General features: G+C 34.8%; 2 protein-coding genes and 3 long non-coding RNA genes across 5 annotated transcripts; 2 read left to right on the top strand and 3 right to left on the bottom strand.

The window, feature by feature from the left end:
- The first annotated feature begins 14,440 nt into the window (after positions 1-14,440).
- LOC130052399 (uncharacterized) lies at positions 14,441-17,824 on the top strand. Its single transcript, XR_008800739.1, has 2 exons — positions 14,441-14,666; positions 17,647-17,824. It is a non-coding gene; the product is annotated as an uncharacterized LOC130052399 (long non-coding RNA).
- A 9,138-nt stretch (positions 17,825-26,962) lies between these two features.
- LOC125675930 (uncharacterized) lies at positions 26,963-28,586 on the bottom strand. The gene is made up of 2 exons (XR_007370703.2): positions 27,696-28,586; positions 26,963-27,373 (listed from the first exon to the last, which is right to left on the bottom strand). It is a non-coding gene; the product is annotated as an uncharacterized LOC125675930 (long non-coding RNA).
- A 6,460-nt stretch (positions 28,587-35,046) lies between these two features.
- On the bottom strand, positions 35,047-41,003 carry LOC125667198 (uncharacterized). The gene is made up of 6 exons (XR_008800735.1): positions 40,802-41,003; positions 40,687-40,705; positions 39,817-39,890; positions 37,322-37,343; positions 37,129-37,196; positions 35,047-35,449 (listed from the first exon to the last, which is right to left on the bottom strand). It is a non-coding gene; the product is annotated as an uncharacterized LOC125667198 (long non-coding RNA).
- Positions 41,004-45,047: 4,044 nt separating this feature from the next.
- LOC125660286 (bifunctional 3'-5' exonuclease/ATP-dependent helicase WRN-like) lies at positions 45,048-48,048 on the top strand. The gene is made up of 3 exons (XM_048892108.2): positions 45,048-45,390; positions 46,476-46,635; positions 47,070-48,048. The coding sequence occupies exons 1-3, from the start codon at positions 45,048-45,050 to the stop codon at positions 48,046-48,048; spliced, it is 1,482 nt and encodes a 493-aa protein (XP_048748065.2).
- Positions 48,049-48,386: 338 nt separating this feature from the next.
- Positions 48,387-57,573, bottom strand: LOC125660287 (uncharacterized). The gene is made up of 6 exons (XM_056157245.1): positions 56,884-57,573; positions 52,236-52,704; positions 51,544-52,014; positions 51,141-51,267; positions 50,731-50,861; positions 48,387-49,584 (listed from the first exon to the last, which is right to left on the bottom strand). The coding sequence occupies exons 2-6, from the start codon at positions 52,254-52,256 to the stop codon at positions 48,685-48,687; spliced, it is 1,650 nt and encodes a 549-aa protein (XP_056013220.1). The 5' UTR covers positions 52,257-52,704; positions 56,884-57,573; the 3' UTR covers positions 48,387-48,684.
- Between the last annotated feature and the right edge of the window lie 14,516 nt (positions 57,574-72,089).

The following is a 72,089-nucleotide window of genomic DNA, read 5'->3' on the forward strand; positions in this document are numbered from 1 at the left end:
TTTAAAACGTGGAGAAAAATTGGGCACTTTTATAAACTCCATTTTCGACCCCTACCGAACTTCCATACTAGGCACTTCCGGAAATTTTGAAAACCTAGGTGCACAACTACAACATGTCGTCTAACATCACTGAAAATTTCAGCACTCTAGCTTTTGTCGTTTTTGAGTTTTTGTCTGGACAAAATGGTCATCTGAAAATCGATAAAAGGGGAATAACTTCCAACCGGAAGTGATTTTTCAAAAATTGAAACGGCGGTACAAACTTCAAATGGCAACGCATCAACCCTAAAAATTTGAAGCAAATCGATCCAGCCATTTCCGAGAAATCTTCTGCACAAAATCGGTAAGGAGAAAAAAAAAAGAATAATAATAACTAGACACGATCTCGTTGCGAGCAACGAGTAGGTCTTCCGTCCGATTTGTTGATGCACTCGGAGTTAAAAAAAAAAAGAAAGACAAATGAGGCCCAATTTAGTTTCCGACTTTAAGACACTTTAGATATAATCAATTTTTCATATCATAAGCTTCTGAAGCAAAGTTGCGGTGAAATTCGTTTGAAATTCTACTCTCCAGGCGAGCCATAAGGCCCGCGGGCCTATTTCTTGATGTCATTTGTTAGCCCTCTATAGACTCAACAACTTTAGTTCTATATGTCTTTACAAACTATTTACCTGTAAAAAGTTATTGAGATCGACCGATATCGACAAAAAATCGACTCTACAGGCGAGCCATTAGGACCATAGGCCTATTTCTTGATATCAATCGATAGATCTCGATAAACTGAACAACTTTTGTTCAATATGTCCTTACAAAATATTTACCAGTTACAAGTTTTTGAAATCGACTGATATCGACAAAAATCGACTCTACAGGCGAGCCATGAGGCACACAGACCCATTTTTTGATATTGATCGATAGGTTATGACACATTGAACAACTTTTGTTCAATAATGCTTTACAAAAAATATGTCGTTTTAAAGATATGAGGCGTCAAATATTTACGATTTTGGCCCTTAAAATCTCTAATTACGTAACATATGACCTACTTTTTGATTTGATAAGATCAAGCTCGTTGAGATGAACATCTCCGCTTCTACAACTTATTATAAAATATTAATAGTTTCTGAGATATTCTCAAAAACATTTGGACCCTTCTGAACCCCTAATTTAAAGGGCCAGCCCGTTTTGCTTGATATCGTAAGAAAGGCCTTGTCATTTTAAACATTTTTTGCTCAACAAGTATTTAGAAATTCTTTACCGTTCTCGAGTTATCTCTACAAGAAATATTTAGGGGCCAAACTGTAGCTCCCTAACGGGGCCACATAGGGAAAAAACGAAATGTACATATTGTTTAGATTATCATTCTGAACAACTTTTGTTCAATAATGCTTTTCAAAATATTTGTCGTTTTCAAGATATGAGGCGTCAATTATTTATGATTTTGGCCCTTAAAATCCCTTATTACGTAACATATGACCTACTTTTTGATTTGATAAGAACAAGCTCGTTTAGATGAACATTTCCGCTTCAATGACTTATTACAAAATATTAATAGTTTCTGAGATATTCTCATAAACATTTGGACTCTTCTGGGCCCCTAATTTAAAGGGTCAGCCCCTTTTGCTTGATATCGTAAGAAAGGTCATGACATTTCAAACATTTTTTGTTCAACAAGTATTTAGAAATTCTTTACCGTTCTCGAGTTATTTCTAGAAGTAATTTTTAGGGGCCAAACTGTAGCTCCCTAACGGGGCCACATAGGGTAAAAACGAAATATGCATATTGTTCAGATCATCATTCTGAACAACTTTTGTTCTTTATTGCTTTTCAAAATATTTGTCGTTTTCGAGATACAAGGGGTAACAAATTTATGGTTTTGGCCCTTAAAATCCCTTATTACGTAACATATGACCTACTTTTTGATTTGATAAGAACAAGCTCGTTTAGATGAACATTTCCGCTTCAATGACTTATTACAAAATATTAATAGTTTCTGAGATATTCTCATAAACATTTGGACTCTTCTGGGCCCCTAATTTAAAGGGTCAGCCCCTTTTGCTTGATATCGTAAGAAAGGTCATGACATTTCAAACATTTTTTGTTCAACAAGTATTTAGAAATTCTTTACCGTTCTCGAGTTATTTCTAGAAGTAATTTTTAGGGGCCAAACTGTAGCTCCCTAACGGGGCCACATAGGGTAAAAACGAAATATGCATATTGTTCAGATCATCATTCTGAACAACTTTTGTTCTTTATTGCTTTTCAAAATATTTGTCGTTTTCGAGATACAAGGGGTAACAAATTTATGGTTTTGGCCCTTAAAATCCCTTATTACGTAACATATGACCTAAATTTTTATATGAATAGATTTGGATTGTTGAGATGAACATTTTTTGTTCTTTGACTTATACCAAAATATTAACGATTTTTGAGATATTTGATCTAGACTTTGAGCCCTTCTAGATCCCTAATTTAAGGGGCTAGCCCCTAAATCTTGATATTTTCGAAAAGATCTCGTAAATGTGCACAACTTTTGTTCTACATGTCTTAACAAAATATTTGCAAGAAAAAAGATATTGGAGATCAAAGGTCAAAAATCGCCGAAATCGGCGAAAAATTTTGGCATCCATTTTTTCAGGTCCAGGCGAGCGTTTAGGCAAATCGCCTCCGGTAAAATCGAATCCCCCACAAATCTTCTAAAATGTTTACTCTATCTTGTGTAGAAATTTCAAGACTCTAGCTTCAAAACTAACGGAGGAGATGTGTGGACAACAAGGCCCTTCAAAAAGTCACTAAAAGAGAGATAACTCCTGACCGGAAGTGACGTCAAGCATGAAATTTTGCAAGCAAAGTCTCGTCACCAAAAGACATCTTTCCTGAAAATTTCGTGAAAATCGATCGAGAAATGGCTGAGAAAAACGCGTGTACTACCAAGGAAAATAATAATAATAATAATGAAGAAGAAGAACGCGAACAATAATAGTAAGGTCTTTCGCAGGAGACGGAAGACCTTAATAACGAGCTATAACACAAATGTTTTTTGGCCGCCATCTTGAAACTGCGGCCATTTTCAAAATTTGAAGAGTTGATTGCACCCCTCCTAATGACCCCCTATCAGCTCACAAAATTTGAAGTTGATTTGTCGAAGCACTTTCTTACAATCGCGCGGACAAATTTCTCACTAAAGAAGAGGAATTATAAGAAGAAAATAATAAGAATAACGAGCTATAACTGTGTTGGGATGCCAACACAAATGTCTCCGAACACCTCCCCATGTCAGAAATGGTTCTTGATGCCAGATATGCACTCAGGATCCTCAAAGAACTCTAGAAACTAAATTTGGTTGAAATCCGACGGACTTGATTTTTGGCCGCCATTTTGTTCAATGCTGGCCATTTTGAAACATTTGAAAATTGATTGGAAGGAAATACTGATGCTAGAAATGAATTGTGGACCCTCAATTTACCCCAGAACCCAAATGTTGTAGAGATTTTAACACTTTCAAATATTTCGGTATATGGCGGCCATTTTGAAAATGGCGGCTCAAAAAAAAATTGATGTTGGAAATGGACTTGGGGTCACTAAATTACCCTACAAATAGAATTTGGTTGAAATCCGACAACCTTGAGGTTGTGACGTTTGTTGGCCGCCATCTTGAAACGGCGGTCATTTTGAAAATTTGAAAAATTGATCGCACCCCTCCTAGTGACCCCCTATCATCTCAGAAAGTTTGAAGTGGATCAGTCAAAGCGTGTTCATATAATCGTGCGGACAAATTTCTCACTAAAGAAGAGAAAAAATAAGAAGAAGAAAACTAGTAATCCTAATTGTTCGCGAACAATTAGAGGTCTTTCCACCTTTTCTGGATTTGTTTCTTGACCTTCAATCTTGATGCATTCTTCAGTAGGTCAAATGAGGCCAAAAAACTTTCAAGTCAATGTAAACTTGGAAAACTTTCAGGGGCCATAACTATTTAAAGGGGTTGGTGAATCTTTTCGCACTGAATAGATTGAAGAGTCTACTAAATCAGTACAAAACATTAATGATTAAGGTTTGGTATCTCCAGGGTTAACGGTTTCGAAGGACTAGTGATAACAAGCTTTATTTGTAAGATGGGCAATAATTTTTAAAGGAGCCCGGTTTAAGGGCCAAGAAAGATGTTTTAATTGGTTTTAAAAGAACATACTAATGATGCAATGAAAAATGATGTATGTTGAAAGACAAAAGAGATATAAAAAGAGCTAAATTCTCAATATTTGAAGTAACTTTGACCTTTGACCTTTACCTAATATTCAGGGTCAAAGGTCAATGATCACATTGCAGTTGGTCCCATGTTTCTATGATTATACGTTTAAAAGTTAACGATTAGCACAAACACATAAAAGGGCAATAACTCATATAAGGGGTCAGCGGATCCTTTCACACTGAATATGTTGAAGTTGTGCTTTGATAAACCGAAGACATTGGTGAAGGTTTGGTGTCTCTATGGTCTATGGTTTCAAAGGGGTAGCGATAACAAGGTTAATAATGTAAGGGGAAATAACTTTTAAAGGGATCAGTCTTAGGGTACAGGTATCAAATCTTTAAAATGGATTTAAAAGGACATACTAAAGATTCAAGTATATGTAGTATATGTTGAAAGAGAAAAGAGATATAAAAAGAGCTAAATTTCTCATATTTTGAATGACCTTGACCTTTGACCTTGACATAAATTAAAAGGTCAAAGAATGGAGATTCTAATGCAGTTGGTCCCATGTCTCTAGGATAAATGGTTTTAATTTTTTTTAATTATTTGTAAAAATCAAAAACTTTCAGGGGCAATAACTCATAAAAGGGGTCGAAGAATCTTTTCGCAATGAATAGATTGAAGAGTCTCCTTGACTAGTCGAAGACATTGGTGAAGGTTTGGTATCTTTACGGTGTACGGTTTCGGAGGAGTAGCGATAACAAGGTTAATACTCTAAGGGGCAATAACTTTTAAAGGGGTCAGTCTTAAGGTACAGGAATTAAATCTTTAAAATAGATTTAAAAGGACATACTAAAGATTCAATTATATGTAGTATATGTTGAAAGACAAAAGAGATATAAAAAGAGCTAAATTTCTCATATTTTGAATGACCTTGACCTTTGACCTTGACATAAATTAAAAGGTCAAAGAATGGAGATTCTAATGCAGTTGGTCCCATGTCTCTAGGACATGAAAATTTTTTTCAATTATTTGTAAAAATTAAAAACTTTCAGGGGCAATAACTCATAAAAGGGGTCGAAGAATCTTTTTGCAATGAATAGATTGAAGAGTCTCCTTGAATAGTTGAAGACATTGGTGAAGGTTTGGTGCCTCTACGGTCTATGGTTTCAGAGGAGTAGCGATAACAAGGTTAATACTGTAAAGGGCAATAACTTTTAAAGGGGTCAATCTTAGGGTACAGGAATTAAATCTTTAAAATAGATTTAAAAGGACATACTAAAGATGCAATGATATGTAGTATATGTCGAAAGACAAAAGAGATATAAAAAGAGCTAAATTTCTCATATTTTGAATGACCTTGACCTTTGACCTTTATATAAATCAAAAGGTCAAAGGATGAAGATTCTAATGCAGTTAGTCCCATGTCTCTAGGATAAATGGTTTTAAAAATTTTCAATTATTTGTAAAAATCAAAAACTTTCAGGGGCAATAATTCATAAAAGGGGTCGAAGAATCATTTCGCAATGAATAGATTGAAGAGTCTCCTTGACTAGTCGAAGACATTGGTGAAGGTTTGGTATCTTTACGGTGTACGGTTTCGGAGGAGTAGCGATAACAAGCTTTTATTGCAAAAGGGGCAATAATTCCTTGAGGGGTCAAAGTTCATATACGCAGGGTGAACTGCCAAAATCTTTTAAGGAGTACATTCTTATGGACTATAAATCTTTTCGATAAATCTTGAAACTCAAAATCACGGGGAGGAAAAATAATAATAATAATAATAAACAGAAGAATATCAATAGGTCTTTCCACAGAAAGGTGGAAAGACCTAATAATAATAAGAATAATAATAAGAAACGGAGCAAAAACAATATGTCTCCGACACTTTGTGTTCGGAGACATAATAATAAGAAACGGAGCAAAAACAATATGTCTCCGACACTTTGTGTTCGGAGACATAATAATAAGAATAATAAGAAACGGAGCAAAAACAATATGTCTCCGACACTTTGTGTTCGGAGACATAATAATAATAAGAAACAGTAGAATCACTATAAGGTCTTCCGTGAAGAACGGAAGACCTTAATAATAATAAGAAGAAGAAGAAACAGAGTAAAAACAATATGTTCCCAAACTTTGTTTGGGGAACATAATAATAAGAAAAGTGAAAAATCAACAATAGAATAATAGAAGGGCCTTCCGCTGAAGACGGAAGACCCTAATAATAAGAAACGGAGCGAAAACACTATGTCTCTGTCACTATGTGTTCGGAGACATAATAACTAGTACTTATGTAAGCCATTTCCAGTGACAGTATTCCCCAATTTTACAGATCCTGAACTCTGTGTAAATGTGATAGGAAACTCCCTGAGTGAATGTTAGGTAGGGGACATACTTAACTAGTATTCTATGTTGTACACCCATGCAGTAAATGACAGGACTACTTACAATGTTCAGTCTACATATATACAACTATAGCTGACTAGCCTGGCTGGCAGTATAAAATAAATTGGGGTTCTCATGTGTTTACTATAAGCCAAATTTTCTGATACATTTTATTCAGCCTTTACTTTAGAATTTGGATTCTAAATCAAATAGAATACTTACTTCAATACAATTTCCAACACGGCAACAGGCAGCGCTTTTTCATATTTTCTATGAATATGTCTGTCAGCCTTCTGTTTCCCTGGTCATTTTTTTAGTCGGATGTGATGCATTAAAGCGTCAGATTCTACAACATTTACTTTTTCTACGAATACGTAGACGATCGGATGCTAGAGTCCGGTGACTATGGCAAAGATCAAAGGGATTTGAATTCAACGAAATAAACCGGAATCCTTTAGCACAATTGAAGATAAAGATCATGGTAGTGAATTAAGTGAACAAAGAGCATCTGATATTGATAAACTTCTGAAGAATAAAAACTCCTGCCATACTGAAAACAAATGAAGGCTGTTCATATCTCCAATACAAGAGAGAGTTACAGAGGGCAATAACTCTTTCTGGTGTATTTTGGTTTGTGCACCAGAGGAAAGTACTGGTTTATGTGTTTATCTTTGGTTTCTCCACAAATGTGTTTCTGTACTTTTTTAAAGTCAGATTCAATACATTTTACTAGCATGTGAGTTTACACCAAATGACTGGGCAAATATATTTTATCCCTCTCTAAAAATTACATATATCAAACCCTTATACATCATAAAAATAATTATTTCTATTGTTTTCAAGGATTAAATAAATACAAAAAAATTTCTAAAAGCTAAAACCTAGCTCAAAATAATTTTTACCATTGTTGTTTTTATAAACAATAGCGATTAATTTTTAATTATTCAAAATATAACATACATGTACATATCTTGTCCAGCTATTGCTAGAGGATCGGTTTCCATGACAACCGTTGCTAAGTCAAACCTTTGCATGTCCTTTTTGTTTTATATCTATCATAATATTGTTACACACAAAGTTTCATCATAATCTGTGACATACCGTGGCCACTGAATTTTGATAGTTACATAGAATCAGTCTTAATAACGTTGTATCATGACGTCATAATGATCATTGTTAAAGCGTCAATACAATCTGTCACGTTTGACGTCATAGTTAAATCTATAATGTGTAACTACGCAATAATGTCATAGCTCTTGAAAATTGAAAATGAAACCGGTTGAACTATTTTCGGCGTTCTAATTTTTCTTAATCATACTATTACTTGTGTGGATATTTACTAATATTTTGGATTATATATATATATATATATATATATATATATATATATATATATATATATATAAGATATATAATGCGCCGACTTGGTGACATGTCATATAAGATATGTTGCTCGGCCTTCGTTGTCGGCTGCTCAACACACGGTCTATCTTCACTCTCCGAAGGTAAATACTAAATATATTCATTTCCTTTAGATAAGGCTTGGGGGTTGATCACACTCTGTCGGAATATTGTCCTACACGGCATTAAGTTTTGGATCCGCCATATTCCGCGCACTTAGCGTGGTTGACAACGCAGCGCCCCTAGCGATCATCGAGGTTAAATTCAAGAACGATAACCGAAATTGCATTAAAATCGAAACATTCAGAGAGTTTTTAAAATGTTATATTGAATCTTTCAAAAAATATATTTATTTCAGAGCATACCTTTTTTATTTGTTTAATGTTATATAATGATATATTTCCATACCCGCTTTGCTGTTTTTAGATTTCAAAGGGATTACAAGTAGTGTTTTGTATAGATTTGCACAAAGCCTGAATTCTCCATGTTCATAATTATCTGTCCATAATTTTGGAACAAGGCGAAATAAATCAAAACTACTTTGTATATTTGCTAAACATATTACGGTGAGTTTGGGTTCATTTCGTGAACATGGACTTATCACGAAAATGCAATTTTGCCTGATTTTTACGTGGAACCATACTTAAGATGATGTTAATGACTCCAGTGTCATGAATAATTCAATAAATATTCGATCAATAACACTAGCTTGACAAAGAATTAAGTACCCATCAGGAATCGTTTTACTGGCCGTCGCCAACTTTTTCGATTATTCTCCCGTGCTTCTCTGTAACTATTGACATGCGAATGATGAATATCAAGTATGTTCGAATATAACAGCAACACTTTCATGTGAAAACCGTCGTTTCATTGGTCAAGTGTGAAAGGTGAAATAACATGACCTTAAACGCAGTGCTGTCACATCCTACACCAGTGTAACGGTTAGAGAAAATCTTATTTTAATTAGATTGCGCTAATTTCTAGATTATTTCCATCGCTATTTGTACGCACTGGCCGCTCAAACATATACGGGTGAATGTTAAGACTTAAAATTTCGTTAACATAGAAACAAAATGCTGTCCATGGCTAATAATGGTGAATAATTATAAAAGCTGTTTTTTAAAGATGGCTAACACTACTTTCACAATCCATTGATCGAGGAATGTCGCATGAGATAACATTGTATAGGTGTACCAGGTGACCCCTTACTAAGTATGTTTTTATCATCGATGTTTCGATTGAAATCCACATTTTGGTGTATGATCGCTTTGATATCGGCGCACTAACTAGTAGAATTACTTACTGTATGCATATTAAAGACAATTTACACATAATAGTGTGTACTTTCCAAATATGCGTTAACTCTAAAGCTTAAACCAATTGACACGGTTATCTGTGCCATCTATAGGTATTGTCTACCATCCTGAATGTTATTATCTAATCATAATGAACTTTAATGCTATGTAATTTCCCAAGTTAGTTCAAGATGGTTGGTTGGTTGTATATTGTATAACGTCCCGCTCGAGAATTTTTCACTTCTATTGAGACGTTACCGTTGCCGATGAAGGGCTGCGAAATTTGGGCTTATGCTCGGCGCTTATGGCCATTGAGCAGGGAGGGATCTTTATCGTGCCACACCACCTGTGATACAGAACCTAGTTTTCTGTGATCTTATCCAATTGACAGCCCCATTTAGTCGTCTCTTACGACAAACCTTGAAGGGATACTGAGGAAATACTCAGTTTTCTTATACAGCCCCTCAGTTAAAGGTGGGATTGCATAATTATAACACACACACACACAATTTAAAGTTTGAAATAAAAGAGATAAATGAGATGTTACTGAATAAAAAGGTACCCATCTGCATTGTGGTCTCACGTACAAAAATAATTATATATTTTCTTTGCACAACTAAATTAGATAAAAGGAAATAATTTCATACGAAATATATCGCATTCAAATTTATATCAATGGAATCAGTGGTTTTTTAGCTCACCTGAGCTAAATTTTCTGATCACCTGTATTCCGCCGTATGTCCGTTTGTAAACTTTTAACATTTTTTACTCCTCAAAAAACCACTGAGCCAATTTCAACAAAAGTTGGCACAAAGCATCCTTAGGTAAAGGCAATTCTAAATTGTTAAAATAAAGGGCCAAACCACCTTCCAAGGGGAGATAATCATGAAAAAGTAAAAATAGAGAATGGTCATTAAAAAAGCTTCTGCTCAAGAACCACTGGGCCAGAAAAGATGAAATTTATAGATAAGCTTTATTAGTTAGTGCAGATTGTAAATTGTTAAAATCATGGCCCACGGGGGTTGGATGGGGCCACAATAGGGGATTAAAGTTTTATATAAAAATATATACGAAAAATCTTTAAAAATCTTCTTCTCAAGAACCACTGAGCCAGAAAAACTGAGATTTATATGAAACCTTCCTGATATAGTGCAGATTCTAAATTGTTAAAATCCTGGCCCCCGGGGTCGGATGGGGCCACAATAGGGGATCAAAGTTTTACATACAAATATATAGGAAAAATCTTTTTAAAATCTTCTTCTCAAGAACCACTGAGCCAGAAAAGCTGAGATTTATATGAAAGCTTCCTGATATAGTGCATATTCTAAATTGTTAAAATCCTGGCCGAATGGGGCCACAATAGGAGATTAAAGTTTTACATACAAATATATAGGAACAATCTTTTTGAAATCTTCTTCTCAAGAACCACTGAGTCAGAAAAGCTGAGATTTACATGAAAGCTTCCTGATATAGTGCAGATTCAGGTTTGTTAAAATTATGCCCCCTTCCGCCGGGGGTCGGATGGGGTCACAAGGGGGGATCAAATCTTTACATACAAATATATAGAGAAAATCTTTAAAACTCTTCTTCTCAAGAACCATTGAGCCAGAAAAGCTGATATTTACATGAGAGCTTTCTGATATAATGCAGATTCAAGTTTGTTAATATCCTGGCCCCGGGTTCGGATGGGGCCACAATAGGGCATCAAAGTTTTACATACAAATATAAAAGGACAATCTTTAAAAATCTTCTTCCCAAGAACTACTGAGCCAGAAAAGCGGATATTTACATGAAAGCTTCCTAACATAGTGCAGAGTTAAGTTTGTTAAAATCATAGCCCCTGGGGTAGGATGGGGCCACAATAGGGGATCAAAGTTTTACATACAAATATATAGGGAAAATCTTGAAAAATCTTCTTCTCAAGAACCACTGAGCCAGAAAAGCTGAGATTCATATGAAAGCTTCCTGATATAGTGCATATTATAAATTGTTAAAATCCTGACCGAATGGGGCCACAATAGGGGATCAAAGTTTTACATAAAAATATATAGGAAAAATCTTTTTAAAATCTTCTTCTCAAGAACCACTGAGCCAGAAAAGCTGAGATTTACATGAAAGCTTCCTGATATAGTGCAGATTCAGGTTTGTTAAAATTATACCCCCCTCCTCCGGGGGTCGGATGGGGTCACAAGGGGGGATCAAAGTTTTACATTCAAATATATAGAGAAAATCTTTAAAAATCTTCTTCTCAAGAACCACTGAGCCAGAAAAGCTGATATTTACATGAAAGCTTCCTGATATAGTGCATATTCCAGTTTGTTAAAATGATGGTCCCCGTGGTCGAATGGAGCCACAATAGGGGATCAAAACTTTACATACAAATATATAGGGAAAATCTTTAAAAATCTTCTTCTCAAGAACCACTGAGCCAGAAAAGCTGAGATTTACATGAAAGCTTTCTGACATAGTGCAGATTCAAGTTTGTTCACATCATGGCCCCTGGGGGGGGGGGGGGTAGGATGGGGCCACACGGGGGGGATCAAAGTTTTACATTTAAATATATAGGAAAAATATTTTTAAATCCATTGGGCCCAAGAAGTTCACATTTACATGAAAACTTTCTAACATAGTGTAGATTCAAGTTTGCAAAAATCATGGCCTCCAGGAATAGGTTGGGCCATAATAGGGACTACGGTTGTACATGCAAATATATATGGAAAGTCTTCTGATATGGACCAAGGTGACTCAGGTGAGCGATGTGGCCCATGGGCCTCTTGTTTTTTTCATGTAATATACTGGTGTTACAACCGCAGGATGTCATAAACGACAGAGATGCAATGGGATTTACGTGATATGACGACGTCAAAGGCATTATTGACGCACAATAAATCATAAAATATTATGAAGGTCATAATTTGAACTCCACTTAAAGAAAACACAAGATGGAAAGCGCATCAGATCACCAGCATGTTAGCGGAGCACTGGTGTTTAAATGACACAAGAGATCTGTGGAGGGAATGACTTCCCACGGCTGCCTTCAGACGTCTGAGAAATCTGAAAAGCATGGTGTTGCGAACCAAATAGGAGAATCCTTTGCCCAATAGGGGCTTTAAAACATGTTCTGATGGCGAAGGCCTGATGTGCAAACGCAGACAGTTTTAAAAATCCTGTCACCGACCGGTGCTACCGAATTCTTGGGGACACATCCTGTCACACGGACAGCTGCATTTATCTCAAAAGCTGCAAGGTCTGTGACCACCAATACGTAGGTGAAACTGGAATCATATAACAACTTTTAAAGTGATGACTTAACAACGATGCTCATTGGTTGAAAAATTCGTTTGATTTCTGTGTCAAAATTTTGTTCTGCACTGATCACGCGGGACTACTTTTCTCTGGAATACGTCTTCCCCATTCTAATTTTAGCGCTATTTATAGAACGGGATTTTCCACACAAGCATTATATATAACGGAATGCATTCGTTTGATTTATTTGTTTTTCATTGCTATAAAAAATAAGCACAACTAAAGATATGAATAAAATACAAATTAATTTAAAGAAACAACATACATAGGCGAGAGATGACGTGGCAGAATAGTCAACTTGATGACGTAGACCACTTACTGGTAGAAGTACACAGATTACACGAGTTCCCGGTATAAATCGTCTGCTTTACGAGATCGATATGATGACGGAGCAAGTGGCGACTTTTGACCTGGTAAATATTAATGAAACTGAACTGCGTTATATGGGGCTCAGTCAACGAGTGCGTTTTAGATGAAGAGGTGTTGAACTTTTTACTCGATATTGAAATGGAGCCGAGTTACATTCCACCGTTCCAACGATACAACCAGTATTCAACGTCTCATCCAACACAATGCAGCATAAATTCCAGTCACCACTTGTTATCTTCCGTTATATTTAATTCAGTTTTTAACTATTTCACCTTTAATTTGGCGTATAATCCATTTAAATCTGCACAGTAACTGTAGCTCCCTGGCCTGAACGCTCAACCTTGCCGTTTTGTTGTTGTTTTCATTCTTACATATATGTATTCCTACGCGCCATTTCAAAAACGTTAATTCAAGTCTTTTGATGGGAGAAACTATTTGTTTTTCCATCTTAAAATAATTAAATGTTAAGAAATAAAACTTATAATTCTTTGTTTGATGCATGTATCAAACGAAACATTGAACGGAAAACTTTATGCTTCAAACAAAGAAGGGTGCGACCGGTCAACAGAGGATGCTTACTCCTCCTAGGCACCTGATCCCACCTCTGGTGTGTCCAGGGGTCCTTGTTTGCCCAACTATCTATTTTGTATTGCTTATAGGAGTTATGAGATTGATCACTGTTCGTTATCTTCACCTTGCATAAGTTTCATTTCTTAAGACCTACGTCGAAGGATCAATAACCACCGGCCTACCATTAAAACCAAAAGGGTCAAAGAACCTTTTGCAGAGCATTTCAATCTCGCAGAACACAATGGGAAGATATGACAATAGTGTTTATTGACCATATTACTCACTGGACCGATGTGGAGAGAAAAAGCAAGGAAACATTTTGAATACATAGACTGAAGTCATTCCGCCCCAATGACATGAACAAACCCAATCAGAATGAATGTGGCCTAGCTTCTCCTCGGTATTACTCAGTGTTGTTCTGTTTGTTTTTCACTCTCTGTTTACTCTCTACTTTTTATTCATATCATCATCATTAGCAATCAATTTTATGATTATCTATTTATTTTTTTATCGTTCATTATCATTTATGATATCTTAACTTAATCCCCCTATTTTTATGCTATTCTATACTACAATACAAGATTGTATTGATTTATCATTCTATTACGATTTTGTATGAGTAGATTCGGTTAAAATTCCACCACGTCTACTCTTACAAAATCGCTTTATATCAAGAACAAAAAGGGTTCATTATGTTTTGAAAAATGATAAATATCTCTTGTACTGTAGATTAAATTCAGTTCACAGTATGATTCTTAAGCAAGGGTGAGATATATATGAAATTTAATATTCATCAAAATGATTTTTCTGATCTTTTGGTTTCTCTTGTTGTATACATTTATCTTATTTTATGCCATGACCCATAATCGAGGGTGGGATATAATTTGAATTTGATATGTTGATTAATTATTTTTCAGATATCTGGATCAGTCAAGACATTAACTACAATTTCAGTAGTTGGAATAACAGGCGCTAGCCTAGGATGTGACGCACATGAGTTTGAATTACAGGCAGATGCAACAGTGGACATAGACTTGCCCACCTATGCAGAACTGTCTAGAAAATCAAATGTTTATTTCTTAATCACATTCACAAATAACCTTGGACTCAGCATTCAACATATTTTAGACTTGGGCCATATGATTTCGAAGGTAAGTATCACTGGTATGATTTAAATGTGAATTACATGTATCTATGACAGAAAAATCATACTGCAAAACCACCCCCGTGGCACACTCCAGAATGACAATCAGCTAAGTTTGATCCATTTGTTATATTCACTGTTCGTTATCTTCAACTTTCATTCAATACTAATTTTATTAAATCAGACGTATTCAAATTTCATTTGAACAATTTCAGCTTCTTCTCAAAAGTGAATTTTATTGTTTTGGGAAAAAGGGACCCCCATCCCCTCCCCGAGATTAGTGAAAATTCTAAACAAAACTATTTATTTAATCGTGAATTTTGTAACAGGATTAAGGAGGACCGAAATCTTCCGATGAAGATCAGTGGGGCCAATGATGGGCAATATATATATTATATATATATATATATAACGTACAGAAAATTTCACTTTATTTGGATACCCACTTCCGCCCCTACCCGGGCTTGAACTCACGACGTGCGGAACCAAATCTTCTAGCAGCATTTAACCAGTGCGCTAGACCGCTCTACCATCTAGGCAACTAAATAAAGTGAATTTTCTGTGCTTTATATTAAATATTTCTTCACTTCGGGCAGTTATCTTCATTGAAGAGTTCATTGCTATTTATGTGCTATATACATACATACATACATACATACATACATATATATATATATATATATATATATATATATATATATATATGTATATATATATATATATATATATATATATATATATATATATATACTCTCTCTCTCTCTCTCTCTCTCTCTCTCTCTCTCTCTCTCTATATATATATATATATATATATATACTGTAGATGTATTTTTTTCCGCGTGGTATTAATTTACGCTATGAACGCGGTAACAAATTTTCCGCGGAAATTTGTCACAGCGTACTTTGTAATCATACAAAGCGTACTTTGTAATCATACAAAGAATCCGCGTAATTTTTTACCCGTGGATTAAACTGATATTGTGATTCCGCGTAATTATGAACCCGTGGAAAAAAGACAGTATTTTCAAGATGATGTTAATCAGTTTAATATAAAGATGTGGTAACATTTGTTTTGCTACAACATTGTCCGTTCCAGACACAAAGGCTCTGAACACTAAGAATTATATGAGCACTTTACGGAATCGCATTTAAAAATTTGCATTTTGGGATTGATTGGATTTAACAAGTCATTTGTAATAGTTTATATTTTCATGTATGATTTCAGTTCACCGGTAAACTAGCACCGGGCACCATTTCGTGCACTTTGGTTTAGATCTAATGTAAATTGATGATTCTCTAAGTAATCGGTTTATCTGTAAATAATTGTAAATACATCATTAAATCTTTGAATTGTTTGGGATTTATTTTTCCTGGTCTCCTTTCATTTTGCTCCTTAACATAATTGGTGGCTAGTCTGGAATGAAGAATTATCGCATTTTACAAGATTTCTACATAGTTTACTTCATTTATTGAATTTCAGAACCAGAAGAGTGAACATGCTCTGGTTAAAGATTTTCGTGTCTCGCCTAATGCTCATGTTGATGCTTTGGAAACAAATGGGTTGATTAGATTAGCTGTAAATTTCGGATTAGAAATTAAGATAAATTCTATATAAAATAAAAACAATCAGATAGAGTCTGGCCATTCGCTGTTCGGATTTCTTTGATTTTCACTTTACTTGCAATACCTTAGATTTCTTTGATTTTCACTTTACTTGCAATACCTTAGATAATCTCAACCCACCACCAAATTTCTACAATCCGTTGCCATAAGAATGTACTGGTTTATATGTTTATCTTTGATTTCTCCACAAATGTGTTTATGTCCTTTTTAAAAGTCAGATTGAATACATTTTTCTAGCATGTGAGTTTACATCAAAGCATTGGCAAATATATTTCATTTCTCTCTACAGGTCACATACATCAAACCCTTATACGTCATAAAAAGATATTTCCTCGGTTTTCAAGGATTGAATAAATCCAAAACGCATTTCAAAGAGCTAAAACCCAGCTCAACAACATTTTCCCCATGGTTGTTTTATAAACAATTGAATTTTTTTAACTTATTCAGAATATAGCATATATGTATATATCTTGCCCAACCATGGCAACCATTGCTAAGTCAGACCTTTAAATGCCTTTTTTGTTTTATGTCTATCATAATATTGTTATATGCAAAGTTTCGTCAAAATCTGTAACACACCGTGACCCCTAAATTTTGATAATTACATAGAATCAGTCTTAAATCTTCCATGACAAAGGGATTACAGTTAAGGTTGCCGAAAAACATTTACGGGAAGGAATTTTTAAAACATACGAATTTTCAAAAGAAAGAAACTAGAAGCAATCTATCGTTGCAAAAGTGGTCCTTTCTTTGTTGTTAGCTTTACAACATTTTGATGTGTATTTGAATGTTACAGCATATCCAAGTCGAGTTTTACAGATCATAACCCCCTTTTTTGCGTAAAATGTCAAAGGAAGTCAAAGAATCTCAAGAGTGAGTTTATTATTATTATATATATAATTATTAGAATGCCCTGTACACAAAAAGTGCTACTGTTTTAATGTCATAGAGATATTTGCAACACTAAATTGTGAATATTCTCTGATTTTGTCATTTCATACGGTATACCCTATCTTCAAATCATATATTTATGGCGAATGTGAAATCCAGCAGTACTTTTCAGTAATGTCTAAACCTTTTAAAACAATGTACAAAGTATGAAAACCAATTCCACACAGGTTATGTCCTTGCGCAAACATCCACAGAAACTGAGATGTATAAATTTTCCTTAACTCGACCCCCCCCCCCCCCCTTAACGCAAATTTAAACAGAATTGATACTAATGGCGGAAAACTCTGTAGTTAGGTATGATCGCCATTTTGTATTGCATGTACATTACAAATAGTTAGTACCCCATCGCCCGTTTACTCGTATTTACGTAATGCTAGCTACCACATCAATAACTTGTACACTTTTTGTTTTAGCGTCCAGTGTGAACCAATTTGTGGTGGGATGATAGCATGGACAAGAAAGACACGAGAGTTTGAGAAGATACCGTGAATTCTTCAATCAATGTACCATTACAAGATATGTGGTGTGCATTTAACTCATTACGTTGTATCTTCTTTACTAATAAATTTGATAAATGATGAAAAGAATTTATTTCATTTTCTTTTTTCTTTGTTATATTGGATGTTTAAAGGAAGTATACACAATATAGGCGATAGCCTTGAACCTTCCCCACCGTCTCCACGTTTCATTAGAGCAAACTAATTGTTCAAATTTATAACAAACGGGTTGTCTTCAGATTCTCCGTCGTCAACTTCCCGTCGTTGTTTAGCAATGTTCCATTATCACCTACATATGATGTTGGTGTCTTTCAACTGGTTCGATGGAACATGTTCTGTGGATCATAATTTTTCAATGAAAGCAAGCTATGTAACACAAGTTAATGTTGCATGGGATTGCACAGTCTCGTGTGAAGTCTGTATTTCGCAGGTTCTATGGTCGTTATGATGACCTTACAGTGTACTTGCATATTCAACCTGCCATTAGGCAGGGCCGTAAATTAACCTTCAATTTGGAGGAGGCAGGGAATTAGGTGGGGGTCTGGGGGCCGCCCAGGCCCCCAGACGCTGAGCACATTTTGTGCACACTGAACACGTTTCGTGCAAAATCCTTGGTTTTAGGGCCTTCTAAGATGTTACTTGACTAACTCATTTTAAAAGAAAGATTTGGAATGCTTTTTAAGGGAGGTATCATGTTCTTAGTTATTGGAAACAACATAAATTTTAATGAACTTTAAATTTTAATTTTTTTTGGCTCAAAAGTTGGAGGAGGCAGCTGCCTCCTCCGACTCCATGTAATTTACGGCCCTGTTAGAATGAATAATCTCTAGCATGTTTCCATACCATTTGTTATGCTGTTCATTGCAGACTGATTTTTACTAAGTATAATTCTTGTTTACCTGACCAAAAACTAGAAGGCGTACAGTGTGACCGGTCAGCAGGAAATGCTCAGTCTTCTTTGGCACCTGATATTTCCTTTGGTATGTTCAGTGGTCCGTGTTTGCCATACTCTTCATTTTGTATTCTGTAGGGGATTGATGAAACAGGTTAATATTCGTTACCTTCACTTTCTCATCAAAGATTTATCGACAGATAAATTGCAATGCACATTTTCTAAATGAAAAACACTCAATGCATTTAATGCACATGACAAGACGAAAGACAACGAAGAGTTGGTAATCTTATATCGTTTTTGAAGCATTCTTTTCCATTCGCTCAGCATGTGTTCACTGTGCGTTCACCATGCGCTCTCCGTTCACGGTTTTGCGTTCACTATACATTCATTGTTCGTTTACCACTAGTCTTTTGTCTTTGTATTGTTATTCGGAACATAAAAATGAAAGGACCGATCTTCATAGTGAGGCATAAATGAAAATGAAACGTGTGCGGAAGAGTAGAAATAAACTTTCTTATCATATCAGGAATTCAATTCTGAAGTACTGTTGTGTGAAATATTGTACTTGATTAGCACCTGTGAACTAGATTGTTCCAGATTTCAAACTGTATCTCTTCAGTGAAAGATGAAGTAACACTTAAAGGGACTGATTCACGATTTCCCCAAACATTTTGTTTTTCACTTTTAATGATCAAAATCTACTGTCTAATGTGTTTAAAAGATTTCACATAAAAATTAAGGTTATACATGATCAAAGAAGCTTATTTTAGAGAGTTTATTATTTAGATCGGTAAAGTTGGCTACTTAAAAAGAGAAAAGTTGGCTACTAGTAGCCAGCTACTTGAACCAGGAATAGTTAGCTACTAGTAGCCAGTTACTAGTAGTCAGCTACTAAAAGTAAGAAAAGTTAGCTACTCGTAGCCATCTACTACAAAATATAAAAGTTATGATTACTGATAGTCAGCTACCAGATAAAGGTTAATGAGTTTGAAAATTATTATCTATCAGATTTATTTCTAAAGAGGACGAGGAGTTGTATGAAATTTCATGCTCAATTATCCCCAATTACATAACGTTGCAATGCAAAATACGAATACACTTTTTCAACTGAGTGTTTACTTTAAAAATGATACGGATTGAATTCAGACCTTCATTCATTTGATAGACCATCCATTTTGAGATATCTGCTACTTTTACAATTTGATTCGAGTTACCCTGAAATTTCAACATTTTTGTAAATGCTGTAAGAAACTTTATGTTTGTATTAGATATCTGACGAATTTACGACTATACACATGGCAAGAAGTGATAGATGGTGTTTTGATACGCCACGAATTTTCAGATATCGCTCTTTAGGAAATCAGTTACTTATACATTTTGATTATCGGTACAATGAAATTTCAAGATCTGTGTGAATACTCCGTGTTTATATCATATATTTAACTAACTAACAACGATACGTATGGCAAGTAGTGATATTGGGTATCGTGATATGTCATGAATTTTCAGATATCACCCATAAGGAAATCAACTACTTATACCTTTTGATGGCAGTTAACCTGAAATTTCAAGTTTTTCGCAAATATCTTAAGGCACGTCATGTTTGTATTAGATATCTCATTAATTTACCAATATTCATGTGAAGAGGAGTGGTATTAGATGTCTTCATCAGCCATCAATTTTCAGATATCACCATTAAGGAAGTCAACTACTTATACCTTTTGATTCCTGGTAACCTGGAAATTCAAGATTTTCGTAGATATCTTAAGGAAATTTGTGTTTATATTAGATATCTGACTAATTTACAACTATAAAAGTGAAGAGGAGTGATACTAGGTATTTTGATATGCCATCAATTTTCAGATATCACCCATAAAGAAGTCAGTTACATATACCTTTTGATTCCAGGTAGTCTAAAATTTCAGGTTTTTCGCAAACATCTTAAGGAACTCTGTCTTTGTATTAGATATCTCATAAATTTACCATCTCACATATGACAAGGAGTGATATTAAGTATCTTAATATGCCATCAATTTTCAGATATCAAGTTTAAGGAAGTCAGCTATTGATACCTTTAATTTCCAGGTAACCTGAAATTTCAAGGTTTTCATAAATATCTTAAAGAACTCCTTGTTTGTATTAGATATCTGACTAATTTACAACTATCCATGTGAAGTGGATTGGTATTAGGTATCTTGATATGCCATCAATTATCAGATATCACCCTTAAGGAAGTCAGCTACTTATACTTTTTGATTGCAGGTAACATGAAATTTCAAGTTTTTTATCAATATTTTAAGGAAGTCTGTGTTTGTATTAGATATGTGACTAATTTACAATTATTCACTTGAAGAGGAGTGCTATTAGGTATCTTGACATGCCATCAATTTTCAGATATCACCCATAAGAAAATCAGCTACTTAAACCTTTTCATTTCAGGTAACCATAAATGTCAAGCTTTTAGAAACTATTTTAAGGAGCTCCGTGTTTGTTTTGCATATCTGATTAATTTACCAATGCACATATGACAAGATCTGATATTAGGTATCTTGATATAACATCAATTTTGAGATATCACGCTTAAGGAGTCAGTTACTTACCATTTGATTCCTAGTGACTTGAAATTTCAAGTTTTTCATAAATATCTTAAAGGACTCTGTGTTTATATTAGATATCCGACTAATTCACAACTATCCATGTAAAGTGGAATGGTATTAGATATCTTGATATGCCATCCATTTGCAGATATCACCCTTAAGGAAGTCAGCTACTTATACCATTTGATTCTAGGTAACCTGAAATTTCAGATCTTCCGTACATATCTTAAGGAACTCTGCGTTTGTATTAGATATCTGACTAACATACAACTATCAACACGAAGAGAAGGAATATTAGATATCTTGATATGCCATCAATTTTCAGATATCACCCTTAAGGAAGTCAGCTACTTATACCTTTTGATTCCAGGTAACCTGAAAATTCAAGTTTTCCATATATATCCTAAGGAACTCTGTGTTTATATTAGATATCTGACTAATTTAGAATCATCCATGTGAAGAGGAATGATATTAGGTGTCTTAATATGCCACCAATTTTCATATATCACACTTAAAAAAGTCAGCTACTTATACCTTTTAATTCCAGGGAACCTAAAATTTAAAGTGTTCAGCAAATATCTTAAGGAACTCTGTGTTTGTGTTAGATATCTTATTAATGTACCTATGCACATATGACTAGGAGTTATATTAGGTATCTTGATATGCCATCAATATTCAGATATCACGCTTAAGGAAGTCAGCTACTTATACCTTTTGATTCTATGTAACCTAAAATTTCAGGTTTTTCGAAAATATCCTAAGGAACTCTGTGTTTGTGTTAGATATCTCATTGATTTACCATCTCACATATTGCAAGGAATGATATTAGGTATCTCGATATGCCATCAATTTTCAGATATCACCATTAAGGAAGTCAGCTACTTATACCTTTTGATTCCTGGTTACCTGAAATTTCAACTTTTTCGTAAATATCTTAAGTAACTCTGCTTTTGTATTAGATATCTGACTAACTTACAACTATCCGCATGAAGAATAGTGATATTAGGTTTCTATATATACAATTAATTTTCAGATATCACCCTTAAGGAAGTCAGCTACTTATACCTTTTGATTCTAGGTAACCTGAAATTTCAAGTTTTCCGTAAATATCTTGAGGAACTCTGCGTTTGTATTAGATATTTGACTAACTTACAACCATCCAGATGAAGAGGAGTGATATTAGGTACATTGTATCTTGATACCTTTTATCACACCTTTTCACGTAAATAGTAGTTAAGTAGTCAGATATCTAACACAAATACATAGTTCCTTAAGCTATATACAGAACAATTTAAATTTCAGGATGTCTGGAATCAAAAGGTGTAAGTTGCTGACTTCGTCGAAAGTAATATCTGAAAATTTATCGCATATCAAGACACTTCATATAAAGCCCTGCAATATCGGCAAAAAAAAAGTCAGATATCTAGCATATCTATCTGAAAATCGATGGCATATCAAGATACTTGATATCACTCCTCTTCACGTGGATAGTAGATAATTAGTCTGATATCTAATACAAACACACAGTTCCTTAAAAGATATCTACAAAACATTTGAAATTTCAGGTAACCAAAAATCAAAAGGTATAAGTAGGTAACTTCCGTGAGCGTGATATCTGAAAATTGATGGCATATTAAGATACTTAATATCACTCCTTCTCATATATGAGATGGTAAATTTATGATATATCTAATACAAACGCAGAGTTCCTTAAGATATCTACGGAAAACTTGAAATTTAAGGCTACCTTGAATCAAAGGGTATAAGAAGCTGACTTCCTTAAGCGTGATATCTGAAAATTGATGGCATATCAAGACACCTAGTATCACTCCTCTTGACTTTGATAGTTGTAAATTAGTCAGATATCTAATATAAACACAAATTTCCTTAAGATATCTACAAAAATCTTGAAATTTCAGGTTACCAGGAATCAAAAGGTATAAGTAGCTGACTTCCTTAATTGTGATATCTGAAAATTGATGGCTTATAAAGATATCTAATACTACTATTCTTCATGTGAATATTGGTAAATTAATGAGATATCTAATACAAACATGAAGTGCAATAAGATATCTGTGAAAACCTTGAAATTTCAGGTTAACTGCAATCAAAAGGTATACGTAGTTTACTTCCTTAAAGGTGTTATCTGAAAATTTATGGCATATCAAGATATCTAATACTCCTTCTCTTCACATGGATAGTTGTATGTTAGTCAGATATCTAATACAATCACAGAGTTTTTTAAGATATTTATTAGAAAACTTGAAATTTCAGGTTACCAGGAATCAAAAGGTATAAGTAGCTGTCTTCCTTAAGCGTGATATCTTAAAATTGATGGCATATCAAGATACCTAATATCAGATCTTGTTATATGTACATTGGTAAATTAATCAGATATCTAAAACAAACACGGAGTTCCTTCAAATATTTTCTAAACTTTTGAAATTTCAGGTTACCTGCAATCTAAAGGTATAAGTAGCTGACTTCCTTAAGCGTGATATCTGAAAATTGATGACATATCAAGACACATAATATCACTCCTCTTCACGTGGATAATTGTAAATTAGTCAGATATCTAATACAAACACAGACTTCCTCAAGATATGTACGGAAGACTTGAAATTTCAGGTTACCTAGAATCAAATGGTGTAAGTAGATGACTTCCTTAAGGGTGATATCTGAAAATCGATGACATATATCAAGATATCTAATACCACTCCACTTCACATGGATAGTTGTAAATTAGTCAGATATCTAATACAAACACAGAGTTCTTTAAGATATTTATGAAATTTCAGGTTACCAGGAATCAAAAGGTATAAGTAGCTGACTTCCTTAAGCGTGATATCTCAAAATTGATGTTATATCAAGATACCTAATATTAGATCTTGTCATATGTACATTGTTAAATTAATCAGATATGTAAAACAAACACGGAGCTCCTTAAAATATTTTCAAAAAGCTTGAATTTTCTGATTACCTGAAATGAAAAGGTATAAATAGCTGACTTTCTTATGGGTGATATCTGAAAATCGATGACATGTCAAGATACCTAATATCACTCCTCTTCACGTGGATAATTGTAAATTAGTCAGATATTTAATACAAACACACACTTCCTTAAAATATTGATAAAAAACTTGAAATTTCATGTTACCTGCAATCAAAAAGTATAAGTAGCTGACTTCCTTAAGGGTGATATCTGATAATTGATGGCATATCAGGATACCTAATACCAATCCACTTCACATGGATAGTTGTAAATTAGTCAGTTATCTAATACAAACAAGGAGTTCTTTAAGAGCCATTCTCTGTAAGCATCAAAATTTTGTTGAAATTTGGCATATAATGATTATTTGATACCCTCTCATAGAATTTGGTATCAAAATTCGAAATTGAGGTACCGTTGCTATAGTAACAAGAACACTGTGAAAACAGCTCCCAAGATGCTTAAAAATGCTCGATTTTGTCCTGTTTTTGATTAAACATAAACAAATTAATTTTACTGATGTACAAATTTCTCTATTGCTTGCTTAAAGATTAGGTTCAGCATAATGAATTCTTAATAAAACATCAATAAATCAATATTGGATTACCTATTGTTCCTGAGGTTGAAAAATCAATATTTTAGCATTTTGACTAATTTTGAAAAAAATCATTTTAAACCCATTTTATGATATCATTTACAAGAAAACACAACAACACACATCAATGAAAGTTATATATGATTTAATTCATCCCATTATGTGTAAAATATTAAAAAACGACCAATGTCTTATTTTGCTAAATAAAATTATATAGCTTGAAAAATTGGTTGCCATGGTAATATGAAAAATCTCATAATATGAATATATGAGTCAAATTTTAATAATTTATCAATATAATATCCTTAATCTATTAAATTTGACATAAACTATGATAAATATCATAAATTCTCATGTTATGAAATATTTCAGTTGCCATATTAACCATATTTCAGTATTTTAATACAAGGTTTTAATAAGTAATCTAGTATGCTAATTTGTATCAGAAAGCATTACAGGTCTGCCTATTACCATGTGATAGTGTAAACGCATTGTCATATTATATTTGAACATATAAATTGATGTAAAAAGTCTACTTAAATTAGCCATATAAATGATTAATTCTTTTGTTACCATAGCAACCATTATAAGATACATGTTTATGGTTCCTTACGTTTTGAAGAGAAGTGCTGACTCTAAAACCGATTTGTGTCAGGAAGCAGAAACGTCTGTGCCTATTATTAAGTGAAAGTGTTCTGTCATAATCTTAATAATTGTTATAAAGTACAAATTTCATAATTTCCATGGATTAGTCATAAGTTGGATTAGTTGGTGTAGCAAACATTTAAAAAAATCTTCAAGTCAAAAGGCATTGGTCATTACATTTAAAATAAAATGAATTTTTTTTAATGTGTTTGAATTACTTTGTATTGAATAGAATTTTTACTTTTCACAAGATAAAATTACATATTTGTCTCTAGATATTTCCTGTAAAAGCATTATATGACTCTGTTTAATCATTTGAATTTAATTATTACAAAGGGGAAAATATGAAGAAAAATGTGTTGCTATGGAAACATCAACTATAATCATTGCAAACAATTTAATGTACATGTACTTCAGTAGATTTATTCTACAATATCATAACTTCATCTTTGTATTCATAGACTGGTTAAAATATACTAATTAAGAAGGAATTCAATTTGTAGTTTAGTTGCTATAGAAACCTACTTCCATGGAAACATTATATTGGTGATTTAGATTTCTTTTCATTTACATTTTAAACTACAAGTAGTTTACCTACTTATACTCATTTGAGTCAGTTTTGACCAGATATAGTAGTCCAAAAGTCCTGTTATGAAAATGTTGGTAATCTGAATGTTTTGTCTCCATGGAAACATTAAATAAGAACTGTAGCAGCTACATGTAACTGTAGTATATTAATGATTGGGTATGCATTCTTTTCCCCAACATTTTCTTGACCCTGATTTTTATCAGCTACCCACATACATATGTACTAACGATTTCTAAATTGTTTTGTGTGTCAACTAAAGCTGCAAGGTACCAGAAAGATGATGTTACTTAGGTCATAATCTTCTTACACCAGTACACCACCCTTTCATTTCATTTCTTTATTTCTCGATTAATCCAACTTTAGTGGGGAAAAAACAACTGAACATGGATGGCCTTTTGACTTGTGTCAGTACTTTCTCCAAAAGTACATCAGTGCACTTTTCTAATTACATTGTTGCAAATAATTTCATTCATTTCCATGAACACCAGATTCTGTGATGATAGCATTAAAAAAGATTTGCAATGCAAAATCAATGCCCATTAAAATTCCCAAATCATCCATTGTTTATAACAACACAATTTACAGGGGTGGGGGATTGCTATTGTTAAAAACAAGTTTTGGTTTTGTATCAAAATTATAATATGGGTTTATGTGTCATACATGTAGATGAATGACTTATAAGATGCATGAATTACAAAAAATACTGCCCAACTTCCAATTTGGGGTGGGGGTGGGGTATTATTTTGTTTTTAAAAGCAAATTTTGTGTCCATCTTGGTTATATTAAGAATATGAATTTAAAGAATTGTCCTGTTTCTGTCAGACTTATCCTGATTGTTTTCTATTAGATTAAAATTGTACATTTTAAATTGCAGTCTGTGAAGCTCTCAGTCAGTCTAAAAAATAAATTAAACAATCTTCAATCATATGTTCAAGCTTTATCTAAAAATGAGTTTGTAAACAATGACTAACACACTATATTTGTTTTTGCATATACAATGTATATCAGTATTTTTCTGTAAACTATGGACATGTACAGTTGCATTGTTCAGTTGAGGACAGTTCCTTCCATGAAAGGGGATGAGAAATTCAAAAACAGGTTGTTAGATATCCTCCAACAGTTTCAGCCTCTGTGATTTTCTCAGTGGACACATTCCAGTTGAACAATCTTTAAACAAGTTTCAGCCATGTTGGATCCACTTAAATTTTAATGACCCACAACTGTGTTGTCATAATGATGATACCAAGTCTTATACATTCCTCACAGAAAATAGTTCTGTCTTAATTTCATTTAAAACATCCAATCTTGAATCTGCACCCCCTGACTGTCAGAGCTACAAATGTATATTAACAATAATAAATATTTCTTGCTGATTGATAAGTTTAAATAACATCAGAATGAGCAATTGCAAACTTCAAAATGAAATTAAATTGACATATTTATGAATATTTACAAACGTTAAAGTTAATGTGATAAATCTTATTCACAAACACCTATCGGCACAGGCATTTCCATGTACAAGATTTTGCTTGAAGTTTATATTCAACAGTCAACGGTGAATTGCATATGGAATTGGATAAATCTATATAATATATTTGTTTACTGTCTAGTTATTTTACAAACTGAGGCAAAATGAATGATAGTAAAGTACTTACGGATCTGAATTGTTATGACAACAGCATTGGACACATTCAATGCCACCTGTGCGTTTCTTTTTCGGCCAATCTTCTCAGAAGTTTTTGCATACAAGTTCTCCCTGTTGTAATCACGATCGCAGCGTAAATCCACTGATACATCATCATTGAAAGCTACCCATCGAGAGCATAACGGCCTCCGACAAACACTTAAGTATCAAATGTAAAATTCTAGTTGATTTAAAGACTTAAACCAGCTCAAAATATCCAAATCACCGCTCACGAATTTCTACTTTCACTTCAGAAAAGGGACGTAACTTGTCTTGATCATGAATATACTTGGAATACGCATTGCAGTCAAGAGTCGAGGTGATCTAAATTTCGGAAAAACTCGCATATTTTCGCAATAGTGCAAATTTTAAAATCAATTTATTTTCTTAAATGAAATATGACATCTCTAATTTTTTGATATGTTATTCTAGTAGATACGATACACATTTATCAATGTAAGAACAATCCACCAGTGGTTGTGTTTTTGCACAATATTGAAACAATTTTCTCCCATTTTCAGTGGGATTTTAGGGTATTTGAGTACGTATATTTCATGTTAAGGTGTTGCAGCAAATTAATTTTATTTTTAAAAATTACACACAACATATCTTAATTAAATAGCAATGGAAATTAAATGAAAAATGAATATACACATTTTTATAAAGAAAAAATCAATATTTACTGAGGGGCACGTTTTTTCACAAAATTGGATGTCTTGTTGCCATGGAAACACGAGTCAAAGCCCATTTTTAAAGGTGTCATGATTAAAGGACTGAAGTATGTATACTTTGTGTAAAATTTCGTCAAAATCCGTGTCGGTCGTTTTCCACATGTTTTGATGCTTACAGAGAATGGCTCTTAAGAGATTTATGAAAACCTTGAAATTTCAGGTTACCTGGAATCAAAAGGTATAAGTATCTGACTTCCTTAAACTTGATATCTGAAAATTGATGGCATATTAAGATACTTAATATCACTCCTTATCATATGTGAGATGGTAAATTTATGAGATATCTAATACAAAGACAGAGTTCCTTAAGATGTTTGCGAAAAACCTGAAATTTAGACTACCTGGAATCAAAAGGTATATGTAGCTGACTTCCTTATGGATGATATCTGAAAATTGATGGCATATCAAGATACCTAGTGTCACTCCTCTTCACTTTTATAGTTGTAAATTAGTCAGATATCTAATATAAACACAAATTTTCTTAAGATATCTACGAAAATCTTGAATTTTCAGGTTACCAGGAATCAAAAGGTATAAGTAGTTGACTTCCTTAAGGGTGATATCTGAAAATTGATGGCTGATGAAGATATTTAATACCACTCCTCTTCACATGAATATTGGTAAATTAATGAGATATCTAATACAAACATGACGTGCCTTAAGATATTTGCGAAAAACCTAAAATGTCAGGTTACCTGCCATCAAAAGGTATAAGTAGTTGACTTCCTTATGGGTGATATCTGAAAATTCATGACATATTACGATACCCAATATCACTACTCGCCACACGTATCGTTGTAAGTTAGTTAAATATATGATATAAACACGGAGTATTCACACAGATCTTGAAATTTCATTGTACCGATAATCAAAATGTATAAGTAACTGATTTCCTAAAGAGCGATATCTGAAAATTCGTGGCGTATCAAAACACCATTTATCACTTCTTTCCATATGTATAGTCGTAAATTCGTCAGATATCTAATACAAACATAAAATTTCTTACGGTATTCACACAAATGTTGATATTTCAGGGTAACTCGAATCAAATTGTAAAAGTAGCAGATATCTCAAAATGGATGGTATATCAAATGAATGAAGGTCTGAATTCAATCCGTATCAATTTTAAAGTAAACACTCAGTTGAAAAAGTGTATTCGTATTTTGCATTGCAAAGTTACGTAATTGGGGATAATTGAGCATGAAATTTCACACGACTCCTCGTCCTCTTTAGAAATAAATCTGATAGATAATAATTTCCAAACTCCTTAACCTTTATCTGGTAGCTGGCTATCAGTAATTATAACTTTTATATTTTATAGTAGCTGGCTACGAGTAGCTAACTTTTCTTACTTTTAGTAACTGGCTACTAGTAGCTAACTTTTCCTGGTTCAAGTAGTTGACTAATAGTAGCCAACTTTTCTCTTTTTAAGTAGCCAGTTACTAGTAGCCGGTTACTAATAGCCAACTTTACCGATCTTACAACTGAAGACATGTCAAACAGTGCCAAACAGGGCTGCCGTACAACGTGAAATTTAAATACAAAAACAGGATTAATGTCCACAAAAAATGAAAGAAACGATGTGGTTTTAATCTGTAGGATGTCGTCATTAACTGTAAGTATAAAATACACGTTAATTGTGGCATTAGACAGTGGATGACACAACCACATCGCCATTGACATTACAGAAATAGCTAGATTTTGTTTCATAAAATTTAAGAGCGTCGACGATGTAAAACATCCGAGAAATATCTGTAAAACATTAAAACAACAATTTCTTGAGTGCTCAGGAACAATTAAAACAATAAATGCACATTTATATATCTCAAACTGAGAATACGAAACTAACGCTAAAAAGTACATGATGTCGACAGCATGTTAACAAAGTTCCACGAAATCTCGAGAAATCTTGCTCAATGATGAGAAAAGCAAAGGTGTATTCACGTAAAGTACAGTTAAATAAAATCAAATAGCATATACATATTTTTGTGGTATGCATCCTAAATAATGAATTGGAGCATTTATAAATATAGCAAGCGAAAACAGCGAGTAGCATGTGCTAAAGATTGACTTCAGGCACGGATGTAGAAATTTTTCAAAGGGGGGGGGTTGAAGAAGAAAGGCACGGGCGGATCCAGGAATTGCTGTTACGGGGGGGGGCGCCACTTTATGAGGCAGGGGGTTTGGGGACCGCCTTTAGGCCCCCAGTGGGTCCAGAGTCAAGCCCTGGTAGGGGCCCATGGGGCGAAGCCCCCGGAAGCTCCTGGATTTTACAGATTTTATAGGGTTTAAAATATGTCTCCTATTTAAGTCATTTTTACTATTTTCTATCATTCTTAATAAGGTGAAATTACTAAAATGACGCAAATTTCAAGGTTTTTTGAAAAAAAATTAACTTCTCCCAATGAAGTAATTCAAGAAATCAAAAAGATTTTGTCATTCCTTTCTCCGGGAGTGGAAGAAATTATTGCTTCTTTTATTGTTTAGTACAATTGTCTAAACAAGATACCACGATTTGCCTTAAATTTGAAAATTTTAAGGGGGGCGGGGACCGGCTGCGCCCCCTTAAATACGCCACTGAAAAGAGAGCTGTTATAACGTACGTTAACATAGTTAAACGACAACTTAACAGGAATGCTATCAATTTGTATTTCTAAATTCAAATTTGGATTAATGTTATTGTATAATTATCAGACATAGATCTGTCACTCTTGATTTTAAAACAAATCCTGTTTTAAAATGCATTCCAATTTACTCCCAGTAATTCATTTAAAAAAAAAAAATAAAATGAAAGATTACAAATAAAAACTACATAAAAGATAATTTGAATTATCATCAACTGATAGAAATGATGACGCACAATTGTAGAAACAATTTCCATCGCCTAGGATTTTAATAACTCTATAGTCATTCTCTCTCTCTCTCTCTCTCTCTCTCTCTCTCTCTCTCTCTCTCTTTTTTTTTTAGCGAATCTAAAGGGGGGAGGGGGTTGCAACCCCCGTAACCCCCCCCCCCCTGGATCCGCCACTGGACTTGAATACATACGGTGACATTTCATGGGAATTGGGATCACATTTTCTATCCATTTTAAAGTCCACCCCGTTAATAACCCCCGAATTTTAATATGTACATTTAATAAGCAATAAAATTTATGTGCAGTCACAAAATGTATTAACTCCCTTATGCCTTTTACATTATTTATTTGAAGCGTTTCTTGGGGGGGGGGGTATAACCCACTAAAACAACATTTAATTTTGGAATTATTACTTTTAATATACGCTATGTAACTTATATCTGGAGGAAGATCGCAAGAGGTATGTTCACTAATTCAAAAAATACTGTTTGAAATGACTATGCGGAACTGAAACCAAATGTGATTATTCTGTTTTTGATATTTTAATTCCTAGAGGAAATCATTCCTTTGTAAATAAAATTGATCATGAATATTGTGTTAAAAAAAGAACATCCCATAAGGTGTTAGTTCAGGAGCACTCATCGATTTTGCCACAAAACATGATATACCTAGGAAAATACCTTTGAAATATAAAAAAACAAGATTTGAAAATTTGACAACATCCTCCATAATAATTGTTTGATTTTTCATGGTTCTCTCGTAGTCAGTCTCTTAATGAAAACAATTTTTCTATCTGTCAACAGTCCTAAAGGTAACTTGAATATCATCATATGTGCATGACCAGGTGCTACGAAAAGTAAATTTCTCATTACATATTTATGTTTCTTCTGTTGTGTACTACTTGTACTGAATTGACACATGTGACCTAGATGGTTCTAGAGCTCATGTTTACTTCTTGAACATAAATATGACGTAATGGTTGCATCATTGTCTTTCAAGATTGTGCTAGAAAAGTCATTCTTATTATAGATACACTGTGAGTTTTTATGATTTAAAAAACTCTGTTTCCATACTTTAGACATTTTTGGATTATTTTCATAACTGGGAACTAGGATTTTGGAATTAACTATTTTGTGTGTGTAGATTCAGCTCCACACGGAGTTTGATATTTATTGTTCAACTGCCTTAAGGTAGTATTTTGCTATTGTTTCAATTTTCTTTCAATCATTAATTGTAGATAAATCTTATAAATTGTTTGATTGCGTTTATCGATGAATTATGCTATTGTATTAGCAAAGGTATTTCTAACCTATTACACTTCTAGATATAAATAATTATGATTTCATAAGAGCAGAGAGAAAGATGACAAGTTAAAATGTCAAAGTATTTGAATCTCATCATTTGAGCTTAGATCTCCCAAGGTATATAGTATAGTTTCTGTAGATAGCTGTATACTCTAACTAAGAACTGCCTTTACAGTTGATTTCAGCATTCATTCAATGTTCATACTAGTCAAGATACAAACTGAAGTTCATTTTGTCCTCTTCAATACACCCACTTCATCCCCAGAGGTTTAAAAACATGATAAAAGGCAGCAAAACCTTTTGTAATTTGCATTCAATGTTCATTACATGAAAGAAGATTAGAAGAGCAAATTTTAGCGATCATTCAGCACCGCACCCCTAAAATAAATCACACCCCTATGATTTGGATTTTTAAAAACATCTACGATTCATGTGTTTTGACATTGATCTATTAAATAGAAAAACGGAATTTGACTCATTGAAATGAATAAATTATAAATAATAAATAAATGCTAGTACAAAAAAGTAAATGAAACCTTTATTGAATATGTAAGCGCCAAGGTTCTACAGTTGTGTGCTGTGTTAATCGATACCAAACGTTTGAGGTAGAAGAAAATTAGGTGGACCCGATAAAACGAAAAACAATTCCGCAAATTTCTAGCACACAATCATTTAATTGGGACAAACAAATTTCTTCCCATGGAAGTGTTATTTGCAACAAATGTAGCTCGCTCTTGGAAGGTGAGAATTGCACGTTCCAGTCTCACAAGAAAACCTGTATGTGTAGAGGATGAATATCCCGTGGATGCACCACCTAACACGTTACCTAAAACATACTAACTCATCACCAAGTATTACCTTACCAATCCCATCAGTTGGAGCCAATGTCCATGTGCAGTATGCAAGCTACGTGTTCCATGTGGTTGATCTGCCAGTTTAGTTTGTTTTAGATAAACTTATCATATTTCCTATCGGTGCAGTATATTTGCCAAATAATCGGTTTCACTTAGATGCACTTGACGGAATTCTTAATTACAAACATCATATTTTAATCGTATTGATTTAATGGAACTAACAACAGGAATTCGTGAAAATGCATTATCTTCACCTTTCATTAAAAAGAAAACAGAGACGTATTGTTTTTGACAATGATAAGTCCTTATCAGAGTCGAATGTTTTGAATTTGACAGGAATTACCCTGTCGATGGCCTATACTAAAAATTCAAAAGAGAAATCGGCAAAATTATCAAACTCGTACATCTGCTAGGAAGTGTCCCTAAGAACATTTATTTCTCACTATGGCTTTCATCATATCACAAAAGAAGAAATCTCAGCACATACAACATAGTTCGCTCAATCATTATTTGGACACAGCATATCTCCAGCAATTTGGAAATTATATATACATACAGAAAGGTTTACAATTGAAATTCCAACACAATTGATTCTACAACTGGATGCATCATCAATGTAATTGGTCCCTACTTTAGTGGTGGCAATATAATTATGCACCGATTCTGAAGCATTTCATACAATTTGATATTGAGGGGTTCAAACAATTGATGAATGTATCTGTACTTGTAGTAGACCACAATTCTCGAAATTCTGTCATACTCCTGCACAAATTAAGCATTAGACAACCGTGATGCAATAATTTCGTGGTAAAGCGAAATGAATGTTTTGACCTTGGCGTTTTAGTTATTGCAAACATGCACTTTTATCAATGAAGTTGAACATTCGAAGGATAAACAGTCTTCACCCTATTCAATATACAATTCCAATTTCCCCCCTAAAACCGTATTTTGCTTGTAAAGGGTAAACTGATTGTTTTTACAAAAAATTTTGAAACAGAACTTTTAGTAACTTTGAAATCACAAAACTTTTCTCAAATTAACGGCATCATAATTTTTCAAGACTTTAAACGACTATTCCTCACGGTAGATAATATCAACTAGGCTTTTTAACATGAAAAGCTGTTTCTTCAATAAGATAGAAAAAAAGAAATATTCATATCTTGTGATCAGTCATTCAAAAAATTTATTTCTCTCAAATTCAAGAACACCAATCTGATTCTTCGCACAAGTACCATGAAGTTGATATTAAAATATGCAGGAGTTCCTTGTTGAAAGTATATTCGTAGTCTTTGGTAATCAGGCCTTCAAAAAGTAGGTTAGAATTCCATAGGTACGAATTGTGCTCCTTCTTTAGGTGATCAGTTTTAATATTGCACGGCGCAGAATTTATTAAAAAACTTTTACATGAGAACAATAAATCTCTTGCTGTGATCTTCAGCTTGACTTTTCGATACATAAGCTATGATTTATCTATTTACAATATTCATTTTCACTCACATGTTGATCTTTATGGAAAATAGACTTGCATCTTCAGCTACCGATCTGATAATTACAAAAAGACAGTTCATAAAAACAGAGATTCTTTTAAAATATTTTATTTAAATAGTGATGAGTATTCTGATCTAGACAATACAAAGCAAAAGGAAAATTCAAACTTTGTGACAGAAAATGATGTGCAGTATATGCAATATATATCAAATACCGGTATGAAACAAACAAGGTTCGATATTCTAGAATTAATGATCATACACAAAGTATATTTCTTTAAATTTGTAAATCCCAGATATACCATTATACATAAAAAGCTTTCATTGAAATCAAAAATATTTACGAGATTCATCAAAACAAAATCATCATTATCGTGAAGACTGGTTGTCCGAATTTCATGGGAACATACTAGTTCTGAAATGAAGTGTTGAAGTACACATTAGTCGGCAACTGCAACTTTGAGTTGTAATAGGTCTCATCTTTTCCATGATATGCTAAAATAATAAAAATGTAATACTATTATTTGTCGACAGAGTACATGGATGTAACAAAGATATAGTAAATTTTAATCTGTTTTCAGTTGTTCAAACACAACGTTGCTTGGGGGAAAAGACGCAGTAGTTAAGAATAGAGGATGACAGCAACGCATTGGAAAGGAAAAATTACATATATGACCCGGGAACTTTTTCATGACATCAGAATCTTGTTTGGCCTTTGACGAGGATGTACAGTAAGGTGAATTAAGGTGAAAAGGGAAACTTATATGAATGTTTGGCAAATTTCATTATCTTGTTCGTTTTTGTTTACTCTCTAACATAGTATTGAACATAATCCATATCATGACAACATTTAACGTTTGATGACAAATCAAAAATGAAATTTACTTAGAGCCAGGTAACAAATTGCCAGAGCGTCTTTCAATGTGAAACTGGAAAAATCTCTCAATGACCGGATACAGATCCTGATTTCAGTTTACACCCGCAACATTGCTTTTCGTGTATGAAGCATCGGCTGTGGGGACTATCTGGCATAAATACATACACCATTCATAGAATCATGTTGGTGTATTAAGTAATAAATTTGTAATTGTAATAAAGAATGAGGTTTGGAAAGTTACTATGAATAAGCTGTCGGTGGTTCGGAGTATAATTCCCAGACCAAACATGTTTTAATAGTGGTGATTGATCCTTTACCAAGAGCTCAGAAATGAAAGTGACGGGACTTTCAGATGATACATAATAAACCAAATTTCTGTGTTGCATTAGCTGTTCACAGAATACATAATTATCACTCTTACGGCCTTGCGTGTCTCACACTTGTCAAAATCTGTGGCATTTTGCTAATAGCTGATATGTCTTAACATGACTGAATCTCGTATAAAACGTAAAACATCAAACAAGCAACTGTATCATAATTATAATCCTCAAATATTGCAATGGGTTGGCTGCTATAGATATAAGAAAACGTGAGGGATATACTCCGCTAATCTAGACAAAAGCATCATATATTCATAGTGATCAGACTTATATATAAACTCACAATTCTTTACTGTGAAAGGTGAAGATAACGAACAGTGATCAATCTCATAAATGCAATACAAAATAGATAGTTGGGCAAATACGGACCCCGGGACACACCAGAGGTGAGGTCAGGTGCCTGGGAGGAGTAAGCATCCCCTGTCGCCGTGAGCCCTATATCCTGATCAGGTAAACGGATTTATCCGCAGTCAAAATCAGTGTGCCAAGAACGGCTTATCAATCGGTATGAAACACATCAGACAGCATTTGACCCAATGATAGGTTGTATACATGTGTGTAAGTTAAATGTTACATACTAATTGACGCAGTGGGTCAGATAATATAACGTCATGGGTTCGAGCGCCCCTCCGTCATTTACAAATCACGGGTCTTTAAAAAAGTGTGGAAAGGACGCGGAACAATTATACAGAAAAACATACTAGGACCCATATTTCGATATAAATGTTTATACTGCGTAGTTTCTAACTATCCAGTATGTCTCTATTGAATATGAGGTGACAGAATGCATACACCGATGGTGAGAAATAAATGTTTGCAAACAAAACATTTTATCCGGTAGACATGCTTTAAAATATAACACATTTTCCACATAACGCTAGAGTATTTAAGATTGCTGTGGTATCACTTACACATACCTTTTTGATCTTGTAAAGCCTCATATTTGTTCTCATCGCTCTGAGTATGTAAACTTTCATATGTTGCCCTATATAAGATAGAAAGAAGGCAAATGAGTCATATAATCAAACAAAATTCTAATATCTTACTTTAAAATTGTTGTTTTCACAATGAAACTATACAGGATAACAAGTATAGAAACTTATTTCATACCTAGCATCTCCATGATCATTCACTGGAATAGAAGATAAACAAGAAATTATAATGTGTAAATAATTTGATCTCAGTGTATGACTCATGTTGATCAAATAGATGTCAATGTAAACATGGAGCTCAGATTTCTCGTCACTTAATGAATTCAGAGTCTTTATATTTCGAGGATTATCCCATTGTTACATTAACCATCAACACAATGATAGGGAATGAGTGGGAAAACATTACAAAAACTTCGAATTTTATTTTGGTGTTGGAACCGGGATGTGTATTCTTAAGCCCCTACCCCCTTTTCCAAAATTTACATGAATCATCGACGGATCCATTGTCGATACTTCCTTTGATCCACGATCTTGCTGTTTTAATTTTTTTAATTTTAATTTTTGATATCAATATATTTGTCAGTTAATGAGTCTGGAAGTTATTATGTCACATAATTTGTAATATATTGATTATACAGGGAATTTGCTAAACGTTCCGTTACAGGAGATAATCGAAAACGTTATTCCTTTTGTAGTTTAGATTGTGTTATTGTTATTTTGAATTAAAATTAAAATTTTATTATTTGTTTTCAATCATCTCTTACATTTTATTCAGTTTGTTATTCAAATTTCTTTTGATAAAAAGGTTTTGCTTGTTACTGTTCAGATTAATAGTTACAATATAAAATTAATATAATGTAGTGATATCGTGCTTCAGTAGGTCTCTTATCCTAATGTCTATCATCTCCTAATGCAATTTAATGACTGAAATTTAGCTACACTGCAAAACCATTTTGAAGAATGAAAGTTTAATGGTATGGGAAATAAAACCAAGTAACATTTTACACAATATAATATAAATTGATTATACGTCAAGTATAATAAATCAACTATAACGCAAAATTATTGCTTATTTGATAGCATTAAATTACGTAATGAATTAGAATATCCCCGCCTTTTTTTCAAAAATAGCTTAACAACTGTTAACTTTCATCCAGATAATTCCTTAGGAAAATGTGTGCCTGTCTGTCGAGCAAAGTGAAATTGATATATATTGTGTGTTAATAGAATATGAAAACATGTTGAATATTACTTTGATCGGCGCATGTGCTGTGTATTTTCTGAAAACCCCTGAATTCATGATTTTTTCATTGATTTTGCATCTTTTTCTCACTTTTATATATTCCTAATTAGAATGCAGGATTTTGGGACTCCTACTGAAATCATCCTTTTTCTGGGCCAGACGACTGCGGAAACCATACTTGCTTCTTTGACAATAACTATTACATTCATGAATGTCTGCCTATGGGATGTTCTGTATCTTGCAAAGTTTTTGAGGAATGTGCCACCCTTTTGAATTAGTTGACAATCAGTCAGTGCGACTCTGATTCATTTGATCACAATAGCGATGAGAAACATAAGATGTCTGGCCTCTGCACCTTCCAGAGTCAAACACTCTTTGATATCCTGTGAACTTTGAACCGTGGATGTTGATATCTTTAAACTCTGAATGTTGAATGTTGCTTTGCAAGAGAATATGTTGGATTTTGATTTTGTTTTTATGATGCTTTTGTTGTTTGTTGAGGCCTTTTCTTGATCATCCTAGCGGTACAACACTGTTGTGTTGTAAATACCGCTGTCCCCATCAACGCCATAATAAAGAAATAAGCATTCATATTTTTTTTCGGTTCATTAATACACTGAGGTAATACAAATTAATTTAGTCAGATTATAAATTAATAAAGCTATTTCCCTATTTACTATGCATTCTCCGAGTCGGATAGTGAACGCCCCATTTGGAAATATTTATGATCATGTGATCTTGCATGTGAAATATCGAAAGCAAACAACTATAGTTCAACGTTCACACCCGCCGTAAGCCCCATCTCAATCAGGTAAACGGAGGAATCCATAGTCAGAATCAGTGTGTAGAGTGTATTATCACACGCCATAAAAATGAATCTATCAAAGGTGTAACACAAAAAATACGTGAACGGCTATGAAAATGTCAGACAGCATTTGACCCCAGTGGCAGGTGGTATTGACAAACTAGATCGTTATAACGACCATAGAATACAAGTTACCAGTGTCAAGTTTGTTGGGTATGTGAGTGGTTACACTGAAAAAGATAATAATATATTGCATAACGACGGGTATTTCATGTTGCTAAGGCAAGAACATAATTCGAGTAATCGCATGACCCTTTATGACCCCTCTTTCAAATTTAGATTAGGATTTTGTTGAATTTTCTAAATAATTTATCTATTTGGGGGAAGGGTAACTGTCAATGCACGCATATACATGTTTTATGTTACATCTTTGATAGATTCATTTTTTATGAAGTGTGATAAATCAAAGTTGTGGTTTTTTGTAATTAATAGAAGAGCAGAATTTTTTCGTTTTTTCGGACTATTCAGATACAGATGCAGTAGATGCAAATCTCTAGCTCTCTTGGAAATAACGGATCATACCAGAGAGCTACAGATCCACCACTTACAAAATTCATTTCCTTACCGCCTTGCGATCCTATGACTTCATAACTGTTTTCTGGATCTCTGCCTCCTCCACTAAGTTCTTCATATTGAGAGCTTTATGAATAAATATTGATAATTAAAGTTCAAATTGAAACGATCAAATATTAATAATGGCCAATCAAAACGAATTTCACACTGTACGTGTCTCTATGCACTGCAGTTTTAGAGCAAACCCATGTTGGGATTATTATAACATACAGAATGGTTCCTGTGAGAGACAAATACAACATTCGTGTTTTTTTCTCTTTGTCTTCAAACCCATTGACCACCTTGGCTAAACGTACAATAATTTACAGGATAATACAGTCAAAATGATGATGTACGATTAACTGCATGAGACGTACTATACACAGGTTTACCAAAGTAACTGATACATGTAGGGTGGGTACGGTACAGGAAATTCAACAGTTTGATGAACTTTATACGAATATTAAAGTACAGTACGTTAAATTTCAAAATGAACATTATGCTGCGTAGTTATTTTAATACAAAAACACAAATAAATCAAAAACCTCCATGGAAGGATCACAAACAAAACGGATGACAGAAAAGCTTTGATAAGACAACACTCATTTATTATCACTCATCGAAGTCAGAGGCATTAAAATTAGAAATTAATATTCAGTAGATTTAATAGCAATAAATGTTCTTTAAAATGAAAAATATTCAGATATATTTGTTTTCGTGTTAACCTTACAATAAGTTTGACGTCTGTAGGGGAACTATTTGGAACCTGAAACAGCTGCCAGACGGAATACGGGTACTATTGCCGCCTAAGTTTGTCTGAAGACAAGAATCTCAACCATTTTGTAAAATTGAACTTGCTTCTAAAGTGTTCTTGAATCATTACCTAGTAACTGCTTGCTGACCTAAAATGAAAATGAAAAAAAAGTGTTTGAAAGGGTGTTGAAAGGTTAACAATAAACACGAGAAGGAAATTATATAATTATGTTTTTTATATTTACCTGATGATTCTATGTTCTCACCCAGTCCTTCTACATTCGTTCCCTTGATACTGTAATAAATGAATCAAGTTTGATATATATTTGTCAGATAAAGTAAGGAAAGCATGTAAAGTTTGAAAATAGAACCCGTAAGTGAACGGTTGGAAAGTGTGCAATACATACAGCTCTTGTATCGAAGGACCAAAGCAAACCCCGTGTGGTCATAGAAATGTCCTGTGTGGTGGTACCGTTCTGTGTATTGGTGGTGCCCTTTATTCTGTGTGAAAACCTGTGTGGTCATAGAACTGTGCTGGGTGGTGCTGCTATTCTGGGTGTTAATAGTGCCGTTTTTTATGTGCAAATTCCTGTGTGGAATGACATTAAGTGTGTTTTTCTGATACTTTACTCTGTGTAGGTATCTGTATATATGCATAATTACATATATCATTTTCGTTAATTCAATGCTTGTACTGCATGCGAGTGTTCCTGTACTACTAGCAATGCCAAAATCGACTACCACGTGTACCAGCGTATAATATTTGGATGAGGTATAATGCGAAAAATCTGCAATGCGTACTGCAACTACGGATATCAAGTGGTGACATAAACAACATGTGCAAGTATCCTTACCATATGTGCGGATCTTATTGTGAACCAATGAACCATTGGATGTTCTACTTACCTTATACTGGTCTGGGTTTCTATGAATTAAACCGTCTGTCTTATAACATACATTGTTTTATTGTCATATGTTATGTATTTCGAGTGTATGGGTTTTGTGTGCTTGTGAGCGTGTAGAGTGTGAATGGATTTGTTTGTGTCCTTTCTGTGTGATTAAAGATATTTTTGTTTTGTGTTTCTCTTTCATGTGTCAATTTTCAGTTTGAAGACGAGGAGTTTTTCCTATCTCGAGTCAAAATTGTGACATTCATATAAAAAATGTAGATGCCCCACAAGCTTTATGTTTAGGTAAACAAGCTACAGATCAGTGGTGATATACAAGAGTAAATGTGATGGAATAAATTCTGGGGGTAAGGTCCAAATGCAAATTTCCTAAGGAAAACTACATGCAAGATCAGCAAAGCAGTCGACATTTCTTTGTCGAAGCAACCTTCGACAAATGATTAAGACTCTGCTAGTATCATAAACACTGAACTTGATAATGGTTCTAAATGTACAACATATTGGGTGTTTTAATTATCAACAAATGTTCTAGAAGAATCAATATTGAAAAGATTGAACTTTGAATTAAGAATATATGTAACGACAAGGAAAAATATGAGTTATCCACTAGGCAGGGGATAACCAAAATACAAGTCTGATCTCTATCCGTCAAAATGCTGTAAAAATAATAGGCAATATTCTTTAAATATCTCTAGAGTGAATTGATTCATAACCTTTCAAGGTTGAAAATGTTCAGGCGTCACGATTCTATCGGACATTTTACTCAATGCAGATCATATGTTCTTTAGACATATAAGTCTACCAAGTTTGATATGTTATGCAAAGGATACACAAGACATTGTGCTGATAATATTTGCTTATGTCCAGAGTAGTTCGACCTTTGACCTTGTAATCTAATAACCAATAGCAGTTATTAAATTCATCAAGATGTATCAGCATTCCAAGTTTGACGTCTATCACGCAAAGGATTCTCAATATATTGAGCAGACAATATCTTACACTTTTCAATTAGACGTTTGACCTTGAGACTTCAAAATAAGTAACCAGTATAGAAGGACTAATGTTTGTCCGGCAAAGGATTCTCGGGATATCAAGCGGACAACATATTTTTGTCCAGAGTGGGTGACCCTTGTTGCCTCAAAATCAATATAGACATGTTTATGGGAAATCGGGGAATCAGGTTTGATGTCTGTCAAGCATAGGTTTATGACTGTTTATTGATTGTTTGTGGTTTAACGCCTTGGGGCAATACTAATATTTCAGTGTTTTTACGGCAATAAGCTGAATGAAATATGACTGTTTTTGAATTAGTTTTGGAGTTTCCCGATGGTTCCAAACGAGCTTACTCTTTTTTATTGAAATTATGAAAAACGTTCTTTTCCGTGGCAACACCCAATTCGATGGACATGAGACATGAAAGCTATCATATGTAAAGAGGTAAACGATATAAGATTCCGTTTATGTAAGCAGTTGTATTATAAAATTATACAGCATTTCAGTAAAAATTTCATTATAATGTGATTGTCTCTTTTGTAAAAAATTCCTGAATTTATTGCACATCATTAAAGAGTATACTTCATATGGACAAAAAAAAAACCCCACCACATTCTAAAAGAAAGTTATGTATAGTTAATACACTGTCACAAGCTATATATTCAGGCCTAAGTTATCAGTTAGTAAGTAAGAACGTGTCAATTTGGAATGACCGATACATATTCTTGAAATAATCACTTCGTATTTCAGTACCATGTTACAGGGTCTACTTACTTCTTTTAATAGAATAAAGTTGACTTATGTCACTTAAATTCCGATAGATTTACCAATGATAGCTTAGATATAGTTTTATGAAATATTTTAGATCGATGAAGGAAATTCTAAGATAAGTGACGTAATCAAAATCGGGAAAAATTTATTGAGCTCAAATGAATATCTACCATCCCTGAACATTTTACGACGCAGTTTCAAGAATTCGCGTGCACAAATATTGCGTGAAAATAAAAATAACTAAAAACGATCTCGTTGCGAGAGCAAATAGCTCTGCGGTACGAATTTGAAATGTGATGAAATTCCTATATTTCCGCTGTAAATAATGATTTACGTAATTAATGATCGTTTTGCAGATATCAGCAGTTGCAGAGCATCAAAACAATCAAGTTTGTGTAAATTATGATACTGCCTAATAACGTTTTTCCAGTTTTAAGATGATGCGAGAACGCTTTTTACCTTCCCGTCCCATTCTTTATGAGACTTACTCCTCGTCAAAACGTTTTTCTTTTTTTTCGACATGTATGAAAGGTGAAGATAACGAACAGTGATCAAAATATATAGTTGGGCAAACACAGACCCTTGGATACACCAGAGGTGGGATCAGGTGCCTGGGAAGAGTAAGCATCCCCTGTCGACCGGTCACACCTGCCGTGAGCCCCATAACATGACATATATCCTGATAGTCTGTTTTATAAGTCGGTCCCTGAATTCCTAAAACGGGTACGTAAAGCGACATTTGATAATTGCATATAATAAGTGTTTAACGCCATATTCCGACCAATTTTTAAATGTGTTTGTCTTACTGTGTGACCTGGCGCGTTATCCTGGTGGAAAATAACATTTTCTTTTGTTTTGGGCTAACTTAGGACAGTTTTTCCTTTCAACATGCATTAAACTCCAACGCACAACTTAGGAATAATAGGCAGTATAAACAGTCTAACCACTGGGAAGACTATGCTTAAGGATCATAAAAATAATAAAGGTGTTTCCACACACTGGATTAGCGCGCACCCTTTGGATCATTGTAATAAAGCTATTATTCACCCGTGGTTATGATTCTGTCAAAAAATTTCTCATGAACGGATCATATCCATATCCGAGATTTGATTATAAAATCAGTCCTCTGTTTTTCTTTTTTAAAAGTCGAGTGATTAATATGTATCTTACCCGATGTATAATGTTAGTTCAGGTTCCGAATTCTGTCGGGTTCGTTTTTCGATTATATATATATTTGTACATTGCTTAAACGTGTGTGACTTAGTGCGTGTTATTATTGCATATGAAATTCGTCTTGATGACATGAACCAACATGTGCAAGTTTATCTATAGTTATCTTGGACGTTCCTGGAAGTGATGATTTGTGAACTGTTGTTACTGTAAACTATAAACTGATTTTTCTGTCAACACGTGCTCTCATATCTACCCACCATATTAAATCCTGATTTTGGACTGCTATTCTTATTTGAAATGAGTGAACAGTAGCAAGCCCTAACGCAAGTATATAATTGCCCATTCTGCTTATCGTGGCCATAATTAGAATTACTATCCGGAATAGAAACGTCTCGGAAAATTTCAAAAACTGGAAGAGACAAGTGAAAGTGTACATTGCGGGTTCTGGCAATCTGATTAAAACCAGATCTTCAATCCGCTCCTCTATTCTCCATGTCGCGTTGAAGATCTGGCAAAATGCTATAAGGGGTCATGTTCTGGTGAACTCTAATGACGCAAGATTTACAAGTCGGTCAGCCAATCGTCGGATTTCCTATCAACCAATCACGTTACACGTTGCTTATAAGTCTTCGGTTTAGTAACCAAGATGGCGTCCAAATTTGAGTATAGTCTCTCTGAAATATGTAAACAGTTCACGATCGACAATTTGAAGCCCGAGCAGAAAGAAATTATAAATGCATTGGTGAAGAAAGAAGATTGTATTGCAATTTTGCCCACCGGCTTCGGAAAGTCATTGCCATATCAAATTTTGGTACCCTTTATCCGCGAACTGAAAAAGATTGCGAGTGAACTTGAAGAGGGCCTTCAGAAACAAGTGAAGAAACACTTTGATAATCAGACAATTGTGGTTTGCTGTCCATTGATATCACTGATGCAGGACCAAGTGGAACGTCTTTCAGCTATTCCAAATCTACGTGTTGTGTTTAAAGGTATGTAGACGCGAGTCAAAGGGAATAAGAGTCGGACAATTATATTATTATAGATGATATATAGATGCTTACCAGTTTGCTTTTCAAAAATGCTAGGTGTTTGGATATTGAAATAGGCAACACTCAAGCAATGTGTATTTATATCTTATCATATGCTATGGGATAAGCAAAACTGTGAGTGCCATTTGTACATGGGAGATACAGCACTCACAATTCTGACTCTGTTATGTAAACAAGGCTCGCGCCATGTTTTTGTTTACATCTAGGTTAAATATACTAGTATAAGTTTTGTTTAAAGCAGACTTTTTCAATTTACAAGTCAAGTCTGAACACATTTAAATAGTTTTTAGTTTTTGGCACATCTCATTTTGTTTAAACATGATATTTTCTATTAAGCGCTTCATATGTAAACAAAAACATGGCACAAGCCTAGTTTACATAGAAAAGAACTGCTGCAAGTGCTGTAACTCAATAACTGCTATTAAAATTTTGGTTGACCATTATAAATACTTTAGTTTAGCATTGTAAACAAAATGGAAAAATAAAATTTGAAAATTTTCAACTCTAATCGATTCCATGCCCTTTTAAGCGCAAAGCATAGGTCAAAGTTTCTGGTATTTCACCTACAACTGGTGACATTTCAATGACTGAAAAATTTTCAACGGGACACAAAACAATCAACAATTTAATAATCACCTGAATCAGTTCAAATTCATAAATTTCTGTTACACTCTTAAATAATATGTTCAACATGCTCATGCAGAAAATTTTCATCCCCTGTCCCTGTCTCTTTCATGTCATTGTTAGTTTAAACACAATTGGGAACATTTTTAACTTGTACAAATAAAAATCAAAATGTAATTTAACAATTTGATAACTTGGAAAAGTAGCTGTGCTGTTTGTTTTTCTGCAAGTGCAAGTGAATGTGCACATCTAAACATGATTGTATGAATTTATCCCATGACCAACTGCTCCAGATGCAGATCATTAAAAGGGGCTTGAATAGTGTCAACATGGAAAAAATGTTGATTAAATTCTTTTTTCAGACAATATGCATGTTAATATTTTCTGTTTAACATAACTAGGTACTGATCCAGCTGTAAATGAACAGATCAAGACCGGAGAAATAAATATTGTGTTTGCCTCACCTGAGACTTTGGTTGGCGAATCTGACTGGAGAGCCCAGTTTCAGACACTGAAAGTTGACTTGATAGTTGTTGATGAGTTCCACACTATAGCAACATGGTAATATCATTAATTTATACTTTATTTGGACATTAAATATTAAGTATATTTTACAAGCATTTGAAAAGGATGAATGTTGGTGCTTTAAAATTTTTCAACAATTATTGAAACCCAAGTGCACAACTAAAACATGTACAAGTCAACCCTTTCATATACCACCACCAGATCACTTATATATGTAATGGTGTCTTAGGAGAAGTGAGTAAAAAGTCATGCAGACAGACACTCGGACAAACACGTGAACAGACATATGTCAGCATAATACCATAATACATCCCGTATAAAAGTAACAGAGAAGATTAATTCGATTTATTATGAAATAAATATTCGACCCCAACCCAAAAGAATCCTGAATCTATTTAACTGACTCTGCTTATATTTAATCAGGGTGAGGGTATACACATATTTTTTTTATCTATTTCCTATAATTTTAGGGGAGGATATGAAAATGAAGATGAGAGGGCTGTTTTCAGGAAATGGTTTCGCCATATTGGAGAATTACGATCAATGTTCCCATCAGCATCCCTACTTGCACTAAGTGCAACATGCACCATAAAAATTCGTAAACGTGTTGCCAATGTACTGGACTTGCGTGAAGAGTCGACCATTATGATAACAAAGTCTCCAAACAGAAGTAACATTAAACTTGTGCTATCAAAAACAAATAATACAATTGAAGATGGAATGTACTGGCTGATCAGTGGAATGGAAACTTTAAGACATGCATTTCCCAAGACTTTAATTTATGCTAACTCTATAAGTGATGTCGCAAAACTGTATACCTATGTTGTTAATGAGTTACCTGACTGTGCCGAGTTTGTGGATATGTTTCATTCTGAAACAACTGAGGAAAACAAAAAAACAATTTTAAATGCTTTGCGTGACAATACCAGCACAAAGAGAGTAGTGTTTGCAACAAGTGCCCTAGGCATGGGTATTGATATAGGAAATTGCCAAAGTGTTGTTTTATATGGTCCACCTCATAGTGTTGTTGATTTAGTTCAGGAAATTGGAAGAGTTGGGCGTGATGGACAGTCATCAGTTGCCATCATGCTCTACAATTCTTATCATCTGAGAAATGTGAACAAAGACATAAAAACCTTGTTTAAATCAGAGACTTGTAGGAGGCAAGTATTAATGGGTAATTTTCTAGAGGAACCACAACTAACTAAACTGAAAGCTGAATGCAATCTGCATACTTGTTGTGACGTTTGTGCCAAATTATGCCTATGTGGAAAGTGTGAAAAACTGCCAGTGGAAAAACTGTTGGAAAATATTGAGTGTGTTGAAACATGCAGCTCAAGTGACAGCAACACAGTGAACTACAGTGATTTAGAAGCAAGTGATGTAAACAGTGACTCCTTCACAAGTGATTGTGAGGAAATGTTGAAAGCTTGTGATGATACAAATTAAATGTGCTGGTCAATAAAATATTTTGGTATTTAAATTTTGTGCAAGTTTACTTCAAATTACCAAATCTTTTTAAAATTTCTTTTAAATGCCCTTATCCAACACAAGTATTGTTATTTTGCTTTTATTTACAAAATATATTAGCATGTTAGCCTTTTCCAAATCATTTTAGAGCATAAAATTTATCATATGTATTGGGAAAAGTATGCAGAATTTTTTTTTGAATTACAGGAGGAAAAATTTGTTCCACACACATTTAGAAATTGGGTAAATGTTACCACAAATATTTGAAACCAAAGCAGGGAAAGCAATACCATATAAAGCATAAAACTAAAAAATAATTGTGGCTTTCATATTTATTTATAATTAGAATCGTTTATTACGTAAACGTCCATATGGTAGCATCGGTTTATGTCTCCGAATCATTGTTGCCAACCCTTGGCAACAATTCAGAAATGGATTTCTGTTTGTGGACAGCTGTGAGCAGTTTAATTTCCGATTAGGTTTATTTCTCAAAGCTTCAATTTCTATGAGCTCTTTGACTACCTTGTGAACATCAGCTTTGTATTCAGGCAATTTATGGAAACCCTTTCTTGCTTTCAGCTCTGAGATAATGTCAAAATGTTTCACATAATTAATTTAATGTGGATATTGCTTTGAGTGGGAAATTATGCTTTCCTTTGTTTGATTTCCTTTTGCAATGTCTTTGCTGTCCCTATTCAGCATCTCCAAGCATTCGTCCAATGCAATATTTCGGTTTGTTCCCCCTTGAATATTGACACATCGATTTGAAATAAGTCTTTCACGTTGCTGCTCCGGAAGAATCTCCTCAGTTAATGTTGTAAGATGGATGCACCCAATAACATACTTAGTTTTGTGTGTTTTATGAAAGATCGGAAGCTCATATTTACAAGATCGAACGGATCTATGACCATCTGCCATGTCAATAGCTGTGTCTAGGTTCTTGAGTAAAGCTGTTAGCTTAAACAGAAGACACATATAATTATACAGCTCATCTTCAGTATTTTTCACTGTGGGTTTCCTCTTCATTGGCTGGACTGTATGTTGATGTTTGATTTGTTCATGTGATTTCAGGCTGCCTACATAGGAGAAAGATTTCTCACAAAAATGACATGGAAATCGACCATCATTTGCATTGACCACATAGTAATTTTCTTCGTGATCCGGGTTTTCAAATACGTCACGTATTTCTTGACAAATATCATCACTGTCCTCAAAAAACCATTTCTTAACAATAGTTTCACATACATCATTCAACCACGATACTTTATCCAAATCACTTTTCTGATGAAAATCTGTTGGAAATTCTACTTCTTCTTCTAAATTATGCACACCAAATTCATTCAGGAATAAGATGCAGCATATTCCATCAAAAATGGAATAGTATAGATGTTTGTACGCTCGAAAGGAATTTTTTACTTCTCCTTTCACATTTCTGGCATTCAGCATGTTCCTGAAGTAGTGAGCTGTACCTCTGTCTCTTTGTGAAGTTGTATTATATGTTAATTTACAGATAGCCTATAAAATAAAATAAGACTTGCATTATCCTTATTCGTTTACATAATTAAAACAAGACTTATGGGCCACATCACTCACCCGAGTCACCTTAACCCATAGTTAAAGATTTTATCTCTATATTTGCATGTAAAACTTTGATGCCCTATTGTGGTTTTCTGTAGTATGTTAGAAAGCTTTAATGGGATGGTTTTGCTGTTTTCCGCCGCACTCAACAATTTTTCAGTTATCTGGTGGCACCTAGTTTTTATTGGTGGAAAAGAGAACCCAGATGCAATGTACCTGAGAAGCGACCAATGACCTTCCACAAGTAAACTGGGAAACTTTCGCACTTACCAGCGCGAGCGGGATTCAAACCCGCACCGACCAGAGGTGAGAGGCAGTGTGATTTGGAGTGCGATGGTCTAACCACTCGGCCACGGAGGATACAGAAAGGTTTAAAGTAAATTTGAACATTTTCTGCAGCAGCGGATCCTGAGAATAAGACATTTCAATGACCCCCACCCTATTTTTGCATTTTGTGATTATCTTTTCTTTTGAGGGACACGACTCTTCATTTGAACAAACTTGAATCCCCTTCATCCAAGGATGCTTTTTGTCATGTTGGTTGAAATTGGCCCACTGGTTCTGGAGAAGTCGAAAATGTGAAGAAAAAAATGCAGACAGATGGACGACGAACAGCGGGTGATCAGAAAAGATCGTAGACTCATAAATGTCAGCGAAATAGCCCAGACACAAAAAAGCTTACAGACCGATGTCTGCAAATGTCATATCATTATAGAACCCATCTATATAGACGGGCACATAATAATCATGTCGCAGTTGTTACAACTATTGAGGATACATTGTATTGATTGTAAAGACATATTATAGTGCAAAAATAGGAGTTATGGTTGTTTAGTTTGCATAAATACACTTCAAAATGCTATTTTACACAATTTCTTTGATAGATTTTTAAGTGGTACTAAAAATTGTGGAATCGGATTTTTAAAAAAAAAAAATGATTTTAGCAATTTGATTGGATATTCATGAGAAGAATTTTGACAACATTCCAATTTTACATTAAATCTTCTATGATCGTATGGATAATCAGCAAGACTCTTTTTGACAATTTCAGATATGTTACAGGATAAACAATTGGATTTGTACCTCCATAAAATTCACCATGCGATGCCAATCCTCAATCTTTGAAATAAACCCTTCAAGTCGTTGGAGTTCTGTTGCAGCATTCCGCATAGCTTGCTGAGCCCCTTGAATTTTTTCATCTGTCAACCGGTCTCCTTAAAAAAAATTAATCATTAAATTTGTGTTAAATAAAATGCACTTGACACTGTCAAAAGTTCACTGAGGCGGATTCAGAAATTTTTGAAAGGGATGGGGGGGGGTCCACACGTGAATTTGGTTTTCAATGGGGAGGAGGTCCACCCTCACAATGCATTATTTATAACTTTTACCAAAATATCTGATAGGGGGGGGGGACCCTCTGACCCCCCCCCCTGGATTCGCCACTGGCTCTGAACCCAACCCTCTGGATCCACCACTAGTTCAGATGCACATACCTCCAAAAAAAACCTCTTCTACCATTTTCCCGTCCTGTACTGGAACATATTTCTCAGTCATGTATTTCAAGAGTCTGATGACTTCTGCAGTTTTGGTCTCGTTACAATCAAATAATCCGATAGGAAACTGAAAGAATGTACACCATAATTTATACAGTGATAATGATAATAAAAGTACAGAATGGTAAACAGGCAACACAGCTTGAGATTCACATGATATGTTAAATTAATGTGAAATGTTCACATGAAGTTTAAAGTAAATTTCAAGTAAATATGTTAGTTTTAATAATTCCATGTGAACAATAGTATAAATCTATAAGTAAAATTTTAGTGTGACACTATTATATATAGAAGCATTTAAGTTCATACAAGTTCAGTATAAAAAAAGTAAACTATTGATTACTTGTTTTGTTTTCTCTCCAACTTGATTGCTGTACTTGTGTTGCAAGTGTTTTGGATATATTGCTTCAAACACTTCCTGCAGTTGATCCAAGTTACTAATTAGAGATGTTGCCACAATAAATGCAAGTTCCTTTAAAAGTAATTCTTGTTCTTGTGTGGATGGTATGAAGTCAGCTGGTTCTAAATTTCTGTAATTGTCATCTACATGTACCAGTGGTGTGATTCTATCCACCACCACTATAGCATTAAAGAGATGCAAAGAAATGGTCTTATTTTGAGTGGTTCTGTACGATGGAAGAATATTTTTGTCCCAATTGTCACCTATAATCTGATATTTCACAGGATTGCCTTCAATCCACCCCTTCTTTATCTCTTGGATTTCCAAATCAAGAAAATCCATCCAGGATGATAGTTTCAGCTGAACGGATCGCTCTGATGTACAAAGACCAATTTTTGAAAGTCTCTCAATATCCTGAAAATTAAATTAAGATATCAAGGTTCAGTTACACATTAATCTCATGACAATATTTTTGGAAGAACAAAAATAGAAATCTTTAAGATAAATATTTATTTGTGTGCCCTTGTATCTACATGTATGTAAATGGAAAGCAACACAATATTTATTTGTGTGCCCTTGTATCTAGGAAAGCAACACACTATTTGTTTAACTTTGTGTTATCATAAATCATGTACCCTTTTTTTTACATCCTCCATGTGCAAGGATTATCCCGATCTGGTAGTGCAGTGAGGACATCTCAACATTTCTGCTTTGTAAAAGGGTTGCCACTGAGTGCATCAAATGCAGGAATTTCTTTTGTCCTGATATTACTGTAAAATCACTGATTGCAGAAGATACAATCTTTAAGGTATTTGGTGCCTTTATGTGTATCTCGTCATAAAACTTGTTCCAGTTGAAAGTAAATATGCCGTCATATGACTTTTCCCGTAACACAGAACCAAAACCACGTTTACACAGATCTTTACATTACTTTGATACAATATCAGTTGCACCCGATGTAACAAGGTCTGGGTGTGATTTGCAAATGATATTAACTATGCACTTCTCCACATTCTTGTTCCTTTGGATTATCTTACAAATCTGCTTATGGCTCTCCTTTGGTATAAAGCTGGTTTTTTTCCCGCTGGGATAATAGACTGAAACCTATGGATATAAAATAGTTCAGGATTTTAAAACACATATTTCTGTACATATGAGGCATCATAAAGTTGAAAATCAAGCTTAAAAATAAATTTCATTCAAAAGTTGCAGTAAAACAAAATTACAGATTGCATATGCATATTTCAAATTAAAAGATATAGGACACGCAATGTTTGATGCAGTATAGGATTATATCCAGCATCTTGCATTCTATTCTTAGCCTATCCTGCTAATTTTAAGATTTTATTTTATGTGAAACAAAATTTTCACCTCTTCAATAACACATGAACAAGATACATACATTTACTAAATGAATGTCAAAAAAGTTTACCATGATAATTTTGTCTGTAAAAATGCATGTAAAAGAATGCAATAGTTAAATTGAACTATTTAAATATTAATACCACATAACTCACTTTTTATGAACTTTCACTTAAAGAAAATGGGGTCTGAACAAAGTTCCAACAGTTTCTTTAAACAATTTATAATAAATGTATCCAATCTTGTAAGGGAAAAATAAACATGTCAGTAAAACAAATAACTTTAAATTCAACATATTCGAATAATATCTAGAGGTCCCTGGGCCACAATACTCAGCTGAATCAACAGGTTGCTGAATAGTTTGATACAACATACATGGTAAACATTCATTCCACCTTACAGGCTTCAAACTTAACTAATTTAATTATACCCCTTGAATTTGACCAAGTATTTCTTGCTGCAACATGTAAAAAGCTTCATTCAAAATATCTAAACATTCTGCTTAGTACTTTCACACAACTTTTTGATAACCATGTTAAAATTTGATCCACTCCTTTATTGTCCCTAGAGTCGACACATCAATTTCCCTTTAACAACTTGATTTCCGTTGCTGTAAGGGATTTTCATGCAAAATATCAAGTCATTCTACTATGTATTTTTAAGCAGAGCAGATGTTCTTCTAAAAGTCTGTCAAACTTTGAACCCCCATAATGGGCCCCTACATTTGCAGATCAATTTCTCTTATAAAACAAACTTGAATCTTGTGGTCTCAGCAATGCCCAATATCAAATCATTCTCTCTACTATCTTCTGAGAGGAAGATGTTTCTTTGAAAGAAAAGGTACATTTTCCCCATTTTGGACCTAAGTACAAAAACCTGGGGGCCAGAGTAAGCAATTGAAAACACCTGAATTCCCATCCTATAATGATAATAATGACCATCATATGACACATGATTGAAATTGACCTGGCAGTTTCAACAGAGTAGTAAAAAAATGTGACAAGTCATGAAGTGAACAGGCAGACAGACAGATGACAAAACTTTGATCAGAATATAATGATCACATGAGCTTTCATGTGTTTAAAACAAACTCTAACTAGTAATAGAAATAGTAATAATAACTGAATAGTAATAATAACTGAAAAAAAGCTGAACAAAACTGTCTGAAATTAAAATAAACTCTATGACATGAAAGTTATTAAATGAAACTTTCATCCCAACAAAAATTAAATTAAAATACCCCCCCCCCCTTTATTTAGGCTACATGAATCCATTTTAAAACTGTACTGTTCTACATGCATTCTGAATTTTTGATAAAAAATTACCTTTAAATTGTAATTTGGTTTTATGTAAACAGTTGCTTTTTCAAAACAAAAACAAAAAATTAGTTACTATGTGTACCTCAGTTTAACAATATTTTATTTCATCATGTCCTTCTTTATGTAGTTATTTATTTTCTTTGTTTTAGTTTGTTTTACATGTAAAACACTTTAGGGTAATTATTTCATTATATAAGGTGCTACATGTATATAAATACAGTATAATAATAATATTGCCCTATTTTTGAGTAACCATGGTAACTACATGTATCAGCTATGTTTACTAACTGCATAAACGCAGAATGACAAAAGGTGAAGTAAGTCTTAGAACATATGTAGATCTATGCATGATTGTTTTGTGTTTTATGTCTGAAGTTGGAACATAATTATGCAATACATGTAAACATAATTCAACCTTTTGCATTTTCAGTAGTGAAATATGAAAAGGTATCTGACATATAACAGTGATATTTTCACTGGTATTATCTTCACAGTGTCAAACTAAGCCATATATGCAATTTGCTGTTTAATTCATTTCAAATTCATAATTTTCCCCCCATAAATTAATTACATTTATTTTGTTCAAGTAAAGTTGATGTAACTTAATTTATTGTTTTTGCTCTGTACCTTGTTGACTTGCTAGAACTACATTCAATGTGTAATACATGTATTGTTTTGTATAGCATTGTAAAGTATTGTTTTGGTGCAGAAAATTTAAAAGAGGCTACAATGTACATCAAGGAAAATGTAATAAACAGAAAATTCAACATTCTGTCATTAGATATGGATTTTATTTCACTTGATTGTGAGACAATATTTTTTTGGTATATTTCCAAGAGTGTAAAGTACTTATGAAAATGTATTTTAAAAATCCTGTCTAACTTATGAAATAAATTAACATCCAACTGCATAACATAACCTCCTCTATATATTTGGGCTTAATCTTTATTTGTGATATTAATAAGTTTTTTTTTAGTGAGTTCAATGATTTGATTTCCTCATACATGTACATGTATGCAGATAGATGATATTTCTATAACTTATATAGATCTATAAAACAGCCTAAGTTTAAAAAAATAAAATTTAAAAAAATAACGCAAAACAGAACACCATGCAATGAAATACAAGTAACCGAACATTTTCAAACAATACCTCTACTTCTCCTAATACGTTTAGAAGTAAGTCTGATGTCGGTTTTGCAAAATTTTCCTTTTCATCACCAGAGAACTTATGTGACTTCCGTGCTTCTTTTTTTGGGGGAAATGATAAAATTCTATTAATTAACATGAAACACTGGAGCCCACATAAATAAGAGTTTATGTGGTGTTGTGACTCACCAGAAATGAACTTTCTGAAAAGTCAAATGGAACCAAATATTTATGACATGCTTGGACCCCTTGGCAGGGTTGGCAAAAAAGTGGTCAACATGAGTATTGACTGGGCTGGTGGTCAATACTGGTTAAAACCAGTCAATATTGGTCAATTTAAAATTATTTGGTCATTATAGTCTGTGTTATTTATTTTAAATGTTTAAGTGACCATTATGGTAAATACTGTAATTCATAACATACACTATCAGCTTATAATATACTTATAAGTCATTATATTTAATAAATAATGTGCAAATGAATCTGTTGAATTGGGGAAGAGGTAAAAGTTTCTATTCAAATTCCTTAGTTAACAAGAACTACCTATTGTTTCAAATCTTCATTTTAACTGTTAAATAAACAGTTGAGGAGGTGCATTGGTGATGTTTTCATAACAATAATATGCACACTGGTCATCTCTGGTCCCAGCCTATGCTTATTAACACCTCTGTCAACTCTGCTTCCTGTGCTCAGGTAATGGCCTGTTACCTTTTATTCTTAATCTGTCCAGGTACACATATAAACAGGTTTGTCTCCAATTGTCAAGCTATGCTATATAGAACTTTGACCCTCTGGTATGTACTGAAGATATTTCTGTTAAGTTTCAGCAAACCAAATATATTAAACTTATGAAATTAAATTTGATTATCTAATGAAAAATATTAATCAACAACTGATCCTTATAATGAAAAGACTTAATTTATCTTTGCAAGAAATGTACAAAAGTAGGAAAATGGACAGTTTAAATCACAATTGACCACTTGGGGAGTATTGATTGGGGCGGTTAAAACCAATGGTTAAAACTGCCTCTTGGTGAACTTTCAACAACTTTACAACATGTTCATGAGCAGTATCTTGATATACTGAATGGGAGAAAACCAGTGGTAGATAAAAGCTAACGAGAAACATCAGACACAGTATTTTATAAAATATATCTCCCCAGAAACTTGACAGCACCTAGACAAGGAAAGAGGGCTATTGTGAAACATTGATAAATTTATCTTGATTTAATTAATATGACAATATCATGGGTGAAGGGAGGGGGTATGTGGGTGGGGGTAAGCCACCCTTTTGAATGTTAACATACTAAAATTATGACAAAGCACACCATATATTTACATGTAAGAGCCCCTACCCCTAACACTTTTTCAAAGGTTTTGTTAACCTAAAGTACCCCACTTTTCAATTGCTTCTTGTGGCATATTACATTATATTATATCTGATCAGTTACTTACGTTGCATTACTGGCTGTACAGGTGGCAATTCTGTAACTGTTGGTACCAAAATCACTTGCCCACATGGTTGACTTAGAGGTAATGGAATCTGTGCATGTTGTAAAGGAGGTATCCGAACTGGGGACTTCATAACTACTGTCGTAGGAAATGGTTTAACTTGCTTAGGTGGCTGAGAAATACTTGGCGATCTAAGTAGCCTTTTTTGAGAAAACGATCTCTTATTTGGAGATGGCAAAGTTAAGAAAATTTGTTCCATTTTTGAACGTGATTGTTTCAGTTCAGTTTTCAGTTTACACCTTTCTTCCTGTAAATGGAGAACCCTTTCAACCTTGTTGAAACACTTAAGACAGACACCATTTCGTTCATCGCGAGCACTATCCAACTCAAAACTGTCTACCACAAGTTTAATTTTATTTACCCTTTCATCAGTTAGCTTCAATTTCTTCTTCAAAAATTTCGTTTCCACGCGTTCCCCAGTAGAAGTTATTTCCGTCTGAATGAATGAAAAACAACACAAGACACACACATTTGACAGACAATATAGTCGTTTAGGCGTTCCAACTTCACATGCTGCCATTTCAATTGCTAATTTCTCCAAAGAATACGTGTCAGGCAGCTGTTAGGAACATTTTTTATGCATCAGTCGTAGTAAACATTGTTCTTCTAGGATGCCGCCATATTGGATTTCTCCGTATTTTTTTAACGCGCGGAAATGGTCGAAAATATCCGAATGCAGTCCATAGATTCTAGAGCCGATTCATTGATTGGCTGAATAGGAAGATAACGATTGGCTGAAACTAACGTCATTAGAGTTCACCAGAACATGACCCCTTATAGCATTTCGCCAGATCTTCAACGCGACATGGAGAATAGAGGAGCGGATTGAAGATCTGGTTTTAATCAGATTGCGGGTTCTGGTTGCTCGGAAAAGTCTAAAAGAGTTGAAGTGGTTATCATTCATAGTTGTGGTGGGCCCCACATCGTACAAATCTATGATCAATTTTAGCGGGATGACGGAAATTACAAAAATGACCCAGAAAAAAAAGTCTTTGAGAAGTTATAAACATACTGTAATCCCTTATCAAATGAATTTCTGGAATCGTACAGATTTTAGAAGCCCCGATATTAAGAACCGTTTGACAGTTTCCATATGGATCTTCAGATGTGTGCAGCATCCTGTAACTTCCCAAAACCTGATAAGATGATGATGAATAAGATCGCATACACGGTTACCAGAACATGTCAGGAATTACCGCTCCACGAGTGTATGCTCACACTGGGGAGAAAAATCCAGTTATGTAGAGCGTACGAGGAATCAAACAGACAGTTACATGAAGTCAGCAGTGTAAAAATGAATAAGTTTAACAAATCCAATGACAAGTACAGTAAACAAAAACCGGAGAAAAGGAGAGCAAGGTATAAGTCGTAACAAGCCCAAGTTAAGGAAAAAGGACTGTGATTTATGTGGATACAAGCATGAACAAGAGAAACAGAAATACCCAGCATGGTGTAAATCATGTGAAAGTTGTCATTGGAGAAATTAATTTAAAGCAAAATGCAAAAAGATCCACTCAGTGAATAAAGACCAAGATTTCGATGAGGATAATTGGTTGAACGCTCAACACTGGTGGCAAGGAAGTGACCACAACCATGCAAGTCACTAATAAGTTCGAGTTCAGCTAAACATTGCTGCAGATGTCAATGCAATTTTCTTAGTGTCACGGGCGCAAGGAGCAGTAAAACCCTACAAATGTCCGCTTAAATATGTGAAGAAAAAAAGAAAAGAAAAATGAAGCAACTGGGGGAAGCCAATCTGACTGTGACCAACTCACACACAAATGATGAACACTAACTCATATTTATTGTTATTCCGAATCAATTCACTGGCTTACTCGGACTCGATACTGTGCAGAGACTGAACTTAATTACAATAAATGGTGATGGTTTCATATGTAGCATATCAGACAGTGATCTTGGTGATTTGGGAAGCCCACATTTACAGGTTGATCAAAATGTCGCAACCTAAGTTCTTCCCTGCAGAAAGATCTTCACCGCACTTCAAGGTTCGGTAAAGGATGAACTGAAAAGGCTAGAGGATAAGTTGTTTCCTAATTACAATTCCAAAACTAACTCCTTGGGTCAGCCAGATGATCATTGGACGGAAAGCCAATGGAAAACTAAGACTCTGTATTGCCTCAAAGCACTCAACACAGCATTGATGAAAGAATATTATCGATGACCTGTTTTGGATGATGTTCTACCGCAGCTCAGCAAAACTGGGACATTCAAGAAACCGAAAGAAGCTTTTAGATTGAATGAGCAATCAAGCAAACTGACAAAAATGATAACCCGTTTTGGGAAATAAAGATGGGCAAGATTACCTTTCGGACTAAAAGTCTCGTGTGCAATATTTCAAAGAAAGTTCGATGAAATATTTGGAAACATGGATGGTGTTTTCAGCGGCGTGGATGACATTATCAAAGCTGGTTGTAGGGAAACTGACCAGGACGCCAAGTGCGATCATGATCAGAAATTACAGAAAGTCCTCGAAAGATATCAAGAGACATACAGTTTCAAAAACGTCTACGTGAGAAGAAAAAATCTCTCGGTGTGACCTTCAATTCGACTTTTAGATATATCGATGACGTTTTGTCTATCAACAATGATAGCTTTCATTCATATGTCGATTTGATATATCCCTGTGGGCTCGAAATAAAGGACACCACATAGTCGTCCACTTCTGCTTCATACTTAGATATTTTATTGAAAGTAGACATTAACGGCAAACTAACAACTCAACTGTATGACAAACGGGATGATTTCAGCTTTTCCATCGTCAACTTCCCACATTTATGTAACAATATTCCATTATCACCTGTATGTGGTGTTTATATATCTCAACTGATTCGATATGCAAGAGCTTGTACTGGGTATAGTCAGTTTTTAAATCGAGGTAAGCTACTGACAAACAAGTTGATGGTACAGGGATTTCAACAGTCTCGATTGAAGTCAGCATTTCGCAAATTCTATGGTCGTTATAACGATCTAGTTCGTCAATACAACCTCGCATTGGGTCAAATGCTGTCTGACGTGTTTCATACCGATTGTTAAGCCGTTCTTGGCACACTGATTTTGACTGCGGATAACTCCGTTTACCTGATCAGGATATGGGGCTCACGGCGGGTGTGACCGGTCAACAGGGGATGCTTACTCCTCCTAGGCACCTGATCCCACCTCTGGTGTGTCCAGGGGTCCGTGTTTGCCTAACTATCTATTTTGTATTGCCTGTAAGAGTTATGAGATTGATCACTGTTCGTTATCTTCACCTTGCATACATTATCTTGGACAAGGGTTGAAAGATTGGACTCAAGAAGATCCCGTTTCATGGACATGTCATTACGAAAGATGGTGTAAAATTGATGACAGGAAGGTAAAAACCGTAAGTGACATGTAACAGCCGACTGACGTATCAGGGGTGAAAAGACTGCGTTGCATGGTTTAATACAAGGCCAATCCCTTTCAGCCCTTTCAATGATACTGGAACCACTCAGGGAACTGAACCACAAAGATAAAGTATGGCAGTGGTCAAAAGATTGCTAATCAGCATTTCTAAAAATTAAGAATATGCTGAGAGAAATATCTGTACTTGCTTACTTTGACTCTGAAAAGGAAATAGTGATACATATGACATTGGTGCGGTTCTACTTCAAGATGGCAGACCCATGGGGTATGTATCAAGATCACAGTATGAGAGAGAAACTTTGCGTAAATTGAAAAAGAAACTTCATCCGTATGGTATGGTTTATAATGTTTTAACCAGTATACTTATGATCATAATGCAACGATACAGAATGACCATAAACCGTTAGAAGCGATACTGAAGAAACATTTAGCAATGGCACCAAAGCGACTACAGGGCATCGTGATGAGGTGGAACCGTTATGATTTTGATTTGTATATGTTAAAGGAACTAACCTTACCATAGCGGATACTTTGAGTCGCGTATACTTAAAAAAATGAAAAAGGCAACTTCAGTGAGAGACTGATAATCATGTCATGGTCAACTGAGGAAACATATGACATTCCTGATGCTCGCATTTTAGAAATCAAAGTAACAACAGAGACGGATAAGGAATTGCAGACCCTCAAGGAAACAGTGACGAATGAGTGAACAGAACTAAAATCAGACACCCCACTAAGAGTTCGCCAATAGTTAGATTTCCGTGACACCATATCATATAGTAATAGCCTATTACTAAAAAGAGAAGCAGTGATAATCCCTAAAGTTTAAAGGAATAAAATGGAGACCAGACTTCATACAGCCAATCGTAGATATGACAACATGAACATGGTGAGAAAAGCTCATGGCATCATATGTTGGCCTGGAATGAAGTCTGATGTTAAACAGATGGTTGATTGTTACAAAATTTGTCAAGAGAAAAGGCCAAGGAACTGTAAAGAACCTTTGATTCAGCATTCAACTTGTGAATTCCCATGGCAGAAAATCTGATTGGACCTATTTAAGATCGAGAGAAACAATACGTGATTTCAGTGGGCCATTTTTCCAATTTTATTGAGGTAGATTACTTATCAACAACGACAAACGCAAAAGCAATTTCTATGCAGAAGAAGCAGTTCTCTAAATTTGGGATACCAAACGTTAGAATTTTGACCACACGTTTTCATCACCAATGCATCAGCAAGGAAACAGAACAGCTTAACTCGCGCTGAAGATCATCAAAACGTTGATGATAAAACACAGGCGGATGGAACAAACCCATATAATGGATTACGCGAACAACGTTGTAGCCCTAGATATGATGTGGGTTGAAGTCCAGGACAGATGATATTCTACAGAGAAATACGTGCTACACTCCCTCAGCGATGTCGAGAGAGTAATACCTTTGAAACAGTGGAAGTCAAACACAAGTCCAAACAGATTTCTATAGAGAAATTACAACGACTAAAATGCAAAGAATTTATCTTAAGTTGACATTGGGCAGTCTGTTTATTTCCATCAGAGAGAAGGACAAAATTGGAAATCCGGAAAAGTGACCAAACTACTTGACCAGGGAACGTACACAATAGCTGAACAGCATGGGATCGAATGTCGCAGGAATAGAGTTCACACACGTTCTACCAAAGTAAACTTACACAGTCGTGGTCACTCATCAACACGCTTAAGCTTGGATAATCCTATTGACAGCTGATAAAAAAAACTTTGCCTGTTCCGAAAATTGTGAAGAATCCGAATACCATGACAAGTGAACCAGAAACATCAGTGCAAGTGACTGAACCGACGTCAAGGGAAGTAATCCGTGATGGAAGATCCATTCGCGAAAGGGGTAAACCAATGTACCTTAAATAATACGTGACTTAGTGAAGTTTTGTATCGTGCACAATCTAAAAAATACAATGTACTGGACATCTAGTCATTGATTTTTTCTAGTCGTAGCTAACGTTACAATGTAGATTTAATCAAGTTATTTGTTGTTTTAGTGGTATTTTGTGTTAGATATCTGCATTTATCAACTCATGCATGTCTATAAATAAGTGAACTTGTTTGTGAAAAAAAATTAACTTTAAGTCAAATTTTAGCAAATTTTCTAAAGAAAAGGAGTTGTTGATAATGTGTATCTTACCCTAATTGTATGTGTGGATCGGGTTCGGAATTCAGTCAGGTTCGTAATTCTGTTGTATATACATTTGTGTATTGATTAAACATGTGTTATTTAGTGCGTGTTATTATTGCATATGAAATTCGTCCTGATAGCATGAATTAACAGTACCGAACGTCAACATACCCTATGCATTTATAAATTATCCGATATAATTTAATGAACAGACTATTTGCTGATTCCCAAAATCTCCTCCATCTCTCGTACAGTCCGACGCATGTCTTCCAGAATGTCATCCAGCAATTTTACCGTTTCGTCGATTTCCTTTGACGGGTTTCTCTTCCCTGGCTTACTGTCCTCATATCCTTCAGAAAATAATATCTGCCATTTGAAAACCAGGGAACTCGAAGTTGTGGGATTCTGTAAATTTTAACTTCTTGTGAGTTTTCTTTGGAGTCAATTAGAGTTCTACGCAAAATTTTATGTCTTCAAGTGCGCCGGCTTTGACGCTGACGTCGCCATTTTGCTGGACATTTGTAACTCCTAACTGTCGCATGATATATGATTCACTGAAATATTACGTCGTAACGATGCAATTTTCTGGGAATATGAATTACTATCTAAACAGAACCCCTCTATAGAAATAAAAAAACGTCAGCTTTGTATTCCAACTAAGTTCAAGTTCAAGTCCACACCTTGTATTTCCTACAAATATACTACTAATACTGCAACCAAACTTTTTGATTATAAACAAACTCTGCAGTGCCTAGACATAGATCATCTTATCCTTAATCCTCCTATGTGTTCTTGTTCTCCGTCTTCTTTCAACTATAGTCCATCTGGACATGCCATTACTGGTGATGTTGATATTATTGAAAATGAGGATCTCAAATAACTTATTCCAACAAGGGCTATTAATTGATATTCAAAATCATGCTTCAGTTTTAAAGGGCTACTTGCTCCTCCTGGGCATCTGATCCCACCTCTGGCGTGTCCAGGGGTCCGTGTTTGCCCAACTATCTATTTTGTATTGCTTATAGGTGTTATGAGATTGATCACTGTTCGTTATCTTCATCTTGCTTTTAAACATATCTGATATCCCAGTTAATGGCTCGGATAAATATGAGCTACCGTAGTTACATGAGTACTGGATTCCTAAACTTAAAAAAACCTCACAAAGAAAGACACATTTCTGGATCCAGTAAACGTTCTAGCAAGCCTCTATTTTTGCTTCTCACTAACACCTTAACAGATGTGAAGGGGAAATTTCAAATATATTGTACAACTACATATACCAAAAGTGGTGTAAGTCAGATGTGGATTCTAAAAAAATTATAAAACAAACTTTTAGTAAACTTGACATCGCAAAGCTGTTCTCAAATCAACCACATCAAAACGTATGACATTACAACACTTTACATGCCCATTCTCGCGTTAAATTAAAGACTACATTTTTTAGGGCTGGGACGATTCAGGGTTAGCTCGATTCGTTTATTGAAAATAGTTTGCATTTCCTGTTGTAAAGGTTTAATTTCTCAGTGACGCTAGATAAATGAGAAACGCCGCTTGACAACGGAATTTTCGAAGAACACTCGTATTACTTTCCATTCCATTTCATTTGCGTGATTAAACAAATATTGTATTTTCGTGATATGATTTACATAGAGTAGTCATCCCTTACACGATATATCTGAGAAATCTTGAAATGAGACGTAAACATCAATGTGTTTTATTACTATGCGGTCAGAGTGGTTGGTTGATGTTCATTAGTTAAGTTTTCCAACTATAAGAGGACTGGATCAAAATTCGTTTATTCTTGGCAATCTTACCTTGCTGGATTTGGATATCTTTCTGAAATTGTGAAGAACATGATAATTCGATATTAGATTCTGGGAAAAAACCATTTGTAATTCGAAACTTAACTATAAAGAAACTGATAGTATTTACCTGTACATTTAATTTCGTATTTCCTGTTTATCCATACCAGAACGAAAACGACGATGATTAGGACAATGGCACCAACTGTTCCACCAATAATTCCACCAATATTTGCTTCCACATCAGATGGTTTAGCGCCTGAAAATGTTAAAGAAATCGAGGGAAGTCAGAGTAGGAAGTTACCTTTTATGAACTGGATATACTCGTCTTCGAAGAGAAACTTAAGTATGGACATGTGTTACGCTATTGGATAGCAGGATTTCTTTAGATTATGCCAAGTAGATGTATTACAGTGGTAGTCTAGGAAAGTAGATCAGATTTGTTTTTTAGTAATGTGAATGACATATTCATCAAACAAGAAATAATTTCAACAAAACTTTTAATTTGTATACCGTTTGTTTTCATTAAGTCTTGGTTTACTTCGCACTCAAGAATAAAGATGCCATTTGCTTTTGGCGAGGTGCTACATATTTTTACTTATGCAAGGCTTAAGGTGTAGCAGTATCAGTGTAAGGCGTATGTGGGCTGTTTGGAATCGTACCAACATTAACCATGACTCAAAACCTCCCCCAGGTTACGTAATGCAATTGTTCTTCGTCTGGTGTCACGCATCGTCCATGAACGATTGGACACTTTTTCAACTCCTTCATAAGAACTATACAATTCCAATGGGTTTTTGTGGTCAGATTTAGTAGGAATTATTGTTGGGACAAGGTGACATAAATTGTAAATGTCCGGTATTATTCACCCATTGGGCCTTATGGACGAGGAAAACTATAAACAAAAGTGTATAATGTTCAAAAACATTCTTTACAACTGACCTCAGGGCGGGCCAAACTAAGCGTATAGTTTTATGTGTAAAACACTTAATCGACATTTTCTAAAAGTAATTGCATATTTAGAAGAGAGAGTGGTACCTGTTTATCAAAGTTGAAATTTTGATGATCCCAGGGTAGATGTTTTCGTACCAGGATTTTGTTATATTGATTGAATGTGTGTTAGCAATTAAACTTTCATAATTTCTGGATAACTACCAATCCAAGTCTTTTTCAAATATGGTATGAAGTACCCTTGGGATAAAGGGGAGATATAGTGTAAATCTCAGGACTCCTGCAACCCCGAGGCCTTACAAATGGCGTATACATCTGGCAAAAAGATCAACGTTAAAAATTCTATATTACAGACGGACATCTACAACAAAAACTGAATACATTGCCATGTAAAACAGGAATGCTTCTAACATGATTGCTAATATCATGACCCGCGAAGTATATGTTCTGATTTTGGGGCTGAGCCAAACTTGGTATGAATTGATTGTGTCTTGATTGACGCCCCTCTCGAGAATGATTCACTCATATGCAGACGTCACATCAAGACCGGTGACGGGCTTCAAATTTAGGCGGATACGGCCATCGAGCAGTGGAGTTCTTTAGCATGCCACATCTACTGTAACACGGGGCACCCATTTTAAGGTCTTCTCCGAGGAGCCGTGGCATCCACACCTGATGCCGAGCATTTCGCGATGGAACTGTCAATACATATGTTAACGACTTAGGTCTCTCGCAGCCGGGATTCAAACCCCGACCTTCCGCAAGTGGGATGAATGCTCTACCTCTAGACCACCGCGGCAGACCAAACTTAGTAAAGTGATTTTTTTTGTAAAACATTTTAAATCATCTTTAATGCTATTGATACTGTATTGATCACAGGGTAAGGGTTTTGTTTCCAGTTATAGTGATTGTTGTCTCAACTGAGTATCTTCTTTATTACTGTTGATTTTGTATAAAAACTAAATGCAACTAAAATTGTGAATTTTGTAACTAAAGGGTTCTGATTCTAGGACAGGTCAAAACTAATCATATAATGTTAACATATTATTTAAAGTCTTTCTTCTGGTATCGGCAATTTCAATGGTATTTGTGTTTTAAGAACATATCTTGTTTTCTGCTACTGCTGAGTATCATAATTCAGCTTGCATTTGCAGAACACAGGAATAATGCTCCTATCCAATTCTAACGAGAATAATTTTGTAAAGAATGAAAGGGGTATTGGACAAGAAATAAAGATCAGAGCAAGCAGGGTTCCACCAAGACAGATCATGCACAGACCGCACTGCCACACTCCGTATCATCATTGAACAGTCCATAGAATGGCAGGCTCCTCTTTACCCAACCTTTGTGGATTTCCAGAAGGCTTTTGACAACGAGGATAGGTCAACCATCTGGATGTTAATGCAGCATTATGAAATTCCGTCAAAGTTAATCAACATCATAAGGAATCTGTATGAGGATGCCACATGCCACATTATTCACAATGGTAAGCTCATGGATCCTTTTACTGTTGAAACAGGTGTAAGGCAATGCTGAATTCTGGCACCAACCACATTCCTGATAGTTATAGATAGGATAATGCAGGAAACAGCAAAGGGCAACAAGACCGGAATCCAGTGCACCTTCACCAAACAGCTCGAGGACCTGGATTTCGCAGATGACATTGACCTGCTTTCCCACAAAGAACAACACGCACAGGAGAAATTAACACGATTGGCATCGGAAGCGCAAAAGACTGGCCTTAAAATAAACATTAAGAAGACAGAAGTGATGAAAATTAACAACAAGCAGGAATTATCAATCCATTTAAATGGAGAGAACATCAAATAAACTGACAGATTCACTTTGTCACATTTACGGTGTTACATGTTTGTTCAGTATGTTTTCAGTTATCCTGTAGAGGACCCCTCTAGTCACACACCCTTCAGAGAACCCCTCGATACCTGCATTTATTCACCCGATTTTAGGATTTCACTCTCTTCGGACCGTGTTCCACGCAATACAGTAGCACGGGTTCCTGCAAAATCTCTTTTTGTCAAACTCCTAAGTTTAAGTTCGAAATTCGTAGAGACACGATTGAGGTGAGTAAAGCATTTTAATTTTACATTTTCTCTTGTTAGGTTTACGGTCCTGGGATAACTGTTGTTTCAAAGTGTTTATAATTTTGTTTGATAAATTATTTCGTTTGTATAGTGTGTATCTATTTAGGAAATAGTAGTGAGTAGAACGTATTCGTATGGCTCTTGTATTTCTAGTATCATAATGTGAATGTAATTGATACTGATTCTAAAGTGTGTAAGTTACAGTTAATGCAGTTTAGTTCTAGTGAACTAAGCGTGTAAGTTATGAAGTAAGCATTTTATGCAAGTTTAAGTAATGCAGCGCTGCCATGTGTGATTACATAAATTCCCCCTAAGAATGGTGGACTATGTGTGTAATGACTTGTATTAATGTGTGTGTAACTTAATGTGTATTTATTGTGTATGTAGATCCCGGTGTAATGAATCATGGTACTTGGTTTTCAACGTAAACCGGACCAAATGTGAACATTGCTAGTAGCCAATACCTGAGCCAGCAGTGGATAACGACTATGTACAATGTCTACAATATAAAGTGAAAACGTTTGAAATCGTTGTTTTTGATTGTTAATCCTGGAAGCCAACCCGGTCAACCTGTATCAATGGTGTCAGAAGTGGGACACAAATCCAACGGACGCAGATAATCCTCCACAGCCATAGGCATCTATCAGGAAAGGGGATCTATCTAAGAAACCAAAGTCCAGATTTTCAAGATGAAAACGAGACTAACAACGTCCTAGTATAATTTGAACTTTTGAAGGAGTCATCTCTACGTTCATTAGTGCTGAAGTATAAAAAAAAATTGGACGAAAAATTTTCCTACAATAGTGTTACTCTTTAGTCAGCACGAACTTTTTCAATGTTCAATTTTGAACTTTTCACTATATGATTGTATTAAATTCCAATTTTCAATCATCTATAGAAATGTATTTGGTTTGAAGTTCAAAAATGTATTATATTACCTTGATATACTCGTTGATTGTTTAGTTATATTCATTGAATTGCTGAATTTTGTAGAATATTGGACAACAGTTAAACGGGACCTCGGAGTCAGCTGTTAGCGCTGATATCACGACATTTCCAAATCAATGCAACACCTCAGTATGTTGTGTATCTGTAAGTAGTTAGCGATTAACGTAATTTAACGCGTGTGTAAAATAAAGTTGTATGTACTGTTTTGCTACAATGTACTAAACTCAGGTGTGTATCGACTGGAATGTGGGGGAATTTCTTATGTCTTATTTTGTTGTCTGTATACATTTCTGTTAGACGAACTTTCATTATGGCAGAGGCTTTGAAAGAGATTCTTGACTATGGAGTATTGTTAGGTTACAAGGAGGATACTCTTAGAGAATTTGCTAAAGCTCAGCTGGATATTCAACGCTAAGAGCGACAGGCAGAAAGGTAGCGAGTGAGAGAAAAGTTAGAATATACGCAAACGAGAGAGAAACAGGAGAAAGATATGCTACTACAGCAACTGGTCCATCATCAACAAATGGAAATACTGCACCAGAAAGAGAAACTTAAAGCCGCAGGTATCGATGAGGTGAGTGTTAAATTTAAGGGACCGAAAATTCCAGCTTTTGAGGATGGGAAAGATGAAATGGATAGCTATTTGCGCAGATTTGAACGATATGCAGAGTTACAAAAATGGCCGAAATCATCTTAGGCTATGAGTCTTAGTGCACTTTTAAAAAGCAGGGCTTTAGATGTTTATGCATTGTTACCAGCAGATGATGCTTTAGATTACGATCAGTTGAAATTGGCTCTTTTCAAGCACTATGAACTTACAGAAGATGGGTTTAAGCGGAAATTTAGATCAGCTAAACCAGATGCTGGTGAGATATTCGAACAGTTTTCTGTTAGAATGAGTAGTTATTTGCAAAGGTGGTAAAAAATGGCAAGCATAGCGGAAACGTTTGAAGCATCGTTTGATTTGGTATTGCGTGATCAGTTTCGTCATGTTTGTAGTAGAGATTTAACCCTGTTTTTGAAAGAGAAAACACCAAAGAATATTCAGAATATGGCACAGCTGGCAGACCAATATCGAGATGCAAGAATTGTCAGTGCTGCCACCCCGATCAATGCCAAAGGTGAGGGAGTTCAATATCCAGCAAAGCCTCATTCTGGAAACCAGCCTTCTCATTCCGGAAATCACAAAGACATTTTAGGTAAGAAGGACCATAACACTAAGTCATTTGTTCCTAAATCTGAGAGACGATGTTATAAGTGCAATAGGTTGGGACACGTTGCTTCGAAGTGCAGAACAAAACCAAAGGTTGGCGCCATTACAACTGAAAACGCAGCATAGTTCCAGGAAACGATATCCACTTCGGACTTTATTAGCACGATGTCTACGGAGACAATGATAACTTCATTGAATCTCGACTCGTCTACCACGGTTTCCTCGTCATGCTATAGACAGCAACATCACAACATGCCGTTATCAGGAGGGTACGTTGAAGGTATGCCAGTGACTGTGTTAAGAGACACAGGATGCAATGGAATAGTGGTACGGAAAAGTATGATTGATGAGGCAAATATAATCAAAGATAAACTACAAACGTGCATCTTGGCCGATGGTTCATGTATTAAAGTACCAGTTGCTTACATTTTTATTGATACGCCCTATATCACAGGAACGTTTGAGGCATGGTGTATGGACAAGCCAATTTACGATCTCATTATTGAGACGCATGCTGTAGAACCCCCCCCCCCCCCAACAACAACAAACCTAGTCGAAACTAAAGCCATATCCTCAACTCGGAGTTCCGGAGATCCTCAAGGAGGAAATCACCCCAGAGGATATCAAAGCAGAACAGCAGACGGATGAATCATTGGAGAGAATACGACGATGGTCAAGTTCAGGTCAGGCAGTTGACAAACAAACAACAACCATACGTTGGTTTGTACACAATGGCTTTGAATATCGTGAGTATCGATCTAAAATCAAAACATGCAAGACTTACAAACAGCTTGTAGTTCAAAAACAATTTAGAGAAATGGTCATGAAGTTAGCGCATGAATCTATTATGGCAGGACATTTGGCTATATCTCGCACAACACACAGACTCCTTTCCGAATTTTATTGGCCTGGACTACAGTATGATGTTAAAGATTCTGTCGCTCATGGACCATACAGAGAGGTAGGGTTTCAAAATTTCCTCTTCAGAAAATGCCACTCATTGATGTTCCTTTCAAAAGGGTTGCCGTGGACATTGTTGGACTTATTCATCCTATTACCGATAAAGGAAATAGGTATATTCTAACCTTGGTCAAGTTTGCTACTAGATACCCCGAAGCGATACCAATGCCATCGATTGAAACAGAAAGAGTCGCCGAAGCATTGATAGATATTTTTTCCAGAGTTGGGGTACCAGATGAAATGTTGATCGACATGGGCTCCCTGTTTACTTCGTCCATTATGAGAGAAGTAAGTCGTTTGCTTTCGTTTAAACAGCTTACTACCACCCCGTATCACCCCATGACAGACGGACTGGTCGAGAGGTTCAACGGAACGCTAAAGCAAATGTTGAAACGCATGTGTGCTGATAGGCCACGTGATTGGGATAAGTATATCAATCCAGTATTGTTTGCTTACAGAGAATTCCCACAGGAAAGCTTAGGTTGTTCCTCGTTCGACTTGGTGTACGGTAGGTATGTAAGAGGGCCAATGGACATTTTGAAGGAGTGGTGGACCAAAGAGATAGAAGACTCACAGGTAAAGTCTACTTATCAGTATGTTTTGGATTTAAGGGAAAGGCTTGAGACGACGGCAGAGATAGCCAGGGACAACCTTGAGAAGGCTTCTCAAAGACAGACGAAATACTATAACAGATCTACCAGAGCAAGGAGTATGAAGGTAGGGGATCAAGTGTTAGTGTTGCTACCCACAGATTCCAACAAGCTGCTGGTGCAATGGAAAGGGTCACTTAACGTCAAGAAGAAATTGAATAAAGTAGACTACCTGATTGACATGAAAGGTAGATTGAAGACATTTCATGAATGCAAATTCAGAGATCGTAGATGATGACGATGCTTTAGTTGGATCTGCTGTAACTGACTGTGATGCAGAGGATGATGACAAAGATCATGGAATACAAAGCGTGGAAGATGCAGGTTCATCAATTGTAGATATCAATTCGGATCTTAGTATCGAAGACAAGGAGAAGGTAACTACACTTTTAGAACAATTTTCTGATGTATTATCTTACAATCCTGGTTACACGCATCTGATCGAACATGATATCAAAACAAATTCGAACCAGCCTATCAGGGTTAAATCATATGCAGTTCCCTTTGCAATGAGAGTTGTAGTTGAAAGGAAGTCGAGAAAATGTTCCAATTGCATGTCATAGAACCGTCAGAAAGTCCTTATTGTTCACCAGTGGTACTTGTAAAGAAAAGATGGGACTAATATCACACTTTTGAGTTCCTAATAACAAGAAATGCAAAATAAGCATCATTTTCAGATGCTTTGCATTTCTTGGAGATGTTTAACTACAGACTCAGATTTCATATTGGCCTGAAAATATCCTGAACTGCTAGGTTGATGTATAAATTCATTTTTCTGTGAATTTCAGGAACTTAAGGTATGGGAACTGGACACGATTACTTGAGATACCACCGGGCAGTTCAATACGAGTTAAGGGTTACGTCATCTTCCGGATGATGACTATTACGCAGGACATTAACCACGAAGCAGCCAGTGAAGTAATCCACAAGAATGGAGTTGGTGAAGC

The sequence above is a fragment of the Ostrea edulis genome, chromosome 2 (assembly GCF_947568905.1).
Source record: "Ostrea edulis chromosome 2, xbOstEdul1.1, whole genome shotgun sequence".
In the NCBI taxonomy this organism is placed as follows: Eukaryota; Metazoa; Mollusca; class Bivalvia; order Ostreida; family Ostreidae; genus Ostrea; species Ostrea edulis.

Excerpts from the sequence above, each read along its gene's own strand:
- LOC125660287 (XM_056157245.1), bottom strand. The coding sequence starts at position 52,256 with ATGGAGGATGTAAAAAAAAGG. Across the intron at positions 50,862-51,140 it reads AGAAGAGGTTTTTTTTGGAG|GAGACCGGTTGACAGATGAA; the intron begins GTATGTGCATCT and ends ATTTTTTTTAAG. Across the intron at positions 49,585-50,730 it reads GCATGGTGAATTTTATGGAG|GCTATCTGTAAATTAACATA; the intron begins GTACAAATCCAA and ends TTTATTTTATAG.
- LOC125660286 (XM_048892108.2), top strand. The coding sequence starts at position 45,048 with ATGGCGTCCAAATTTGAGTATAGTCTCTCTGAAATATGTAAACAGTTC. Across the intron at positions 45,391-46,475 it reads TCTACGTGTTGTGTTTAAAG|GTACTGATCCAGCTGTAAAT; the intron begins GTATGTAGACGC and ends TAACATAACTAG. Across the intron at positions 46,636-47,069 it reads TTCCACACTATAGCAACATG|GGGAGGATATGAAAATGAAG; the intron begins GTAATATCATTA and ends CTATAATTTTAG.